The 72,089-nt window shown below is 36.7% G+C and overlaps 3 long non-coding RNA genes across 3 annotated transcripts; all 3 read right to left on the bottom strand.

The window, feature by feature from the left end:
• Positions 1-24,218: 24,218 nt before the first annotated feature.
• Positions 24,219-26,695, bottom strand: LOC141594714 (uncharacterized). The gene is made up of 3 exons (XR_012522230.1): positions 26,562-26,695; positions 26,406-26,466; positions 24,219-24,332 (listed from the first exon to the last, which is right to left on the bottom strand). It is a non-coding gene; the product is annotated as an uncharacterized LOC141594714 (long non-coding RNA).
• Positions 26,696-30,392: 3,697 nt separating this feature from the next.
• LOC141594711 (uncharacterized) lies at positions 30,393-32,871 on the bottom strand. The gene is made up of 3 exons (XR_012522229.1): positions 32,738-32,871; positions 32,582-32,642; positions 30,393-30,506 (listed from the first exon to the last, which is right to left on the bottom strand). It is a non-coding gene; the product is annotated as an uncharacterized LOC141594711 (long non-coding RNA).
• Positions 32,872-39,065: 6,194 nt separating this feature from the next.
• On the bottom strand, positions 39,066-41,544 carry LOC141594705 (uncharacterized). The gene is made up of 3 exons (XR_012522228.1): positions 41,411-41,544; positions 41,255-41,315; positions 39,066-39,179 (listed from the first exon to the last, which is right to left on the bottom strand). It is a non-coding gene; the product is annotated as an uncharacterized LOC141594705 (long non-coding RNA).
• Positions 41,545-72,089: the final 30,545 nt, after the last annotated feature.

Below are 72,089 nucleotides of genomic sequence, written 5' to 3'. Positions count from 1 at the left end.
AAATTGAAATGTGATTAAATGAGATACGGTCTGAGTAATCGAATTGTATCATTACTCGGATGAAATTATTGTTTAAAGAAACAATTGAAACGGAATGAATAAATTATTATAAATACAGAATGTTGTAGTTTATAATCTGGAAACATTTTTGGTACGAGTAATTACGAATTACTAGTCAATTTTGTAAATGACATATTTTATGAGTATGTTGATTTTTAATATGATAAAAATACATTTCATTGTAACATGTCATGTAACATGTTACATGTGACAAATTTGACAAATGACAAAATAAAATGGTTTCTCCATTTTATACATAAAACCGAAATTATGGGTATGTTTAGAGTATATATTGTGTTATTTATTTTAATGGAAACACAATGATAACACTAGGGTAGTAGGCTTTGCATGCTTGGTCTCTTGTGAAGAGCAAAAATAAAAGCTATTGGGCAACCTACCCAATGCCACAATTTCGGCCACCAAGAAGAGAAAAGAATGAGTTTTCTTTTTCTAATTAATTCATTCATACAACAAGTAAATTTTCTACTGTAAGAAAATTACAAATATTCTCTACAATTTATGAGAATTCTAGAGAAATAAACTCCAAAAATCCCCTTACTCTTGACCGAATATTCAAGAGCACAAACAATATTTTTGGGTCATTTTTCCACAAGAATTAATATTATCTAGTACTCATAATATTAATTCTAATTAAGAGAAAGCCTTGGGTATAAAGCTTAGGGAGAGATCTTACCCTTAGATCTTTGTTCTTCCATTGGAATAGCTCAAGAACAAGAAGAGATAGGTGATCTCTCTTGTGCCCTAATAGCCGAAATCTACTATGTAAGGACATGATTTCATCTCTTATTTATTTTAGTTTGCATGCATAAAATCCGTTTTAATTTTATGACAAATTAATTTGACATATAAGAGTATGTTAATGTGTATTTGAATCTACATTTCCTTCAATCGGTATCATGAGCCACGGTTGTTTGCATGCAAATTGGTTAAAAGTTTTTCCGAGTTATATGAATAACAAAATAAAACTTGTAAAATTTGTGTTATTATGATATATCACGAAATAATTACATGCATATTAATATTTCTGGTCCTAAAGTGTTTTAGGATTTTTTGGTTAATTTTTCGGATTTTTATTGTTCATAATTTACAATAATGACATTTAAATGTGATTTTATGAGTTAAAATGTCATTTTTGGTCGAAAATTAGCTATACTTCGAATTTTAAGTTGGTTTTTGGATATGTTGTTAAATATATTATTTTGAGATAACCTGTAAATTTTCATAATTTTTGCACTTGTTATGCTCGAAAAATGAATTTTTCATTATTAAATTCGGATTTAAGAGAAAAATAGGTTAATATGAGTTAAATTTCGAATCTGGTCATAGAAAATTTATATGTTGTCACATGCAATTTTACAAGATGTGTGTAAAATAATTGGCTATAAAGAAGTCTTTTAGCATGATTTATGAATTTTTGAAGAAAAATGACATAAATAGTGACATTATTAATGAAAATTAATAAAACATAATCTATGACTTAGGAAAAACGTCTAATGTTGCATTTTATTATATTTTTCAGATCTAAAATTGAAAAGTTAATGAAAATAATTTTTCCATATTTTTATGATTATTTTATTAAATATCGATAAACCGCAACATTGTTTTTCCGGAAAATTTTCGAAATTTTTAACCTAAGATTTTGAACATTATGAGTGTCATGGATTTTTCCAGAATGTTCATGAATTTAAATTTCAAATTTTGAATTTATTTGAAATTTTTCGATTATTTGAAGTTTAATGGCTTATTTTTGTAATTTTGGTCCATTTATGAACAATTTTGTAAATAAAAGTTAATTATGGTCAAATTATTAGTGAAGACTATATTTTGAGTCCTAAGAGGTTAGGGTAATTAACTTATGCATAAATATGAGTTTATGTATTTTTGTGATTATAAAATGTTGAAATCACGCAAATCGCTAAAAACCGAGTAATATACGATATTGGCTATTTAAAGGCGATTTAGCATAAAAATTGAGCATGTTCATACATATTATAATGCTGCATTTTCCTTATGATTGTCATATTTTTAATTTATGTAATTTTGAATTATGTAATTTTACTTAGTATGGCCTTAGATTTTAAATTGGTATTTCCCGAAATGTATGGGAATATCGATTCGGTTGTAATTTTTTATTGTGATCTCGTATCACCGTTTTGTAATATTTAATAGATTTATTTTATTTTAGTTACAAATGTATAATAGGAAATTATGTAATTTATTATGTAATTTTATTCATTTCGGAGTTCCTAAAGACGGATTTCTTCAAGAATGACGATACATAAAGACGGTGTTACCTCGAGATGCGTGCCACAACCGAAGTTCAAGGGACCAATGGAGTTGGTTTCGAATATGTAATAGTTAAATAGTTTTTCTATTTTAGGAAAGGCCATACTAGGATTTTTATCTTTATGCTTGCATTTTATTTTATGTCACATGCATCGCTAAATCGCCATAACTAAAACATGCATCTTCTTTTATCGAGTTTATCGACCGTGTCAATTAGAATTATCGTAGTTCACCGCTTTAGTTCACTTAAAACGTGATAGATAATAAATTGACATGACCTCTCGCTAAAACAATTAATTGAGATATAGCCTTACCAAATAGTAGAAACCATGAAAACCTATTTCGCGAGGGGAGTGCACTCGGCCCTACCGGGGTACAAACCTTGTTACGTAGGGGAAGTGGGTGATGAATGTTAATCCACCGAATTCATGTTGATAAGGGATGTATCGGCCCTACCGTGCCCGAGTTGATGTGGATTTGGATCATGGACACATTTATTCGAAATTTGGATTGAACTCAACAAAAGTTTTTCGATAAGGGATGAATCGGCCCTACCGTGCCCTTGTCGGATGTGTTTTGGGCTATAGATAATTATTAGAGTAATTTTATCGACCAAGAGTTCTAAAAGTAGAATCGATTAAAGAGTTAATCCACCGAGTTATATTGATAAGGGATGAATCGGCCCTACCGTGCCCAAGTTAATATGAATTTGGATCTTGGAATCATTTATCATAGTTGGGTAGAGGTCACTATGTAAATGCTATACTTGTTTACAAGTATTAATAAAACGATAAATGTTTTGTTTTCCACTATTCCGTTATCATATTGTTCTATTTCTTTACCACAATTCATATACGATATCATTTCGTTTTTGATTCAAATCTCCATTAAAATATCGTAACTAAAGACAAATATGAGTTTGCTTCTAAAACCTCAAATGAACCATTGCTAAGGATCTCTTGTAAAGAGTATAGATTAAAGTTATTCATTATCAAACAGGTTTTTGATTCTTGACTAACACATCTACTTGCAATGGATTGTTATTCATGTACTTAAATGCATTAAGTACATCGAAGCGATAAAGTTGTTTTGGTAATTAGTTTTGTCAAGAATTCGTAATTGACCAAAATAACGCAACCACTTCAATGAAAGTTTTTAAGACTAAAACGAACAAATGAAGAGTAATCTTCATGAATTCAATTTTGCTTCTCAAGCAAAGACTCATTGAAATGAGTGGGAGCATTCTCTTAAACCGTTACGATGAGGACGAGGTTCAAGAAGTAAAGATTATAATGGAATTGATACTAGGTAATGTTAAAGGTAAAGTTGTTGAGAATGACGATACTAAACCTATCAATTCCGACCGATAAAGTTTCCATTGTCTTAAAATGTTGGACACGAGAAAGGAAACTACCCCAAATTATTGAAGAATCAACAAAGTTAGTTGTGGGACATCTAATGGGACCTTCTTCTTTAAAAATGTTTATTTGACTAAACATAAATTTTGCTAGTATTACTTCGTCAATATTAGAAACCGGTGGTGGTTTTCATCATTATGTTTGATACATAGGATGATTAGAATATGACAACTAGCAACAATGAAGTCGAGAGATAGAGTAATTGTGTACTCAATCTAGTTTTTGGATTTAAAGTGGTACTTAACTGTGACTATTAAGTGCATAAACTCTAAATAAGAATATAAACTTGTTAAGAGACAAAAGAGGTTTCACTTTTGTGACCCTTTACACCACGATTTGATATATGGCTAGCCCATTATCAAGGTGATAATATTCTAAACCAAACTAGAACGATATATCATGAAGATGATACAAGACTCAAATTGGTAACCCAAGATTAAACCTTAAAATTTTGGAATAATGAACGCAAAGAGTTATCGAGTACTCTTGAAACCATTAGATTGTTAATGGTATATGCGTATCTTGTATTCAAAGCAAGATGTCTCGTGCCTTTTGGTTGAAAAGGAGATCGAGGTTGTAAATCATTAATCCATAATAGGTTGATCATTTTCTTTTACCAACAATTTAAGTTGATGCTAATGTGTTCACTTAATAAGGTAAATAAAGAAATCTTTGAAGAAGTTCAAAGAGTTCGAAGAAACACGATTTAGTCGTGATGGGATTATCAAAGTGAAGACTTTGATATAAGCCAAAGGAAATGTGATATAGCATCACAAGTTAATCTCTCTTAACACGCATTATTGAATAATGTGTGGTTGGATATGAATTCAAACGCTATTCGATATGGTTTGGACTTCAATCAAGTTACTTTGAGTTACTTGATCCTTTTGGGGATTTTAGCATTTTTGTCTAGATTATTTTTCCACTAAATCGAATCATATGAGATATGAAATGGTAAGGGTACCATGGTTGTAAGTTTTTCACAAGAAACAAATGCTCATTTTCTTTTTTTTTTCAATTATCACGAGTACGACGGGTTTTTGCGGCTCGTGAAGCTGTCTTTCTAAAATACAAGTTTATTTTAGAAGACAGAGTGGGAGAAATTATTCAAGAGCCACAAAGAATGCCACAAAGAATATTATGTCGCAAGAAACTGGTCTTTCTTGGCTACATGAGACGTTTTGTGTAAGACGTTGTTTCTTGCAAACCTTGGAGGTTAAGTTCGTCACTTGTTAAAAATGATGAATTCATGCTACTTTTAAGAAAGTAAAGAGCTTATAACTTACAAATGAAATTGTTTGATTCAAGTTAATTACTTCTAGAAAGTAATGAACGAATGACTTACATAAGAGTGTTTAAGTCACAACTCAATACAAGGCTTAGAGTCATGAGAATCCGAAATAAAAGGCTTGATTAGTGACAAAGGGTTTTTGCACTAATTAAGAGATATTTCAAAGCAAGATTGGTTGCAAAGGGTTTTTGCACTAATTGAAATGCTTAAGTCTATTTGGATCTTCTTAGGGATTGTGTTTCATTATGAGGTTATGAAATACATATCAAGTGAATCTAAAACCCACTTCTTCAATAGAAGGAATGTATTCAATACATGTCTTGAGTTTTTGAAGATTCTTGCAATCCTAAGATAATGTGAAACTTAAGAGAGGGTCTTAAGTAAGACATCAATGAGTTGGAATCAACATTTTGGATCATGTGATAAAACATTTCTCGATAAGTCAAGAAGTTGTGTTTATACATGGAGTTTAGTGGGAGTTACGGAAATTTTAATTAGTCCGATATGTGGATGACATGTTGATCATTAAGAATGATTTAAGACTTTTGGAGTATTAAAATACATCTGGAATATCCGGATTTATGAAGATAAATCCACATGATATTAGCGTCAATAAGAAGTCTTATGTTGATAAGATTCATGACTAGTTCAATTAAATTGAACGTATTTAATTGATTCCATTTGCTTCCATTTTGCCGGATCAATTAAATGAGTAATGATGTATAACACTTCATATACTTTGAGTATGATGAATTGTTTTCAAAATCGAATTTAAGTAATCTTTACCAAGCAAGCTATAAAGATTACCCTTAAGTGCTTGCAGAAGCATTAAGGAAGTAAAGCAAAGTGTTTTTGATGCAATTTTGTGTAAGGGTGTTACACAAGTGACAATTGACAATTGAGGTTGCGCATGGGTTCTGACAAAACCATAATCAAAACACATTAGGATGGTTAAGATACCATTGTGGCAATGTTAATTAAGAAGTAGATTTTCTAGAATCGTTCTAGGGAATAAAGAACAATGAGAGATATTTATAACGGAAATTGAGTACACTTGCAATCATGAGATGTGCAAGAGGATGAGTCCCACACTTTGTGAAAACAAAGTGGGAGCTATTCTAAGGCTAAAGGGCCTATGTCTTGATTGGATCTCGACACGTACTCAGAAAGTTTTGTGATGCAAATGTATACATTACAAAGGAAAACGAGTATGTAGTAAGGTTGAGTAAGGTACAAGAAATTGATAAAACCTACTAACCAAAGCCTTCTCAAAGGCTAAACATGATAAGTCATGCCATTTCAACTGAATTGAAATGAACAACTACATACAAGATCAAATTAGATTATAGATTATGAAATAGTAATCAAGCATTGACTATTCATATGTGATAATCGCATTTGTCGTTCGAGTTTTACTTTAAAACTCTTTTATTATACCTTGTTACATCCAAACGGGTTGTAGAGACAATTGAACCCCGTTAAAGTGAACACGGATTAACATAGTATTCGCCCATAGTCACTTGTATGAGGTGACGTCTCGAAGTGACTAGAGTGTGATGCGATTGATGGCAAGTTCAAGTGCCATAGAGTCATGTGAGATGACTAGTCGATCACATAGGCAGACTGTTAGGAACTTTTTGTCGGGCCAAATGACCGCTTATAGAGTTCTGGCAAATTTATATAGCCTGGTTGTAATACCCCGTATTTTTTTATATAATAAATTAAACGGATATTATTAAACGGATATTATTATATATTAATTATTATACATTTTATATCACTAATTAAGTCGGGTTAATGGTAAGTCGATAATTACGTAAATTATTTTATTTAACCGCGTTGTATCGATATAAGTTAATTGTGACGGGTTTATATGGAATTCGAAATGTGAGCTGGCCCATTAACTGTCCAGCCCAATTACCCTTAACCCTAAGCCCAACTAAAATATTTAAACCCTAACCCTAACCCTAATAGTAACTACCAGCCGCCTCCCTCATTCTCACACCCTCAACCCGCCTCCCTCTTTCTTCAGCCCAGATCTTCACCCCCACGCATATAGAGAGAGAGAGAGTGTGAGCTGGTGAATTACGGTGCAGCAAGGACGAGCAGGGGACTAGTGTCGACGACCTAGGGTGGCCGTGGTGGCCGTCGTGGTGGCAGAAAAATGGTAAGAACAACCCTCCCTCCTCTGTTTTCGCATTAGTGTCGGGTTTTTGGGTGTTAATTCGTGGCTTAGGGAGGTGTTGCTCGTGGTGGTTAGCAAGGTAAAGGGGTAGGGTAGTAAGGGTCGAGTGAGTTGGTGGTGGTCAGGGTGGTTATAGGTGGTGGTTGTGGCTGTGCAAGGCGGCATCGACACAGGGGTGTAGAAACGGGTTGTATACACGGGTTCAAGGGAGTTTGAGATGGTTAGGTTGGGGTGGCACCACTGTTGACTCGGGGGAGGTCGAAACAGTGGTGCCATGTCGTCTGGGTTCGTGGGTTGGCGGTGAGTAGGCAGGTGGTGGTTTGGCAGGTGTTAAGTGACAGATGCGGTGGTTGTAGGAGGGGAAACAGTGGGTGTTTGGTGAGGTTCGGCGGTGAACCAGGCCAAATGACGGCCCTGGTTCAACTTCGCGTGGAGTCGACCAGCTAGGGTGGGTTGTTGGTGGTGGGTCAATGTGGGTACCACGGTGGTGGTTGTCGGGGTGGCTCGGTGGTGTTTGAAGGGTGTGGGTGAGAGTGAAGTACGGGTTGTTGAGTCGGGTGGTTTGTTGAGTGTTTGATACGGTTTTAATTAGTTTATCGATTTGATTTAATTCCGAGTTATCTAAAATAAAATAATAATGGATAATAGTAAAATAATTAAAGACGGGTTTGAGTTGGGATGTTTGAATTGTTTAAAGTTGATTCGAGTATTTCTTAAATCGTATAATTCGTTTAATCTTTTATTTATCATATTAGATTATTAATTTAATTCCTGAGTCTTTTAAATAAATTATTCCCGAAACATTAAATAATTTATTTAATGTAATCCCCGAGTCGTTTAGATAATTAGAGATGGACTTTGAGTGGACTGGTTAAAGTGGAAAGTTACTATATCGGGAAAGCTTCTATTTTGGGAGATTGCTATATTTAGTAGTTAGTAATTATAAATATTATAATTGTTTTAGGTGACGGATTCGTGAAGGATCGATAATCAAATTCATTGCTTTATTTCGATTTGCTTAAGCGCTTAATTGGAATTTTCGGCACTTGAGGTAGGGAAATACACTTACTCTATTAACGTTGTTGAATTGTGTTGTCTGGATTCTTGGTTGTTGATTTACGTTATCATTTATATTCGGAAAGGTGATTGATTGATTTGATCGTATTGAGCATGATATCACAACATCGGGTAAGCGGCATGACTTTATGATTTATCGGTTCGGTGATTTATATACATATGGCATTGCATTAATTCTTGTTGAGCATTTCATATGCATTAGAGTTGGAGGAGGATGTGGTGGTGACGATGTTGAGATACGATGTGATGTTGTGATAAGGCCCGGGGCGGGTTCTGCGCAGACTTGCCTGGTGTCCTCAGTGTTGGTGCCGGGCAGATCGACTTCGGTCGATATTTATAGTCTCCGGGATCGGTATGGTTGGGCGTTAGGGGTATGAGATGTGTGTGATGAGTTGAGATGGAGATGGAGGTGACGGAGTATCATGCATATCATATTTTATTGTTTTATTGTTTTCCTACTCAACCTCGTGGTTGACCCTGTGTATTCGTGAACACCTGTGATGAACCGTTTTATGGGGAGCAGACTTGACGGGTTTAAGAGATAGGACGGGAGCGGATGGGCGTGAGACAACTGGATCGACGACTTAGTAACTAGATCATCATCTAGAAGACTTCACTTTTATTTATGTCAGTTCTTGTAATTTAATTTGAAAAGAGAATTTGTAATAATTAAGTTAAAATATTATATAAATTGCCTTGGAGTTTAATTTGTTATTCACTACCTCGGAAACCGAGATGGTAACGATCCGTTTTATTCGGGAATGTCTTGACGAGGACTTCTTTTATAAACCGGGGTGTTACAAAGTGGTATCGGAGCGAACGATCCTCAGGCCTAAACCAATGAGCCCAATGAACCTAGGATGTGTCTAAATAAAATGAACCGGGATAGAATCGTTAGGAGCACACTACGGTAAGGTATGAGTTAGGGGCCCCCTCACACCGAACCAGTGGTCCTCTCAGTTGACCGGAAACCATGAGTGTATACGAGAGAAAGGGTAGAATAGTTGCTTGAGGATGAACAGGAAATTTATATATCGTTGCCTAAGTGTTAATTGATTGATACATTGATTATTGCAGGACAACGCTACGGTAAGTAATTTGTATGAATGATGTGTTGATAGCACTACTATGACTAAGTAATATGCGGTTATGTGATCCCAAAGCCATGTTAGTATAGTATTGTGATAGTAATTAGAAACACTATTGAATTACATGTTTATAGTCATAACAATCATTATTTAGATGTAAGGAATAGATTGAGATGCGAAAGGATTCTATGGGGTAGATGTTACGAATTGTACAGTGTGAGATCTAAGTTGGTATGGGTTAGCATCGATAGTATAGTTGTAAGAATTGGGCATAGGAAATGAAAGACTTAGTGATGAAACTTGTTTTGATTGATGTTACTCTTTAATTGACCTTCTTGCCATTTCTTTTCTCGTTTATTACCCATCGATGAAAATTTTATGAGAGATAGCCTCGCGAGTTAGTGTTCATTTGACGTTGGTTTCATGCTTATATGATATACGGATTAGGAGTAATAAATATTTTAGTAAGCTGTGGTTAGGAAGTTCCTGTGCAGTGATGTTTGACCAACGATTTTATAAAATCCTCATTTAAATTGTATTAATAATTTTCGCATAATTTCAACCGCATCGATCATAAAATTCGCATATGTTTTCAAATTGATAAGTCCCTACAAATCTTGATGTCTCAATATTAAATAATAAGTTTAGCAAACTGAGTTGTAAAATTCTTTAAAAATGGAATTCTTGTGCTTTAAACCTAATTCTATTTCCCTATGTTTTGAACTCACCGTGTTTCATAAAAGTAATATGAAACAAGTTTTAATCGAACAATTATTTATTCGTGATTTTTGGAAGTTACAACGTGAATCAAAACATTTAAAATGTGCGTCTATGTCGAATTTGCATACGATTGTTTGATTAATTCATGAGTCTTGATGATGTGAATTTATAATGTTTATATGACGGTAGTAGCACGCATGTTCAGTAGTTATGCATTTTAACAAGTGATAAAATTAAAACTTAGTTGATAACCTTGTTGGCATGATAGTATGAGTAAAATTGAATAGCTTAAATTGATTCTTAATCAATGGTGAAATATTTTATACGAGTCCAGTGTTTGCATATTTTATATATGTTTGGCATGTTGTAATGTCTCTTGTGTGTTCATAACATTGCATAATGGTCGGATATATAAAAATATAAAACTATATTGTCGTATCTTGGTAAAGTTGATGGCGTAAAAAGTTAATTTGATTGTTCTAATATACACGCATGAATAATTATAATAATTATGTTAAATGTTTACACATGGATGGTAGTAATGATCGTGTCTAAATGTCCACCCATGTAGGATGTCATCTGAGTTTTAAAGACTTTCATGTGAGTTGTGTGCCTAAAGTTATACTTATTACTTTCATTGCATTAAATTATTTCAATTGAACCTAAAACCTAGGACATGATATTAAACCGTGTTGTTATTCATTATTGAATATGTTTGTTATTATATTGTCATAAAATGCTAAAATGATTTTTGCAATTTCAGCACGACATTTGACATATCTATATTCTCGAGTCATTACTATCAATTACATTCTAATAAGGATTGTTTATGATAACTATGTTGGCAATATTATAATGGGATAACCCTTTTATGATTCACATGATATACGTTGGTTTAAATGGTAGTTGTTATAGTTACGTTTAATTGAGCCATGAATATAAGCGAGTAAAGAAGTGCAACTAAAATCGATGTTGAAGTAATAGTCGTTCATTAATAAAAATAGGCCTGAATTGAATAAGATGAACCGGTAAATTACAATATGTGAGTCGACACCTAAGCTTGTTTTGTTTAAAGTAATTGAATTAAGTTTATCTGATTTTGGGTTTCGTAGTTAGCTGTAAGTGGATTCTATGACGGCCTGTTATAAGATTTATGTTAGGAAAAATTTTCACCGTCCCGTAAGAAAGTAAAAGTTTTGAAAATGAAGTTAAAATTGTGTCGTATGAGTATAAATTCGGAATGGGATTTCCAGCAAGTGTCTGGTTGTATGTGTCCATGATAATTGCTAGTCTGGAGGAATGAAACTAGAATGGAGTCATAAGTAGTGGGATAATTTAGTCATGTGGTTAGTTCATGTAGCGAGTTGGTGGGTTGTGATTAGTTCAAATGTCAAAACGGGAAAGGTAATGTGGTGATTTAAGGGAGTAATGTGTTAACATGGTAAGTTGATATTAGCATAACATATAATGAATATTTGTAAAATTGGTGTAGTTAAATACATCTAACCTTTTCTGTCATTGTGTTGGATACAGTCTAAATATAATTAACACCAAGAACGAAATTTTATAATAGTCTTGTATGTTACCCTTCCAATATCGCTGTTTAGTCGCTTGTCTGACTCGACCAATAAGTTTGTAGAATTTGTCAATCAAGGTGCATTCATCATTCGTGAATAATTCCCAAACCCTTTTGTTATAAGGATTAAAAATATTTCTAGGATGATAATCTTTTGGCTAAACTGGTTGTCTTAATTGGTGATTCGTGTCTTGACCTAGGTCCGTACAATTAAGTAAAGGAAAGTCGATTGGGAAAATTAGGTTATAAATTTTCATAAATCGATTTAGCAAGTGTTGACCCTCATTCTTTTCTTATGTGATTGATCCCCTATGTTTCTAAAGCACGAGATTACAATGATTGGAGAAATAAATAATTACTAATGATTTTTAATGGTAACGGTAGCTTCCTTGAGAGAGTTGTATATTGATTATCTTTGGTAAGGATTAGTTAACTTGAACGTGAATTGTGAATCTTTCATCCTCTTTCGAGTTGATAGCGTAGTTTGAGAACTTTGGTTATAATAATGAAGGTTACGAGGACGTAACCATGTTTTTAGTTGGAGAGGATTGTAAAATCTTGATGCTTAATTTGCACTTGTTTGTAGGTTATAGTTGACCAAGTTGACCTTTAGTTGTGGGGTATCTATGGAAATGAGTTATATATTCTGTTAGTTGGTTGAGGTGAAAAAGGGGAGTATAGTTAAACTACTGGTATTGAGTTTGAATTGTGGGGCCTTTGTCCCGAGTTACGTTATGATACAAAGTGAGACCATGGTTATTGAGATACTTGAGTTGAGATCGGAATTTAGATGGAAGATGACGGTGTTCTCAGATGAATATTTAGTTTTTATGCATTTGTGTTCTCAGGTAGTTATTAGTTATAGTTAGTTGGTTAAGTGAAGGCGAGTCAAACTTCGGGACGAAGTTTATTTTTTTAGGAGGGCAGAATGTAACATTTCGCATTTGTAAGGTTTAATAGATGTGTCAAAAGTGGGTGTTAACCGTGTTAGAAATTCGTGACGTCCGTAAGTACAATATACAATACCCTTCTGAGGTTTGGGTACGGGAGCGAACTTCGGGACGAAGTTCATTTTAAGGGGGAAGACCGAATAATACCCGTATTTTTTTTTATATAATAAATTAAACGGATATTATTAAACGGATATTATTATATATTAATTATTATACATTTTATATCACTAATTAAGTCGGGTTAATGGTAAGTCGATAATTACGTAAATTATTTTATTTAACCGCGTTGTATCGATATAAGTTAATTGTGACGGGTTTATATGGAATTCGAAATGTGAGCTGGCCCATTAACTGTCCAGCCCAATTACCCTTAACCCTAAGCCCAACTAAAATATTTAAACCCTAACCCTAACCCTAATAGTAACTACCAGCCGCCTCCCTCATTCTCACACCCTCAACCCGCCTCCCTCTTTCTTCAGCCCAGATCTTCACCCCCACGCATATAGAGAGAGAGAGAGTGTGAGCTGGTGAATTACGGTGCAGCAAGGACGAGCAGGGGACTAGTGTCGACGACCTAGGGTGGCCGTGGTGGCCGTCGTGGTGGCAGAAAAATGGTAAGAACAACCCTCCCTCCTCTGTTTTCGCATTAGTGTCGGGTTTTTGGGTGTTAATTCGTGGCTTAGGGAGGTGTTGCTCGTGGTGGTTAGCAAGGTAAAGGGGTAGGGTAGTAAGGGTCGAGTGAGTTGGTGGTGGTCAGGGTGGTTATAGGTGGTGGTTGTGGCTGTGCAAGGCGGCATCGACACAGGGGTGTAGAAACGGGTTGTATACACGGGTTCAAGGGAGTTTGAGATGGTTAGGTTGGGGTGGCACCACTGTTGACTCGGGGGAGGTCGAAACAGTGGTGCCATGTCGTCTGGGTTCGTGGGTTGGCGGTGAGTAGGCAGGTGGTGGTTTGGCAGGTGTTAAGTGACAGATGCGGTGGTTGTAGGAGGGGAAACAGTGGGTGTTTGGTGAGGTTCGGCGGTGAACCAGGCCAAATGACGGCCCTGGTTCAACTCGCCGGCGGGAGTCGACCAGCTAGGGCTGGGTTGTTGGTGGCTGGGTCAATGTGGGTACCACGGCTGGTGGTTGTCGGGGTGGCTCCGGTGGTGTTTGAAGGGTGTGGGTGAGAGTGAAGTACGGGTTGTTGAGTCGGGTGGTTTGTTGAGTGTTTGATACGGTTTTAATTAGTTTATCGATTTGATTTAATTCCGAGTTATCTAAAATAAAATAATAATGGATAATAGTAAAATAATTAAAGACGGGTTTGAGTTGGGATGTTTGAATTGTTTAAAGTTGATTCGAGTATTTCTTAAATCGTATAATTCGTTTAATCTTTTATTTATCATATTAGATTATTAATTTAATTCCCGAGTCTTTTAAATAAATTATTCCCGAAACATTAAATAATTTATTTAATGTAATCCCCGAGTCGTTTAAATAATTAGAGATGGACTTTGAGTCGGATTTGGTTAAAGTGGAAAGTTACTATATCGGGAAAGCTTCTATTTTGGGAGATTGCTATATTTAGTAGTTAGTAATTATAAATATTATAATTGTTTTAGGTGACGGATTCGTGAAGGATCGATAATCAAATTCATTGCTTTATTTCGGGATCGCTTAATCGCTTAATTGGAATTTCGGCACTTGAGGTAGGGAAATACACTTACTCTATTAACGTTGTTGAATTGTGTTGTCTGGATTCCTGGTTGTTGATTTACGTTATCATTTATATTCGGAAAGGTGATTGACTGATTTGATCGTATTGAGTATGATATCACAACATCGGGTAACTGGCATGACTTTATGATTTATCAGTTCAGTGATTTATATACATATTGCATTGCATTAATTACTGTTGAGCATTTCATATGCATTGGAGTTGGAGGAGGATGTGGTGGTGACGATGTTGAGATACGATGTGATGTTGTGATAAGGCCCGGGCGGGTTCTCGCAGACTTGCCCTGGTGTCCTCATTGTTGAGTGCGAGATCGACTTTGGTCGATATTTATAGTCTACGGGGATCGGTATGGGGCGTTTCCGGTATGAGATGTGTGTGATGAGTTGAGATGGAGATGGAGGTGACGGAGTATCATGCATATCATATTTTATTGTTTTATTGTTTTCCCTACTCAACCTCGTGGTTGACCCTGTGTATTCGTGAACACCTGTGATGAACCGTTTTATGGGGAGCAGACTTGACAGGTTTAAGAGATAGGACGGGAGCTGGATGGGCGTGAGACACTGGATCAGACGACTTAGTAACTAGATCATCATCTAGAAGACTTCACTTTTATTTATGTCAGTTCTTGTAATTTAATTTGAAAAGAGAATTTGTAATAATTAAGTTAAAATATTATATAAATTGCCTTGGAGTTTAATTTGTTATTCACTACCTCGGGAAACCGAGATGGTAACAGTCCGTTTTATTCAGGAATGTCTTGACGAGGACTTCTTTTATAAACCGGGGTGTTACACTGGTCGTGGCGAGAGCTGCTATAGTATTCAAATGAGTCGATTCTTTTGACTAAAGACTATTCACCTAAGATGGCTCAGTTTCAGATTAACTTTGATTTGTGTTACTACGACCTTCGTAAATGGGGTCAAATGGGCATATTTTGGGTTATGATGGCTGTGGCTAGTCGAAGGGAATGAGTGCGATAGGAATTGTCCACCCCCTTGTCAGGGTTATAACAATATCTCGGGGCCACTCGAGGAGTAATGAATCGTAAATGCGTACACGCTCGGAAGGTATCCGAGTGGATAAAACCGGTCAATCGTTATTCTCCGGATCGAGGAAACCACTCTCGATATGATCACTTGCAAGTACGACCTGAAAGACACCTTGCATTGAGTGGGAGATAGTAATAGGACAAGAGAATTGGTGACGCACACTTGTCGAGGACAAGTGGGAGATTGTTGGGAAATGTGTCCTCAACAATAGTGCGATCACATGATTTAAATATCATTATTAAATCTCATTTTAAAGAATACAATTGGGAAGTAATTTTTTTACTGTCAACTGGTCAACATATATCGGTAATGATTGGCTGACTAGAGTTTGACATTACTGTCGTGTGACGGTGGTGATCGATTGACCCCTAGGTCATACCTAAAGGGCAACACTCTTAATTGATTATTTAATTAATCGTATAACGTTACGAGTTAATTAAATTACTTGAAAAATTGACGGACGATTTTGGAAGTAAAATTTACGTATCAAATTGAAATGTGATTAAATGAGATACGGTCTGAGTAATCGAATTGTATCATTACTCGGATGAAATTATTGTTTAAAGAAACAATTGAAACGGAATGAATAAATTATTATAAATACAGAATGTTGTAGTTTATAACTTGGAAACATTTTTTGGTACAAGTAATTACGAATTACTAGTCAATTTTGTAAATGACATATTTTATGAGTATGTTGATTTTTAATATGATAAAAATACATTTCATTGTAACATGTCATGTAACATGTTACATGTGACAAATTTGACAAATGACAAAATAAAATGGTTTCTCCATTTTATACATAAAACCGAAATTATGGGTATGTTTAGAGTATATATTGTGTTATTTATTTTAATGGAAACACAATGATAACACTAGGGTAGTAGGCTTTGCATGCTTGGTCTCTTGTGAAGAGCAAAAATAAAAGCTATTGGGCAACCTACCCAATGCCACAATTTCGGCCACCAAGAAGAGAAAAGAATGAGTTTTCTTTTTCTAATTAATTCATTCATACAACAAGTAAATTTTCTACTGTAAGAAAATTACAAATATTCTCTACAATTTATGAGAATTCTAGAGAAATAAACTCCAAAAATCCCCTTACTCTTGACCGAATATTCAAGAGCACAAACAATATTTTTGGGTCATTTTTCCACAAGAATTAATATTATCTAGTACTCATAATATTAATTCTAATTAAGAGAAAGCCTTGGGTATAAAGCTTAGGGAGAGATCTTACCCTTAGATCTTTGTTCTTCCATTGGAATAGCTCAAGAACAAGAAGAGATAGGTGATCTCTCTTGTGCCCTAATAGCCGAAATCTACTATGTAAGGACATGATTTCATCTCTTATTTATTTTAGTTTGCATGCATAAAATCCGTTTTAATTTTATGACAAATTAATTTGACATATAAGAGTATGTTAATGTGTATTTGAATCTACATTTCCTTCAACAACGCGCTCACCTACCATCTTACACTTTACCTTAAACATCCCTTCTACTATTATTATATATTATTATTATTATCATTATATGTTATTATTATAATATATATATATATATATATATATATATATAAATAATTATTATATATTATTGATATTAGATATTTTTATTTGTGTGGTCGTTGTTGATTACACGCAACAATTATTCTTGCTGAAGACGGGTCGGAGTAAAAGACGGATAATGCATCTCACAAAACGGATAGGGGGACAAGATGGGGGCACCCCCATGTGCTTTCCTCTCTCCTCTATTTGGGTCATTTGTGAGGGAAAATGGTATCCGTCACTCCAATGTGACGGATACGTGCCGTCACAAATGAGATTTTGTGCACACGCAAACCCCACACCCCCCTTTATTCCTCATTTCTTTCCTCTTCTTCCCCTGCGAACAAAGACACAAAACTCAAGCTCCGGACGCCATATTTGGCCGAGCTTCAAACGCAGATTCCGGCTCATTTACTCCACCTTTCTTCTTAATTTTTACACCATTCTCATCCTTACTTCCTCCGTCATATTTCAAGGTAAGAAAGTCTCAATTTTGTTGAAGTTTCGAAATGGGCATCTTATGACAAACTCGGTTTTGGTGACTTATTTAGCTCGTTTTTCCTCTTTCAAGTTGAGGACCTTGAAGACTGAAAAAAAGCGCGTGTTTTTGGATGTTTTACTCAGGAATTCGATAGCAAAGGTAACGGTGATAGGTTACTCGACAATGAGTCGATATTTCCGTCTTGTTGTGTCGTTTTATACGTTCCTTTCGAATAAAGTTTAATTATTTACATTTTATTTCGTTTGTATGGTAAATATCGTCTCATATTGGTGTTTAGAATGGTTTGTGTTGAGCCCGTGTTCGGTCGTGAGCTATACTTGCGCGGACTCTGTTTCTGACTCAGCTAGACGGGTGGAAGGGGTGGCTGGGCTCTGTTTTGGAACTGGTAGAGTGGGATTTCAGATTTTTAGACCGGCTTTCATGCTTACCTTTTAGCCTCCGATATCGTCCCATGTATTTTCAAATTTTTGTTCCGCTTGATAACCCAGTTTTAGACCTCGTGTACCTCTGTTTCGATGACCGTTTCATGAGACTTTGACAACCGTGTTTGGGATTGTGAATGGCTGTGTCTACAGCCGTGGAGGAGTAGTCCCGAGTAGGTGTGAATGGCGGTCATGTTAGACATGACACAACCTATTTGGACTCTGTTTTGGGGATGGTCGATATGGTGGTTATGAGCAGCCAGTATGGTGGTTGCGGGCAGTCTTGAGTCGGGTCTTGGTGGCTGTTTGAAATGGACTAGTTGGAGGTAGTGTTTTATGATCGAGTACCGGGTATGGCTGCGGGTTTGAGTCATGGGGTTAGTCTGCTCTTGGTGCAATGATTAGTCGTTTGAAATCGTTTAATTTCCGTCTGATATTTATATAACACAACTCGTTAATATTTCGTTTACATATTATTCAAATTTGGTTTATTTGACTTTAAAAGTTGGGCTCATTATATTCTAATAATTGGGCTTGACTTGTAGTTTGGGCCATACTCATATTATGGGTGCTCTCGGCGCCAAATTTAGTATGTATGAATCGTTTAAATTTCCATCTCGTATTTTATATAACGATAATTCGTTAATATCGTGCTTTCACATATTTAGTTTGTTGGGCTCATTTAATTTTAGTAAAAGGGCTAGCTATATTTGGTAACTTTGGGCTAGTCATGTTTATAAATTGATTTGGCGCTAGATGGGTCTACTTAAAATATGATTAAATAACCGTCTCGTGTTTTATATAATGTAATCCGTTAAATATTGTACACTATATATATATATATATATATATATATATATATATATATATATATATATATATATATATATATTTCTCTCATGATAAAATTGTTTGGGTTTCACATGATTTAATGGTTGGTTTTTACATGAGTGATTTGTTGGACTTATCATATGATTTGATTGTTGGGCCAATCCCATGTTTTGTAGTGGGCTCATGAATGAGTCACTTATGCTTGTTCCATTTTATTCCGTAATCTCATATAACTTAAATTATTCATTGTCACTCATTATATTTCATTTAACCGGCATGATAAATTATAAAATGAAATGTTTATTTGCATAATACAAGTATGACTTATTTATTTTTAAATAAGTATTTGTAAGATTCGTATCCTTGATAACATCTTGTATTGTTCTGTTGTGAGAGTCTTGGTCCTATCGGATACTAGGGGTGAGCTATAAGCCCTCTAGTTGCGATATGATCGACGGGATTAATGTTCCCACCTGTACTTATGGTGAGATGCAAGCGATAAGTATGAATGTGACATTAGTGATCCCGTGCCATACGACATTCTATCGTGTTTATATTTGTTTAATCATTCTTACTCTTATTGTGACTCAAGTGTGACGTTTTACATTGTGTGACGACTTGACATTCCTTATTTACCCTTTCGGACCACTGGTTACGGTTAGGTGCCATGTTTCCGGATTGGGCTATTTTTCCTTCCGCCTCTTCGGACCGGGGGTAACGGTTAGGTGACAAGGTTCCGATTTGGGGTTACTCGACTTTCGTGCACGGTTAAGTGTACCATGTATCGAGTCTTGGATGCGGATGGGTCACCGCATGTCGAATCGGGTGTCATCCATCCCGAGAGTCTGGCCAGGTTTAGACTAGGACCGTATTATGATCATCGTCCTACCAGGAGGTTGGAGTCTAGGATGTAGTCTTGTGTGTGGTATCTCGGACATGCTTTAAAGGTAGCCTCTGAGCCGGATACTCCGTCTACACTGTGTGTCGGTTTTACACTTGTTGAGTCGTGTCAATATGAGTTGGTTGACTTGATTATTCTATTTCCCTTGATTGCATATTTATTCTCGTATATCATGCCTATTCCATTAAGAAAGTGTTATGCCTATCTCATCATGATTATTAATTATATTCTCTTGTTCTTTGTTGTTCATATATGATGCATGCATAATATGTTTAAATATGTGTTTGTTTACTTGTATTTCGACATATTGTGGCTGGGAGAACCTTGAGTTACTCCCCACTGACTGTGGCGTTCATGTTTACATGAATGACAGCTTGTGAAGATGCTTACGTGGGGAAGACGTGTGGGCTAGCGAGAACTAAACCCTTGGACCTTAGTTTCTAGTTTAGAAACCCCTTATATGTTTATTCGTGGGATATATTTTCCCCGCTTTCTAGACTTGGGTTGTAATAACCTAAGTTTTTCAATTATTGTATTTGTTCATTTTTCGTTTTTGGCACCCGCGTGTTAATCTTTATTTAGTAATTTAAAAGTTTTAAAAATATCGCAATTTCCGCTTTAAATTATTAGTTATATTTTCCTCTTTATCGCAGGGTGTCACACAAACTCCCCCAACCCCATCCAGCACAAAAAAGACGGGTCGTTCTTCTTTTTAAGCAAAAGACGAGTCAAAAGAACCGAAAAAAATAACGCAACACCCTCGGGCCAACACAAAGTCTGCAAAAATTATATTCACGAAAAACATCCCCCTCCCCCTCCCCCTCCCCCTCCCCCTCCCCCTCCCCCGTCCCAACAGGGCATTTTACGAAGCTCAAAATGGCCAAAATTCAAACTACGGCCACAACAATGTAACGTGACCCAGTCCTGCTCCAAGACGACCTCAACTACCGTTAAGGTCTATTCTAAGGAATATGTCTCAGTTTGAGTCCAAAGAGGCGCTTATTTCGTCACCATGAGACCCACTGATAATGGCCCAGCACCCGATGAAGGTTTAACATAGCAAAGACGGCCATCCCCAACTACAATGCAACCTAGTCGGGCACACAACTCTAGCAAATAAGTACGACGTTGCGAAATGAGACGGTCTTTTGTCTCATTCGCATCTTTCGCACCTAGGGAACGAGAACGAGGACCAAAATGCAAACTAAAAGCCCCCCTATACTCCAAAACGGGTTTCTAACCTAATGCAAGCAGCAATTCCACTCGTAAATGGGGAAAATAAAAACATCGATTTCGAAAAGGATAGGGTTTCACCCGAATTCAATCAACGAAAAAGCAAACAATTAAAAGTGAATCAAGAGGGTTTACATACCTTGAGATGACATTATAATTATAGCACAAATGCAAGCAACAAACGAGATCAACAATGGCGGACTTTTGGCGATTTCAAATGTTTTGTCGAAGAAGATGAAGAGGAATGAGGAGCTGCTGCATCTCTCATCCTTTTAAGAAAATAAGGAGAGGCTCCTTACATCGAAAAAAAGGCTCGCGCCTCTTTGAGAAGATCCCAGCAATTTCCGCGAAATTTTGGACTTTCGCCCATATTCACACAAATTCGCTATTTTTCAATTGGCGGAATTAAAAACCGTCATTTTCAAACAGAACAAAATAACGAACAAATCCGCTATTTTCACAAATTTCAAATGACGGAATTAAAAACCGTTATTTTCAAACACAAATAGCAAAATAGCTAAATTCAAACTCGCTATTCCTCACAAATTTTAAACGGCGGAATTAAAAACCGTCATTTCCATCAGAAATACAAAATGGCGAAATTCAAAATTCGTTCTTTTCACAAAATTTCAAAACGACGGACTTCAAAATTGTCATTTCCCTTCACAAATGGCAAAATTCAAAACTTGCTATTTCCCACAAATTTTAAACAACAGAATTAAAAACCGTTATATTCCAACAAAAACAGCAAATAGAGAAAGTAAAACTTGCTATTATCAGAACGGAATTTTCCAAGTTGCAAACGGTGAAAATTCAAATTCGCTACCATCAGAAATTTCAAAATCAAAAAATACACATAAAAACCGTTACTTCTCTTCAACAACAAAATTGCAAATGGCAGTAATAGAGACCACCATCCGGAAGAGCCATGCCCAAGTTACAAAGGGCCTATCTCTTCCCAGCAGCACAAACATCCTATATAAAAACCAAAATTCCCCAACAGGATATCGTGGACTTCCCCACGGAGTCCACTAACAACAAGCAACTTCTTGAGATAAGCCCGACAATTCATGCTATTTCCCCACAGTTGATTACTCGACCTTCAACTGTTAGTAATCTTTATCTCATTACTTAACATATTCATATATGTTACATTTAATTTAGTCATAAAATTAAATACAAATCTTATGCATGCAAACTAAAACAAATGAGATAAGAAAATCAATTTCTCACCAAATAAATTTCGGTCATATGGGCACCAACAAGATCTCCTTCTTGTTAGTTCTTGAGCTATCCATATATAAGGATGATCCTCCAAAAATCCCAAAGTAGAGATTCTCCTCTTGATTGCACCCAAGACTATCCCTTATCCCCACTAAATAATATTAGCTAGATATTAGTTTAGTAGTTTACCTTAAAATTGATTACTAACACTCATATATTACATTAAATAATTTTAGTAATCTTTTTGGAACAATTTGAATCAAAAACTCATCTTTTTGATGACGATTAAAGAGAGAGAATGCATATTTATCACATAAATATCATTTCATGAATTAATTAAATTACATCCAATAAATTGACTAGTGATAGTTGATCACATAAATAAAAGGGTTATTTCATGGGAATAATCCAACCTAAGCGTCATCTTCTCATATTAATCCATACTAGTATTTAACCGAGAATAATCTCATCTTTGGCGTCATTTAACTTGCACTGATCTCTTGGAAGGGATACCTGTAAAACCGGTTACCTTCCCTCTTGAACCCTTTCATATTAATGAGAAACAAAAACATCAATCAACATCTTCATCCTCTTAATCAATCAAAACCCTAAATTATTTCCCCCCAATTATTTTTCCTCAAATTGATTTCCCCCTAAATTATTTTCCCCCAAAATTATTTTCCCCTAAACTATAGCAAGCACCGATATGTTTCTCCCAATTAATTGAAGGAACCATAGTAGTTCGAAAATCAGCCGATATATCTGCTTCTCACTACAACAAACCCACGTCTACATTCATCATCAAACCTGTATAAAAAGCAGCTGCCATTTGTAGACTAACTGCAATTAGTCCCCTTTTTAATTGTCATTACGGACCAACACCCAGAAATATAAAGCACATACCCATGTGAAACTTTTGGGTTATACAGACCAACACCCCCTGATTTGCTACAAACTACTACAATTAGTCCCCTTTTTAATTCTTATTAGATTAACCATTTCAAAACCCAGAAATATAAAGCATCCTTTTAAAAATCTTCACCTAAATAGCTCCAATCCTCAGAATTGTTCCAAATTTAAAAGCTTCAATAACTTGTTGATGTTCCTCCTTAAAATAGAGTATTAAATACAATATTCATACACATCCATTTAATTACATTTAATTGAATGAAAACAAAGGGATGAATTGAAGGGGAAATTAATCGGTGTGTTTGGATTGAGCAAGTTAATAACTTGTGTACTAATGATTAAGAAGATTGAGAGAGAATTAACAAAGAAGAAATGAAGAATTAGGAGAGCGAATGAAGGATGAAGAAATAAAAGAGACGAAAATAAAAAAAACCCGGAAAAAAATATATGACCTGTTGAGAAACCGGTATTAACAGGTCAATTATGGCCTGAGTTTAGTACAAGTTAAATGATGTCAGAGTTGGGATTTTTCACAGTTAAACAGTAGTATGGATTAATATGAGAAGAGGAGGCTTGGTTTGGATTATTCTTGTGAAATAACCCTAAATAAAATGGGTAATGTAATTATAATTCACAACATCTTGTAATTATAATTAACTATTCATTCCTATCTCTATTGTTTCTCAAACAATAAATAATTTTGGTAACAAGGCATTTTATTACTAAAATAAATCTTATTTAATCCCATTACAATATGATAATTATTCTCTCTCACAAATCGAAATGTTCAATTTTAAGGAATTGATCAACTTGCATCGTCATACAATTAATCAACTTTATAGATAAGGGCATCATCCTTTAGGTGTGACCTTAAGGGATCAACTGACCACCACCGTCCCACGACAGTAACGTCAAACTCTAGCAAGCCAATCGTTACCGATTAATGTTGATCAGTTGACAATAAAATGAATCATCCCTTACGTATTCTTAAAATGAGATTTAAACATGTGATCAATATGATCTGTGACACCCCGCGATAAAGCGGAAAATATAACTAATAATTTAATGCGGAAATTAGTGAGATTTTTAAAAACTTTTAAATTACTAACTAAAGATTAGCACGCGGGTGCCACTAACGAAAAGAAACAAATACTACGATAGACAAATTTAGGTTAATACAACCCAAGTCTGAAAGCGGGGAAAAGATATCCCACGAATAAACAAATAAAGGGTTTCTAAATTAGAAACTAAGGTCCGAGGGTTTAGTTCTCGCTAGCCCACACGTCTTCCCCACGTAAGCATCTTCACCACCTGTCATTCATGTAAACATGAACGCCACAGTCAGTGGGGAGTAACTCAAGGTTCTCCCAGCCACAATATGTCGAAAAACAGATAACAAACAACACTTAATCAAACATATTAATCATGCAACATATGTGAACCATGAAGAATAAGGAGATTTAATGAACAATCATGGTGAAACAGGCATAATACTTTCTTAATAGAATAGGCATGGTATGTGAGGATGAATATGCAATCAAGGAAATAGAATCACCAAGTCAACCCACTCATGTTGACACGACTCAACAAGTGTAAGACATATACTTAGTATGAACTCAAACAAGACAAACCCTCTAGACTCCAACCTCTTGGTAGGACGACGATCATAATACGGTCCTAGTCTAAACTGGCCGGACTCTCGGGATGGACGACACCCGATTCGACACACGATACCAAATCGTATCCAAGACTCGAAACATGGAACACCTAACCGTGCCCGAAAGTCGAGTAACCTCAAATCGGAACCTTGTCACCTAACCGTGACCCCCGGTCCGAAGAGGCGGAAGGAAAAATAGCCCAACTCGGAAACAATGGCACCTAACCGTGACCCAATGTCCGAGGGCAAATAAATAGGGAATGTCAAGTAGTCACACAATGTAAAATGTCACACTCGAGTCACAATAGGAGTAAGAATGATCATCCAATCATCATATGACACGGGACTATAAATGTCACACTCATACTCATGGCTTGCATCTCACCATGAGTACAGATGGGAACATTAATCCCAACGATCATATCGCAACTAGAGGGCTTATAGCTCACCTCTAGTATCCGATAGGACCAAGACTCTCACAAAGAATAATTCAAGACATTATCAAGAATATGAATCTTACAAGTACTTATAATAAATAGCTCATACTTGTATTATATTAATGAATATTCCATTTTATAAATTAACATGCCGGTTAAATAAAATATAGCAAGTGATAATGAATAATTTACGTTATATGAAATATACGGGATAAATTGTGACCAACTTAAGTGACTCACTTATGAGCCCAATAAACAATTTATAAGGAGTCCAATAATTAAATCACATTAAGCCCAACAAACAAGATATGTTAGACCCAACTTAAAACTCATGTAAAATCCAAACATATAATCATGTGAGACCCAACAAATTTGTCATGTGAAGTCCAATAAACTAAATCAAATGAGCCCAACAAATAAATAATGTCAAGCCCAACAAATATAATATGTCAAGCCCAACGAATCAATTATGTCAAGCCCAAGTAAAGGATTATGACAAGTCCAATTAAATTAACATGTCTAAGAACGATATTTAACGAGTCATGTAATATAAAACACGAGTCGGAAATTTAAACAACTTGAATGAACCAAATTGGCGCCAAAAGCACCCGTAAACACGACTCAAAGACCCAAAACAAACATATGAACTAGTCCGACAAATCGAATGCGGGGAGCCCAAGTACTAACTTATAATAAGCCCAAAATTTAGAAGGTTGAGAGCCCAAAATACATATAGCAAAATTGTGAAGGAAAAACAAACAAGAGGGCAGTGGAAATGTTACGACTCCTATTCCATGACCACAACCCGACACCACCATTTCGACTGCCCAAGCAGATCCGAACGGCCACATAAACAGCACAACCAATGGTACATACCCGCCCAACACAGCCCGTACAACCACTCCCCCACGGTTATCAAGCGGACCATAAACGGCCACAAAAGCGGCCATAAGCAACGCGTTATACCGTCCATTGAGACAACCAGAAAAAGGTTCTAAAACAGAGTCCACTCCGGCCACGACAGGCCACCAACACGCCCTACAGCAGTCCAAAACACCGCACCCCACCCTTATTCCGACTGCCCCCAAAACAGAGGACAAGGCCGTACAAAAACAAACCATTTCCAACAACGGTTCAAGGCGGAATTTCGAGCATAGCAAGACGAAACCTCCATGTAAATCACACAAATGAATGTAAGCATAAAGAACGTAACTTTAACACGAAAAAGGTTTAAAAACGAGTTTATGGTGCGAAATATCGACTCATTGTCGAGTAACCTATCACCGTTACCTTATCTCTTCAAATTCTCAGGTGAAAACGTCCAAGGCACGAGCTTTACTTCGGTCTTCAACTAGAAATGAGGAAAAACGAGCAACATGGGTCACAAAACCGAGTATGTAAAAAGATGCCCATTTCGAAAATTCAACAAGATTAAGACTTTCTTACCTAGAAATGAGGAGGAAGAAGAGAGGAAGCTAAAGGTGTAAAAATCATGAAATTTGGTTGAGAAACGGAGTCGGGATCGGAGTTTGAATGACGCGCAAAAATGGAAGTTGAAGGGATGTTGTTGCTGCTGTGTGTCTTTGTTTTTCGCAGGAAAGGGGAAGAAGAAAAGTGAGGGGGTGGGACACGCACAAAACAAGACATCAACAATAATAATATATAATAATAATAATAATAATATATAATAATGATAATAGTAGATATTTTGAAGGTGAGGGAATGTGTTGTTGGTTTTTGATTGGTCCATATTAAATTAGGTACAACATGAAATGTGACAGTCTAAAGTTTAGACGGAAATTGAGACGGGACTTATTATTACGGTCATTATTATTGTCACTAATATCATCCGACCAAGATACGTATATATATATTATTATATAAATTACGCCTCAAAAATATAATTTAGTAATACGTATTTTTATAAAAATGAGCTTTTATATAATACGTTTATAAAATCGTGTTTGACATAAAATTAATTAAATTGAATAATTCAAAATTATAAAATAAAGTAGTCAAACGGTTTAAAAAATTTTAAATGTCAAAATAGAAAATTCGCGGGTGTTACAATCACCCCACCTTTTAAAAAGTTTCGTCCTCGAAACTTGAAAGTAGAAATGAAAGGTTATAAAAATAAACTTGGACTTTTAAAGTTGGTAACCAAAACAATAAAAGGTTACTTATCGTAAGAATTATAATTCTTCCAAAAGTTTCACATAAAATTTTCGACAGAACCATATTCTCATCAAAGGAACGAAAGTGTTCTCGTTACGTATTCAAGAAAATCACATTCCAAATCAAAGATAAGGTAAAAAGGCAAATCATTTGTATAAATTGAAAATCAAAATACTTTCAAAAACATTAATGAAGAGTTTTCAAAAGTATAAGTCTCATTCATGGAACGAAATTGCTCTTGTCGTGCACACAAGAACGCCAACTTTCCAAGTCAAAGACAAATTTAAACCAAAAACCACTCGCCGACAAGCGTAGAACAAGTTATCAAACGTCTCCAATAACAAGTTCTATCATCCGATCAACGTCAAAATCAAAAGAAAAAGGCAATCCACTCAAATTTCCTCTTGTAAAAGCCAAAATAGAAATGAAGATTTCTCATTTAAACTCAGAAGGGAATTAAATTCCTGAAAATATAACATTATACTTTAACAAAATCATAAATAGATCAAAGTTTAACAGAAATTGGATAAAATTTTAAGAAATCACGTGTTTAGCAATTAAAATCATGATAAAGTAGTCTATATTCCAAGAGCAAATAGGAAACTAAACCAAATTTTCATTTTCAATCCTTTTAAAAGGGGTAAGGTTTTGTAAAAGCAATACAAACTTTTAACAATGGAACAAAAATGGTAGCTTGAAAGTTTAGGCATTGTATAAAATGAAAGGCAATTTGGACATCATAAATACCAATTACGCTAAGGGAGTCCAAACCTAACCAATAAAAAGAGCTATGATGAATTTCATAGGGCAAGACTTGAAATCAAAGTTACAAGGATGTAAAAGATAGAGTTTCACAGGTTACGAGTATTAAATTTAAAGGAGGAGCATGATGAAGCGAAGAAGAGAGGCATGAACGGTAACGCTTATGCTCAAAGAAGAAAGGAAATTAGACAACAAGGAAACGCCAGATACTCACATCTCAAACAACAATGTCATCCTGAACGGTTCGGAAAACTTCTTAACCACAAAACTCATAACCACTTAACTCCCAAGGATTTCCTCAAAACACTTACACACTTACTCTTATGCTAATCCGTGGGTCAAGGCACTCCACCGCGGTTGTGATTCCATAACTCTCAAATATAAATCATCTACCAACGATTTCCACGAGACAAGATCAAAGCTACTAAAAGAGTTACACTCATAACCAACTATCGACACTAGGAGTTCTCACTATGGTAAAATCCTTAATCAAAGATCATAATCCCAAGCTCCTTATACTTCCTAACATTCCAAAAAAAAATCTTATTCACACTCGAATATACAATCACACTGGTCACATTCTCCAAATTATAAAGACCACCAACCAAAAGGTAAATAGGTTTGTCACACAACTTTTCCTAATCAACTTAACTCAAGTTCTACCAATCCAACTTCGACGAAAACAAGACTCACAAAGAATCCTCGAGGAGCATCTCACTCACTCTACAACGTGGCCAACAATGCCATCACTTCACTAAGGAAACAAGGGTAATAACCAGGTTAGGAAAAGATAGGAAATTTCAAAGGGATACATGAACATGTCAAGACGTGAAATTAAGGGAGTCAAATGATAAAGATAACTAGTTAACACCAGTAAGAGATATTAGAATTAGGGAGGTATTCAAGACAAGGAAATGACAAGTGAACTTTTATACTTAAGAATTAAATCCAACCAAGGTACGAACAAAGGGAAGAAAAATGATTAATGGCACGAAAGAGGATTTTAAGGCTTAAACCAAAAGCTTTCTAAGACTTTAAGGTTCTCTCTAACAAGGTTACGCCTATTAGGATATTATACCTCCATAACAAAACGACCAAATCCCAAAACAGGGGTCAAGGTAAAATAAACGCTTGCTTAAGGGTTGATAAATCGGTTAGATACCTCTTCCACCTATCTTATCACACATTAGGATTTCCCTAAAGCAAATCTACCACTCATGTATAAAAGCATCTCTTTATCTCAAGCACTCGACACAACCTCAATGTTTTAAAAACCAAAGGATGAATTAACGAAGACTTCTCAACAAAATTCTTAAGGAACAACTGACATCAAATCACATCACCAATCTATACGGGATCAATAACATCTAAAAATGGGTTTTCTCCCAAATTCATATCCTAAACTTATCTCATGTTTACTCCTAAGGTAACGACGCTCAACCTACTAAGCTTTCAAATCTCAAACATAAACAGCAAAGCCAAGTTCTATAACTTTAATCGCATAGGCAACTCATTCCTAACACAAAGAATCCACCAATCAATTATACTCACTTTGTCGAGGAACTAGGTATAAGAATCACTAAGTATGTCTCATCACATTACCTAAGTCTTTCTAACATCACGACCTCTCAAAACCAGAGTTAAGGGTCAAACACAAACAAACTCCACAAAAGTCAAATTATCCAACTATGGTTAACATTCCACAAAGGAAAGAGTACTCTAAAAAGGTGTTAAGGGAGGACAAAAGAGGAACAAAGGACAAGTTAAGGGGGGTACAAGGGTAATTCCCAAGGAATAAGAAAAGAGAGTTTAGAAGAAGCAAACATTAAGAAGTAAAGAACAAGGCAAGGTACATAAAGATGGAGGAAAAACTTCGAGGAAGAAGAAGCATTCTTCAAAAGTTGAACAAATCTTCAATGCTCGACAATAGGCACCAAATCTTGATCTTCACATAGGTAAACTCACGGTCATTGATCCAAGGACACAACAATCATTAAATGACAATCAACAAACATGTTAGAACCTAACAAAGAGCAAGCACACTAGAGACTACCACCTTAGGTCCTTAAGTCTACCCATCTCTCATTCATTATTCAAGGTCAAGTTCAATTTAAATTTGGGGTACACGTGTGTGCGTCGGGAGCAACATATGCTCTGATACCAACTGTGACACCCCGCGATAAAGCGGAAAATATAACTAATAATTTAATGCGGAAATTAGTGAGATTTTTAAAAACTTTTAAATTACTAACTAAAGATTAGCACGCGGGTGCCACTAACGAAAAGAAACAAATACTACGATAGACAAATTTAGGTTAATACAACCCAAGTCTGAAAGCGGGGAAAAGATATCCCACGAATAAACAAATAAAGGGTTTCTAAATTAGAAACTAAGGTCCGAGGGTTTAGTTCTCGCTAGCCCACACGTCTTCCCCACGTAAGCATCTTCACCACCTGTCATTCATGTAAACATGAACGCCACAGTCAGTGGGGAGTAACTCAAGGTTCTCCCAGCCACAATATGTCGAAAAACAGATAACAAACAACACTTAATCAAACATATTAATCATGCAACATATGTGAACCATGAAGAATAAGGAGATTTAATGAACAATCATGGTGAAACAGGCATAATACTTTCTTAATAGAATAGGCATGGTATGTGAGGATGAATATGCAATCAAGGAAATAGAATCACCAAGTCAACCCACTCATGTTGACACGACTCAACAAGTGTAAGACATATACTTAGTATGAACTCAAACAAGACAAACCCTCTAGACTCCAACCTCTTGGTAGGACGACGATCATAATACGGTCCTAGTCTAAACTGGCCGGACTCTCGGGATGGACGACACCCGATTCGACACACGATACCAAATCGTATCCAAGACTCGAAACATGGAACACCTAACCGTGCCCGAAAGTCGAGTAACCTCAAATCGGAACCTTGTCACCTAACCGTGACCCCCGGTCCGAAGAGGCGGAAGGAAAAATAGCCCAACTCGGAAACAATGGCACCTAACCGTGACCCAATGTCCGAGGGCAAATAAATAGGGAATGTCAAGTAGTCACACAATGTAAAATGTCACACTCGAGTCACAATAGGAGTAAGAATGATCATGCAATCATCATATGACACGGGACTATAAATGTCACACTCATACTCATGGCTTGCATCTCACCATGAGTACAGATGGGAACATTAATCCCAACGATCATATCGCAACTAGAGGGCTTATAGCTCACCTCTAGTATCCGATAGGACCAAGACTCTCACAAATGAGAATAATTCAAGACATTATCAAGAATATGAATCTTACAAGTACTTATAATAAATAGCTCATACTTGTATTATATTAATGAATATTCCATTTTATAAATTAACATGCCGGTTAAATAAAATATAGCAAGTGATAATGAATAATTTACGTTATATGAAATATACGGGATAAATTGTGACCAACTTAAGTGACTCACTTATGAGCCCAATAAACAATTTATAAGGAGTCCAATAATTAAATCACATTAAGCCCAACAAACAAGATATGTTAGACCCAACTTAAAACTCATGTAAAATCCAAACATATAATCATGTGAGACCCAACAAATTTGTCATGTGAAGTCCAATAAACTAAATCAAATGAGCCCAACAAATAAATAATGTCAAGCCCAACAAATATAATATGTCAAGCCCAACGAATCAATTATGTCAAGCCCAAGTAAAGGATTATGACAAGTCCAATTAAATTAACATGTCTAAGAACGATATTTAACGAGTCATGTAATATAAAACACGAGTCGGAAATTTAAACAACTTGAATGAACCAAATTGGCGCCAAAAGCACCCGTAAACACGACTCAAAGACCCAAAACAAACATATGAACTAGTCCGACAAATCGAATGCGGGGAGCCCAAGTACTAACTTATAATAAGCCCAAAATTTAGAAGGTTGAGAGCCCAAAATACATATAGCAAAATTGTGAAGGAAAAACAAACAAGAGGGCAGTGGAAATGTTACGACTCCTATTCCATGACCACAACCCGACACCACCATTTCGATCGCCAGTAGGATCCGAACGGCCACATAAACCGCACAACCAATGGTACATACCCGCCCAACACAGCCCGTACAACCACTCCCCCACGGTTATCAAGCGGACCATAAACGGCCACAAAAGCGGCCATAAGCAACGCGTTATACCGTCCATTGAGACAACCAGAAAAAGGTTCTAAAACAGAGTCCACTCCGGCCACGACAGGCCACCAACACGCCCTACAGCAGTCCAAAACACCGCACCCCACCCTTATTCCGACTGCCCCCAAAACAGAGGACAAGGCCGTACAAAAACAAACCATTTCCAACAACGGTTCAAGGCGGAATTTCGAGCATAGCAAGACGAAACCTCCATGTAAATCACACAAATGAATGTAAGCATAAAGAACGTAACTTTAACACGAAAAAGGTTTAAAAACGAGTTTATGGTGCGAAATATCGACTCATTGTCGAGTAACCTATCACCGTTACCTTATCTCTTCAAATTCTCAGGTGAAAACGTCCAAGGCACGAGCTTTACTTCGGTCTTCAACTAGAAATGAGGAAAAACGAGCAACATGGGTCACAAAACCGAGTATGTAAAAAGATGCCCATTTCGAAAATTCAACAAGATTAAGACTTTCTTACCTAGAAATGAGGAGGAAGAAGAGAGGAAGCTAAAGGTGTAAAAATCATGAAATTTGGTTGAGAAACGGAGTCGGGATCGGAGTTTGAATGACGCGCAAAAATGGAAGTTGAAGGGATGTTGTTGCTGCTGTGTGTCTTTGTTTTTCGCAGGAAAGGGGAAGAAGAAAAGTGAGGGGGTGGGACACGCACAAAACAAGACATCAACAATAATAATATATAATAATAATAATAATAATAATAATATATAATAATGATAATAGTAGATATTTTGAAGGTGAGGGAATGTGTTGTTGGTTTTTGATTGGTCCATATTAAATTAGGTACAACATGAAATGTGACAGTCTAAAGTTTAGACGGAAATTGAGACGGGACTTATTATTACGGTCATTATTATTGTCACTAATATCATCCGACCAAGATACGTATATATATATTATTATATAAATTACGCCTCAAAAATATAATTTAGTAATACGTATTTTTATAAAAATGAGCTTTTATATAATACGTTTATAAAATCGTGTTTGACATAAAATTAATTAAATTGAATAATTCAAAATTATAAAATAAAGTAGTCAAACGGTTTAATAAATTTTAAATGTCAAAATAGAAAATTCGCGGGTGTTACATGATCGACAATTGTGATCGCATTATTGTCGGAGGACACATATTCCAACAATCTCCCACTGGTCCTCGACAAGTGTGCGTCACCAATTCTCTTGTCCTATTACTATCTCCCACTCAATGCAAGGTGTCTTTCAGGTCATAGCTGCAAGTGATCATATCGAGAGTGGTTTCCTCGATCTGGAGAATAACTGATTGACCGGATTTATCTATCATAGATACCTTCCGAGCGTGGCCACGCATTTCCAGTTCATTGCTCCTCGAGTGGCCCTGAGATATTGTTTTAACCCTGACAGGGGGTGGACAATTCCTCTCGCACTTATTCCTTTCGACTAGCCACAGCCATCATAACCCAAAATATGCCCATTTGACCCCATTTACGAAGGTCGTAGTAACATAAATCAAAGCTAATCTGAAACTGTGCCATCTTAGGCGAACAGTCTTTAGTCAAAAGAATCGACTCATTAGAATACTATAGTAGCTCTCGCCACGACCAGGCTTTATAAATTTGCCAGAACTCTATAAGCGGTCACTGCCCGACAAAGTGTTCCTAACAGTCTGCCTATGTGATCGACTAGTCATCTCACATGACTCTATGGCACTTGAACTTGCCATCAATCGCATCACACTCTAGTCACTTCGAGACGTCATCTCATACAAGTGACTATGGGCGAATACAATGCTAATCCGTGTTCACTTTAACGGGGTTCAATGTTGTCTCTACAACCCGTTTGGATGTAACAAAGTATAAAGGAGTTTTGGATAAAAAAACTCGAAGCGATAAATGTGATTATCATATGAGTAGTCAATACTTGATTACTACTTCATATTCTATAATCCAGTTTGATCTTGAATGTAGTTGTTCATCTCAATTCAATTGAAATGACATGACTCATCATGTTAAGCCTATGAGAAGGTTTTGGTTAGTAGGTTTTATCAACTTGTTGTACCTTACTCAACCTTACTACATACTTGTTTTCCTTTGTAATGTATACATTTGCATTACAAAACTTTCTGAGTACGTGTCGAGATCCAATCAAGACATAGGCCATCTAGCCTAAGAATAGCTCCCACTGTTTTCACAGTGTGCGGGACTCATCCTTCTTGCACATCCCATGATTGCAAGTGTACTCAATTTCCGTTGTAAATATTTCTCATTGTTCTTTATTGCCTAGAACGATTCTAGAAAATCTATTTCTTAAATAACATAACCACAATGGTATCTTAACCATCCCGATGTGTTTTGATTATGGTTTTGTCGGAAACCATGCGCAATCTCAATTGTCAATTGTCATTTGTGTAACACCCTTACACAAAAATTGCATCATAAACACTTTGCTTTATTTCCTTAATGCTTCTGCAAGCACTTAAGGGTAATCTTTATGGCTTACTTGGTAAAGATTACTTAAATTCAATTTTGAAAACAATTCATCAAACTCAGAGTATATGAAGTGTTATACATCATAATTCATTTAATTGATCCGGCAGCGGAAGCAAATGGAATCAATCAAATATGTTCAATTTTATTGAACTTAGTCATGAATCTTATGAACTTAAGACTTCTTATTTGACGCTAATATCATGTGGATTTATCTTCATAAATCCGGATATTAAAGATGTATTATAATACTCCAAAAGTCTTAAATCATTCGCAATGATCAATATGTCATCCACATATAAGACTAATTAAAATTTTCGTAACTCCCACTAAACTCCATGTATAAACACAACTTCTCGACTTATTGAGAAAAGTTTTATCACATGATCAAAATGTTGATTCCAACTCATTGATGTCCTACTTAAGATTCTCTCTTAAGTTTCACATTATCTTAGGATTGGCAAGAATCTATAAAACTCAAGACATGTATTGAATACATTCCTTCTAATTGAAGAAGTGAGTTTTAGACTCACTCGCTATGTATTTCATAATAATGAAACACAATCCCTAAGAAGATCGAAATAGACTTGAGTATTTAAACCAGTGCAAAACTCTTTGCCACCAATCTTGCTTTGAAATCTCTCTTTATTAGTGCAAAGACCCTTTGACACTAATCAAGCCTTTTAATTTCGGATTTTCATGGTTCTAAGCCTTGTAGTGAGTTGTGACTTAAACACTCTTATTTAAGTCATATATTCATTGCTTTCAAGAAGTAACTTGAATCAAACAATTTCTTTATAAGTTATAAGCTTTTTACTTTCTTAAAAGTAGCATGAATTCATCATTTTCAACAAGTGACGAATTTAACTTCCTAGGTTTTAAAGAAACAACATCTTATACAAAACGTCTCATGTAGTCAAGAAAGACCAGTTTCTTGCGACATAACATTTTCGTGGCATTCTTTGTGGCTCTTGATAAATTTCTCCCACTCTGTCTTCTAGAAATAAACTTGTATTTTAGAAGACACGACTTCATGAGCCGCAAACTCGTCGTGCTCGTGATAATTGAAAGGGAAAAAGGAGCATTTGTTTCTTTGTAAAAACTTACAAGCATGGTACCCTACCATATCATATCTCATATGATCCGTTTTAGATTTAGTGGAAAAATAATTTAGACAAAATGATAAAATCCCCAAAAGGATCAAGTAACTCAAAGTAACTTGATTGAAGTCCAAACCATATCAAATAGCGTTTGAATTCTTATCCAATCACACATTATCCCATAATGCGTGCTAAGAGAGATTAATTTGTGATACTATATCACATTTCCTTTGGTTTATATCAAAGTCTTCACTTTGATAATCCCATTACGACTAAATCGTGATTCTTTGAATTCTTTGAACTTCTTCAAAGATTTCTCTATTTACCTTATTAAGTGAACACATTAACATCAACTTAAATCGTTGGTAAAAGAAAATGATCAACCTATTATGGATCAATGATTTACAACCTCGATCTCCTTTTCAACCAAAAGGCACGAGACATCTTGCTTTGAATACAAGATACGCATATACCATAAGATCTAATGGTTTCAAGAGTACTCGATAACTCTTTGCGTTCATCATTCCGGAATTTAAGGTTTAATCTTGGGTTACCAATTTGAGTCTTACATCATCTACATGATATATCATTCTAGTTTGGTTTAGAATATATTCACCTTGATAATGGGCTAGCCATACATCAAATTATGGTGTATAGGGTCACAAAAGTGAAACCTCTTTTGTATCTTGACAAGTTTATATTCTTATTTAGAGTTTATGCACTTAATAGTCACAATTAAGTACAACTTTAAATCCAAAAACTAGATTGAGTACACAATTACTCTATCTTTCGACATTATTGTTGCTAGTCGTCATATTCTAATCATCTTATGTGTCGAATACAATGATGAAAACCTCCACTGGTTTCTAATATTGACGAATTAGTACTAGCAAAATTTATGTTTAATCAAATAAACATTTAAAGAAGAAGGTCCCATTAGATGTCCCACAACTAACTTGTTCATTCTTCAATAATTTGGGATAGTTTCCTTTATAGTGTCCAACATTTAAGACAGTGGAAACTTTATCGGTCGGGATTGATAGGTTTAGTATCGCTATTCTCAACAACTTTACTTTTAACATTACCTTGTATCAATTCCATTATAATCTTTACTTCTTTAAAACCTTATCCTTTTCTTAACGGTTTAAGAGAATGCTCCCACTAATTTTAATGAGTCTTTACTAAGAGAAGCAAAATTGAAATTCATGAAGACTGCTCTTCATTCGTTAGTTTAGTCTTAAAACTTTCATTGAAGTGGTTGCGTTATTTTGGTCAATTATGAATTCTGACAAATCTAATTACCAAAACAATTTATCGCTTCAAGGTACTTAATTTAATTAAGTATATGAAAAATAATCCATTGTAAGTAGATGTGTTAGTCAAGAATCAAAAACCTGTTTGATAATCAATAACTTTAACCTATACTCTTTACAAGAGATCCTTAGCAATGGTTCATTTGAGGTTTTAGAAGCAAATTCATATTTGTCTTTAGTTACGATGTTTTAAGGAGATTTGAATAAAAATCGAAATGATATCGTATATGAATTGTGGTAAAGAAATAGAACAATATGATAACGGAATAGTGGAAAACTTAACATTTATCGTTTTATTAATACTTGTAAATAACAAGTAAAGCATTTACATAGTGACCTCTACCCAACTATGATAAATGATTCCAAGATCCAAATTCATATTAACTTGGGCACGGTGTGGCCGATTCATCCCTTATCAATATAACTCGGTGGATTAACTCTTTAATCGATTCTACTTTTAGAACTCTTGGTCGATAAAATTAAATTAATATTTATCTTTAGCCTGGAACACATGCGACTACGGTCACGAATACTTCCGTTGAGTTCAATCCAAATTTCGAATAAATGTGTCCATGATCCAAATCCACATCAACTTGGGCACGGTAGGGCCGATGAAACCCTTATCAACATGAATTCAGTGGATAGACATTTATCACCCACTTCCCCTACGTAACAAGGTTTGTACCCCGGTAGGGCCGAGTGCACTCCCTCGCGAAATAGGTTTTCATGGTTTCTACTTTTTGGTAAGGCTATGTCTCAATTGATTATTTTAGCGAGAGGTCATGTCAATTTATTATCTATCACGTTTTAAGTGAACTAAAGCGGTGAACTACGATAATTATAATTGACACGGTCGATAAACTCGATTAAAAAAAAATGACAATGCATGTTTTAGTTATGGCGATTTAGCGATGCATGCGACATATAAATAAAATGCAAAGCATAAATTAAATCCTAGTATGGCCTTCCTAAAATAGAAAATCTAATTAACTATTACATATTCGGAAACCAACTCCATTGGTCCCTTGAACTTCGGTTTTTGGCACGCATCTCGAGGTAACACCGTCTTTATGTATCGCCTTCTTGAGTGACACCGTCTTCAAGGAACTCCGGAATAATTAAATTACATAACAAATTACATAATTCCCTATTATACATATGTAATTAAAACAAAATAAATCTATTAAATTACAAAACGGTGATACGAGATCACAATAAATTACAACCGAATCGATATTGATGTGACCATAATTAGCGCACATTTAGTCCCCTAATTGAGCCTATTTTGCATACTATTATAACATTCTATGGCCATTTTATCCGTCAAAACCTTCCTATTTGCTTTTCTATCGCATTTCATGTGTTTTGTAGAGAAGGAGATGATAAGGCGGAAATTCCCGTCTTTCGTGCATATTTGGAAGCTACTTGACGATATTAGATGGACTAGTATGAAGAGGAAGCAAAGACTAAAAGACCAATCTCGCAAGAATAAAATGGAAATGAGCGAAAAGGAAGAAAAGAAGAAAAACCACTGCTGAAGAACAATCCGAGCGGATTGTCTCAAATCCGCCCGTCTCCACTAAACAATCCGAGCGTCCTGCTCTGAATCCGCTCGGATTCCTCCACCCGAATCAGCCCGGATTCTTTTGAATCCGCTCGGATTCCACTGCCAGATTCCGCCCGTCCCGACTCCAATACACGTGTGTGCGTCGGGAGCAACATATGCTCTGATACCAACTGTGACACCCCGCGATAAAGCGGAAAATATAACTAATAATTTAATGCGGAAATTAGTGAGATTTTTAAAAACTTTTAAATTACTAACTAAAGATTAGCACGCGGGTGCCACTAACGAAAAGAAACAAATACTACGATAGACAAATTTAGGTTAATACAACCCAAGTCTGAAAGCGGGGAAAAGATATCCCACGAATAAACAAATAAAGGGTTTCTAAATTAGAAACTAAGGTCCGAGGGTTTAGTTCTCGCTAGCCCACACGTCTTCCCCACGTAAGCATCTTCACCACCTGTCATTCATGTAAACATGAACGCCACAGTCAGTGGGGAGTAACTCAAGGTTCTCCCAGCCACAATATGTCGAAAAACAGATAACAAACAACACTTAATCAAACATATTAATCATGCAACATATGTGAACCATGAAGAATAAGGAGATTTAATGAACAATCATGGTGAAACAGGCATAATACTTTCTTAATAGAATAGGCATGGTATGTGAGGATGAATATGCAATCAAGGAAATAGAATCACCAAGTCAACCCACTCATGTTGACACGACTCAACAAGTGTAAGACATATACTTAGTATGAACTCAAACAAGACAAACCCTCTAGACTCCAACCTCTTGGTAGGACGACGATCATAATACGGTCCTAGTCTAAACCTGGCCAGACTCTCGGGATGGACGACACCCGATTCGACACACGATACCAAATCGTATCCAAGACTCGAAACATGGAACACCTAACCGTGCCCGAAAGTCGAGTAACCTCAAATCGGAACCTTGTCACCTAACCGTGACCCCCGGTCCGAAGAGGCGGAAGGAAAAATAGCCCAACTCGGAAACAATGGCACCTAACCGTGACCCAATGTCCGAGGGCAAATAAATAGGGAATGTCAAGTAGTCACACAATGTAAAATGTCACACTCGAGTCACAATAGGAGTAAGAATGATCATGCAATCATCATATGACACGGGACTATAAATGTCACACTCATACTCATGGCTTGCATCTCACCATGAGTACAGATGGGAACATTAATCCCAACGATCATATCGCAACTAGAGGGCTTATAGCTCACCTCTAGTATCCGATAGGACCAAGACTCTCACAACAGAATAATTCAAGACATTATCAAGAATATGAATCTTACAAGTACTTATAATAAATAGCTCATACTTGTATTATATTAATGAATATTCCATTTTATAAATTAACATGCCGGTTAAATAAAATATAGCAAGTGATAATGAATAATTTACGTTATATGAAATATACGGGATAAATTGTGACCAACTTAAGTGACTCACTTATGAGCCCAATAAACAATTTATAAGGAGTCCAATAATTAAATCACATTAAGCCCAACAAACAAGATATGTTAGACCCAACTTAAAACTCATGTAAAATCCAAACATATAATCATGTGAGACCCAACAAATTTGTCATGTGAAGTCCAATAAACTAAATCAAATGAGCCCAACAAATAAATAATGTCAAGCCCAACAAATATAATATGTCAAGCCCAACGAATCAATTATGTCAAGCCCAAGTAAAGGATTATGACAAGTCCAATTAAATTAACATGTCTAAGAACGATATTTAACGAGTCATGTAATATAAAACACGAGTCAGAAATTTAAACAACTTGAATGAACCAAATTGGCGCAAAAAGCACCCGTAAACACGACTCAAAGACCCAAAACAAACATATGAACTAGTCCGACAAATCGAATGCGGGGAGCCCAAGTACTAACTTATAATAAGCCCAAAATTTAGAAGGTTGAGAGCCCAAAATACATATAGCAAAATTGTGAAGGAAAAACAAACAAGAGGGCAGTGGAAATGTTACGACTCCTATTCCATGACCACAACCCGACACCACCATTTCGACTGCCCAGCCGGATCCGAACGGCCACATAAACCGCACAACCAATGGTACATACCCGCCCAACACAGCCCGTACAACCACTCCCCCACGGTTATCAAGCGGACCATAAACGGCCACAAAAGCGGCCATAAGCAACGCGTTATACCGTCCATTGAGACAACCAGAAAAAGGTTCTAAAACAGAGTCCACTCCGGCCACGACAGGCCACCAACACGCCCTACAGCAGTCCAAAACACCGCACCCCACCCTTATTCCGACTGCCCCCAAAACAGAGGACAAGGCCGTACAAAAACAAACCATTTCCAACAACGGTTCAAGGCGGAATTTCGAGCATAGCAAGACGAAACCTCCATGTAAATCACACAAATGAATGTAAGCATAAAGAACGTAACTTTAACACGAAAAAGGTTTAAAAACGAGTTTATGGTGCGAAATATCGACTCATTGTCGAGTAACCTATCACCGTTACCTTATCTCTTCAAATTCTCAGGTGAAAACGTCCAAGGCACGAGCTTTACTTCGGTCTTCAACTAGAAATGAGGAAAAACGAGCAACATGGGTCACAAAACCGAGTATGTAAAAAGATGCCCATTTCGAAAATTCAACAAGATTAAGACTTTCTTACCTAGAAATGAGGAGGAAGAAGAGAGGAAGCTAAAGGTGTAAAAATCATGAAATTTGGTTGAGAAACGGAGTCGGGATCGGAGTTTGAATGACGCGCAAAAATGGAAGTTGAAGGGATGTTGTTGCTGCTGTGTGTCTTTGTTTTTCGCAGGAAAGGGGAAGAAGAAAAGTGAGGGGGTGGGACACGCACAAAACAAGACATCAACAATAATAATATATAATAATAATAATAATAATAATAATAATATATAATAATGATAATAGTAGATATTTTGAAGGTGAGGGAATGTGTTGTTGGTTTTTGATTGGTCCATATTAAATTAGGTACAACATGAAATGTGACAGTCTAAAGTTTAGACGGAAATTGAGACGGGACTTATTATTACGGTCATTATTATTGTCACTAATATCATCCGACCAAGATACGTATATATATATTATTATATAAATTACGCCTCAAAAATATAATTTAGTAATACGTATTTTTATAAAAATGAGCTTTTATATAATACGTTTATAAAATCGTGTTTGACATAAAATTAATTAAATTGAATAATTCAAAATTATAAAATAAAGTAGTCAAACGGTTTAATAAATTTTAAATGTCAAAATAGAAAATTCGCGGGTGTTACATGATCGACAATTGTGATCGCATTATTGTCGGAGGACACATATTCCAACAATCTCCCACTGGTCCTCGACAAGTGTGCGTCACCAATTCTCTTGTCCTATTACTATCTCCCACTCAATGCAAGGTGTCTTTCAGGTCATAGCTGCAAGTGATCATATCGAGAGTGGTTTCCTCGATCTGGAGAATAACTGATTGACCGGATTTATCTATCATAGATACCTTCCGAGCGTGGCCACGCATTTCCAGTTCATTGCTCCTCGAGTGGCCCTGAGATATTGTTTTAACCCTGACAGGGGGTGGACAATTCCTCTCGCACTTATTCCTTTCGACTAGCCACAGCCATCATAACCCAAAATATGCCCATTTGACCCCATTTACGAAGGTCGTAGTAACATAAATCAAAGCTAATCTGAAACTGTGCCATCTTAGGCGAACAGTCTTTAGTCAAAAGAATCGACTCATTAGAATACTATAGTAGCTCTCGCCACGACCAGGCTTTATAAATTTGCGAGAACTCTATAAGCGGTCCGCCCGACAAAGTGTTCCTAACTGATCGCTGCCTATGTGATCGACTAGTCATCTCACATGACTCTATGGCACTTGAACTTGCCATCAATCGCATCACACTCTAGTCACTTCGAGACGTCATCTCATACAAGTGACTATGGGCGAATACAATGCTAATCCGTGTTCACTTTAACGGGGTTCAATGTTGTCTCTACAACCCGTTTGGATGTAACAAAGTATAAAGGAGTTTTCAGATAAAAAAACTCGAACGATAAATGTGATTATCATATGAGTAGTCAATACTTGATTACTACTTCATATTCTATAATCCAGTTTGATCTTGAATGTAGTTGTTCATCTCAATTCAATTGAAATGACATGACTCATCATGTTAAGCCTATGAGAAGGTTTTGGTTAGTAGGTTTTATCAACTTGTTGTACCTTACTCAACCTTACTACATACTTGTTTTCCTTTGTAATGTATACATTTGCATTACAAAACTTTCTGAGTACGTGTCGAGATCCAATCAAGACATAGGCCATCTAGCCTAAGAATAGCTCCCACTGTTTTCACAGTGTGCGGGACTCATCCTTCTTGCACATCCCATGATTGCAAGTGTACTCAATTTCCGTTGTAAATATTTCTCATTGTTCTTTATTGCCTAGAACGATTCTAGAAAATCTATTTCTTAAATAACATAACCACAATGGTATCTTAACCATCCTGATGTGTTTTGATTATGGTTTTGTCGGAAACCATGCGCAGTCTCAATTGTCAATTGTCATTTGTGTAACACCCTTACACAAAAATTGCATCATAAACACTTTGCTTTATTTCCTTAATGCTTCTGCAAGCACTTAAGGGTAATCTTTATGGCTTACTTGGTAAAGATTACTTAAATTCAATTTTGAAAACAATTCATCAAACTCAGAGTATATGAAGTGTTATACATCATAATTCATTTAATTGATCCGGCAGCGGAAGCAAATGGAATCAATCAAATATGTTCAATTTTATTGAACTTAGTCATGAATCTTATGAACTTAAGACTTCTTATTTGACGCTAATATCATGTGGATTTATCTTCATAAATCCGGATATTAAAGATGTATTATAATACTCCAAAAGTCTTAAATCATTCGCAATGATCAATATGTCATCCACATATAAGACTAATTAAAATTTTCGTAACTCCCACTAAACTCCATGTATAAACACAACTTCTCGACTTATTGAGAAAAGTTTTATCACATGATCAAAATGTTGATTCCAACTCATTGATGTCCTACTTAAGATTCTCTCTTAAGTTTCACATTATCTTAGGATTGGCAAGAATCTATAAAACTCAAGACATGTATTGAATACATTCCTTCTAATTGAAGAAGTGAGTTTTAGACTCACTCGCTATGTATTTCATAATAATGAAACACAATCCCTAAGAAGATCGAAATAGACTTGAGTATTTAAACCAGTGCAAAACTCTTTGCCACCAATCTTGCTTTGAAATCTCTCTTTATTAGTGCAAAGACCCTTTGACACTAATCAAGCCTTTTAATTTCGGATTTTCATGGTTCTAAGCCTTGTAGTGAGTTGTGACTTAAACAGTCTTATTTAAGTCATATATTCATTGCTTTCAAGAAGTAACTTGAATCAAACAATTTCTTTATAAGTTATAAGCTTTTTACTTTCTTAAAAGTAGCATGAATTCATCATTTTCAACAAGTGACGAATTTAACTTCCTAGGTTTTAAAGAAACAACATCTTATACAAAACGTCTCATGTAGTCAAGAAAGACCAGTTTCTTGCGACATAACATTTTCGTGGCATTCTTTGTGGCTCTTGATAAATTTCTCCCACTCTGTCTTCTAGAAATAAACTTGTATTTTAGAAAGACAGCTTCATGAGCCGCAAACTCGTCGTGCTCGTGATAATTGAAAGGGAAAAAGGAGCATTTGTTTCTTTGTAAAAACTTACAAGCATGGTACCCTACCATATCATATCTCATATGATCCGTTTTAGATTTAGTGGAAAAATAATTTAGACAAAATGATAAAATCCCCAAAAGGATCAAGTAACTCAAAGTAACTTGATTGAAGTCCAAACCATATCAAATAGCGTTTGAATTCTTATCCAATCACACATTATCCCATAATGCGTGCTAAGAGAGATTAATTTGTGATACTATATCACATTTCCTTTGGTTTATATCAAAGTCTTCACTTTGATAATCCCATTACGACTAAATCGTGATTCTTTAAATTCTTTGAACTTCTTCAAAGATTTCTCTATTTACCTTATTAAGTGAACACATTAACATCAACTTAAATCGTTGGTAAAAGAAAATGATCAACCTATTATGGATCAATGATTTACAACCTCGATCTCCTTTTCAACCAAAAGGCACGAGACATCTTGCTTTGAATACAAGATACGCATATACCATAAGATCTAATGGTTTCAAGAGTACTCGATAACTCTTTGCGTTCATCATTCCGGAATTTAAGGTTTAATCTTGGGTTACCAATTTGAGTCTTACATCATCTACATGATATATCATTCTAGTTTGGTTTAGAATATATTCACCTTGATAATGGGCTAGCCATACATCAAATTATGGTGTATAGGGTCACAAAAGTGAAACCTCTTTTGTATCTTGACAAGTTTATATTCTTATTTAGAGTTTATGCACTTAATAGTCACAATTAAGTACAACTTTAAATCCAAAAACTAGATTGAGTACACAATTACTCTATCTTTCGACATTATTGTTGCTAGTCGTCATATTCTAATCATCTTATGTGTCGAATACAATGATGAAAACCTCCACTGGTTTCTAATATTGACGAATTAGTACTAGCAAAATTTATGTTTAATCAAATAAACATTTAAAGAAGAAGGTCCCATTAGATGTCCCACAACTAACTTGTTCATTCTTCAATAATTTGGGATAGTTTCCTTTATAGTGTCCAACATTTAAGACAGTGGAAACTTTATCGGTCGGGATTGATAGGTTTAGTATCGCTATTCTCAACAACTTTACTTTTAACATTACCTTGTATCAATTCCATTATAATCTTTACTTCTTTAAAACCTTATCCTTTTCTTAACGGTTTAAGAGAATGCTCCCACTAATTTTAATGAGTCTTTACTAAGAGAAGCAAAATTGAAATTCATGAAGACTGCTCTTCATTCGTTAGTTTAGTCTTAAAACTTTCATTGAAGTGGTTGCGTTATTTTGGTCAATTATGAATTCTGACAAATCTAATTACCAAAACAATTTATCGCTTCAAGGTACTTAATTTAATTAAGTATATGAAAAATAATCCATTGTAAGTAGATGTGTTAGTCAAGAATCAAAAACCTGTTTGATAATCAATAACTTTAACCTATACTCTTTACAAGAGATCCTTAGCAATGGTTCATTTGAGGTTTTAGAAGCAAATTCATATTTGTCTTTAGTTACGATGTTTTAAGGAGATTTGAATAAAAATCGAAATGATATCGTATATGAATTGTGGTAAAGAAATAGAACAATATGATAACGGAATAGTGGAAAACTTAACATTTATCGTTTTATTAATACTTGTAAATAACAAGTAAAGCATTTACATAGTGACCTCTACCCAACTATGATAAATGATTCCAAGATCCAAATTCATATTAACTTGGGCACGGTGTGGCCGATTCATCCCTTATCAATATAACTCGGTGGATTAACTCTTTAATCGATTCTACTTTTAGAACTCTTGGTCGATAAAATTAAATTAATATTTATCTTTAGCCTGGAACACATGCGACTACGGTCACGAATACTTCCGTTGAGTTTAATCCAAATTTCGAATAAATGTGTCCATGATCCAAATCCACATCAACTTGGGCACGGTAGGGCCGATGAAACCCTTATCAACATGAATTCAGTGGATAGACATTTATCACCCACTTCCCCTACGTAACAAGGTTTGTACCCGGTAGGGCCGAGTGCACTCCCTCGCGAAATAGGTTTTCATGGTTTCTACTTTTTGGTAAGGCTATGTCTCAATTGATTATTTTAGCGAGAGGTCATGTCAATTTATTATCTATCACGTTTTAAGTGAACTAAAGCGGTGAACTACGATAATTATAATTGACACGGTCGATAAACTCGATTAAAAAAAAATGACAATGCATGTTTTAGTTATGGCGATTTAGCGATGCATGCGACATATAAATAAAATGCAAAGCATAAATTAAATCCTAGTATGGCCTTCCTAAAATAGAAAATCTAATTAACTATTACATATTCGGAAACCAACTCCATTGGTCCCTTGAACTTCGGTTTTTGGCACGCATCTCGAGGTAACACCGTCTTTATGTATCGCCTTCTTGAGTGACACCGTCTTCAAGGAACTCCGGAATAATTAAATTACATAACAAATTACATAATTCCCTATTATACATATGTAATTAAAACAAAATAAATCTATTAAATTACAAAACGGTGATACGAGATCACAATAAATTACAACCGAATCGATATTGATGTGACCATAATTAGCGCACATTTAGTCCCCTAATTGAGCCTATTTTGCATACTATTATAACATTCTATGGCCATTTTATCCGTCAAAACCTTCCTATTTGCTTTTCTATCGCATTTCATGTGTTTTGTAGAGAAGGAGATGATAAGGCGGAAATTCCCGTCTTTCGTGCATATTTGGAAGCTACTTGACGATATTAGATGGACTAGTATGAAGAGGAAGCAAAGACTAAAAGACCAATCTCGCAAGAATAAAATGGAAATGAGCGAAAAGGAAGAAAAGAAGAAAAACCACTGCTGAAGAACAATCCGAGCGGATTGTCTCAAATCCGCCCGTCTCCACTAAACAATCCGAGCGTCCTGCTCTGAATCCGCTCGGATTCCTCCACCCGAATCAGCCCGGATTCTTTTGAATCCGCTCGGATTCCACTGCCAGATTCCGCCCGTCCCGACTCCAATACGCACGGATTCCTCTACAGCACGATTTCTTCTCCAAGCTTCAAAGAAAGACTCCCTTCCTTCGAAAAAGACCGGAGTCTCCCTAAGTAGGGACTTAATCGTCATTTAAGCCCTTAGTTAACCTAATGCATCCCACCTAATTTCCACTATAAATACCCCATCTTTGTAATTAATCAAGCATGTTGTTTTTGGGTAGAAAATCCTTCTTTAGATTAGATTAGGAGTAGATTAGAATAGATTACTCTTTAATCTTTCCACAAATTACACATTAATCTCTCCTTAATTATTGTTCAAGTTTATTATTCAAGTTTATTATTGGGTAATTGAAGATTATTGGGTCATTATTGGAGGATTGACAACCCTTCCAATCAATCATCAAGTTTCTTCTTTTATTCTTGCATTATTATTTGGAATCTCCATAGGTATAACTCTCTTAATCCTTGTTTTAATTATTGTTAATCTTTCTTACTTGTTCATCATGTTTTACCTTGTTAATATGATTGACAACCTTGTTAGCATGTTAAACTTGATAATGAGTGAGTAGTCTATTAGCTAGATTACTGGGTAATTAGGGGAAATCAACATGGGATTGATTCATGCTTAATCTAATATGTTTTCATAATCAAATTGCTTGCTTGTTGTGATGTCAACTTTATGCACATGTTATGTTTGATGAAATGCTAAGCCTATGAATCCTTGTATTTTCAACCATCTCTTATCTATTCAACTTGACTTGTAAGATATAAACCAACTCGAGTCTTGTTAGACCATGCATTGAAGTTGATTAGAAGGAAAGTAAGTCGACTTGTAGGTGTTGTACAATCTAATCGATTCGGCTCCGGGACCCAACTCTTCCTAAGAACCGTAAGATATAAACCAACTCGGTTCCTTCACAACATTAATTGCTTGCAACCTTGTGAACATGTTTGTATGATCAACACCATGAATCCCCTATGACCCCATGATATCCTAGCACTCTTAATCAATTGTTTACATCCTTCCTTTTATTGCTTGTTCTACTATATTGCACGCATTAGTTTAGACACAACTACAAACCCAACCAAATTGTGACACTAGCATAAATTGATATAGATAGACTTAGAACCCAAAGCACACCGTCCCATGGATCGACCTCGACTTACCACTAACTAGTTGTTTGTTGAGTATTACAAATGTGTTTGATTGGATGTGACCCGACGACATCACCCATCAAAATGGCGCCGTTGCCGGGGATGGTGCTATGTGATTAAGTTCTTACTTGTTTGTCTATTTTGATTGTGCTTTCACCTTGAGGAACTTGTTCCTCAAGGATTGTTCTTACCATTTTTGTGTAGTTTCCATGCTTGTAGTTGTTTCCTTGTCTTAGTGATGATGACTCAAGACATGTGTTGTGGAGTATGTGGTGGATCTTTTGAGTATGACTATGGGTATGGGGAGTTTGAGGAGCAAGTCAACACAAACCTACCTTATTATTTGTACAACGAAAATCCTAACCACTACCCCAATTTTTCCCACCAAAATTACCACACCCAATATCAACAACAACCACCCACTCAATACCCATTTCACAATGAACTTCAATTGCCGCAATACAACCATATTCACACCCACTCACAACAAAGAAATGAACCCATTCAAAACATGATCCTCCAAATGATGGGAGACCAACAAAACTTCTTCAAACAAATGCTAGAAGAGAGCCTAAAGGAAGAAGATGTTCTTAAAAACATCGCTATCCAAAGAAAGGAATTGGGAATTCAAATTGCCCAATTAAAAGAATTCCAAGCAACCCCTCACCACCGCTCTTTGGATATTGAGCATAAATGCGAGTTTGAAGTAGTGACTTTTGACATGGAAGATGAAAAGTGGGAGGAGCCAAGTTCTTTGAGCTCTTGTGACTATGAGAGTGTCGTGTTTGATGAAGAAGACATGAGGTTGAGTAAACCAAATGTTCTTAACCTTTGCGAGTATGAAGGTGTGTCCTTTGATGTGAACGGTGGGGTGTTGGAAAAAGAGCTAGATGAAGCCCCCATTCATGATTTACATGACGATAGCAACAATGATGATGGACCTAGAGGAGGGATTCACAATATTACCTTGCTTGAGGAGCCTATCCTTGAGGCATTTGAGATACCCTATCATGAAGAAGAACGTCCTTCCTTTATCCTTCACGAGGACCATTTGGCACCCATCATGGAGCCAATGATCATTGAAGAGGATATGTTAGATCTTCTTCAAAAAGCCAAAATGTCTTACAAGAGTTATTTGGTGAAAAAGCTCAAAGAGAAAATTGCTCGTGAGGCTACTTGTGAAGATTTGACACCCATAATCTCAACTCCTATGGTATCCGATCATCAAAGTCATGAAAATTCTCCTTCCACCTTGGAAGGATTGAAAAATCAAAATGCTATCGTCATCACCAAAATTGAAGAAGAAGTTGGCAAGTGGAAGTCCCCGGATGAAAATGAACCACACTTCATGCTTAATCTTAACAAAAATCATGGATGTATTTACTTGAACCATCGGGAAAGCTCTAGTGCCAAGGACAAGGTGAAAGAAAGGATATATGACAAACTTCCTTGGCCGAATTTCATTTTCAAATGGAGCAACCCATACTTATGCTTGTTTGGAGCTTGTTCACAAGCTTTTGATCTTCTTCTAAGAGCTTTGAGCTCTATGGATAAGAATTGCAACGAATTGAACTAGTTTGGTGGAGTCCTACCTCAAACCACCATTTGTAAAATATTTCTTGAACTCTTTTATTTTGTATAATATTGTACATTTTATTTTTGCATTTAATTCCTTGCATGAGAGAGGAGAGAGAGAGAGAGTCATCTTACATGTTTCCTAAAGCAAATTTCAGAAAAAGATAAGGAAAAAGAGGAAATCAATGAAAAGGGGTTTATCATTTTACGAAAGAAGAAAGAAGAAGGAGAAAGAAGCAGAGACGCTCGGATCGAAGCAAATCCGCCCGTCCAGGGCCAGCGGAAAAGAAAAAGCTGAAACTGAGGAAGAATCCGAGCGGATTCAAAGAAATCCGCCCGTCCCTTACAATCCGTCCGTCCTCTTCACGGGACGCCCGTCCCGTATGACGTTCAGAAGCAAGATTTTAATCTGTGCCAAAATCCGTGCGGATTTTCAAAAATCCGCCCGTCCTGATCAGTCCGTCCGTCCCGTACGAAATCCGCCCGTCTTGCCCCTGCTTCTCAACCAACAGATTTCTCTGTTCTAGAATCCGTGCGGATTCTACAAAAGACGCCCGTCTTGCCCATCGAGAATCCGTCCGTCCCGTCTGCAATCCGCTCGGATTGTACTGTTCATGCGGATAAAACGGGTTAGGTCCAACCCTATCCGTTCGGATTCCCCACTTCTTCTATATAATCACCCCCCTTCTCCCTCATTTCCCCATCTTACCAAACCCTAAACACTTATCTCAATCCTCAAAATCGCCTTCATATCCTCAAAAACACCCACATCAGCCCCATCACCAACATGAGTTCCAAGGGAAAGGCCAATAAATTGTTTGATTCGATCGGGAAGAAGCGCAAGGGATCATCCTCTTCAACACCACGAGATGTGATAATGAGGGGAGGTATTGAACAACTCAACAACTTCCAAGAAGTGATCTTCCTATCCGACGACCAACGCGAAAAATTCGTCGAGCTTCTAGGTAAGAAATACGAGCCTACTCAATTTGTTGACACTAGGGTGTTGGAAATCCTTAAGATAAGGTACCCTACCGAGATGTTCTTTAATGGCCTTGGCATTGGGAACTTTTTCCTTGCTCATGAAGAGACTTACCTTAGTCTCACCCTTGAGTTTTTGAGTAGCCTTCGCATTATAGCGGATGCCCGCAACAATTTAGGCATGGAGTTTAGGTTATGCAACCGAGACCATGTTCTTTCTCTTGAGGAATTTGCCTATGTTTTTGGTCTTGAAGTACCCACCGCCTATACCGAAAAGCCCGATAATTTTAATGTGGATTTTCTTTGGAAAGCTATCTCCGGGAGGGACTTTACCCATATAAAGCGTTGCTATACATTTGCTATCCAACATCCGGTGATTCGATTCACCGAACGCTTTGTAGCCGGGTGCATCAATGGGAGATACGAGCAAGATCGGTGTACTCTCATCGACTTAACTTTTCTTGAGTCTTATTTGAATGTTCGTGCGGTGAGGCGTTATAACTTCAATACGCCACTTGAGATACTCACTAGGTTCCATGACTTTGCTCAAGGGACATCTCAACTTAAAACCTTCGTGATGGGAGGTCTAATTACAATTTTGGCTAAACACCTTTGTCCCGGGTTCAATGCCCGAGGAACCTATATTCCTCTTGAAGGGAGGACTTTGATTGATGAGCACACCATCTTCTATAGTCACCGATGGTGCAACTACACTCAAGATGGGAGTGTGGAATGGTACACCAAGGGTTGCACTTCGATGATCCTTGAAGGATGGAAGATACCGGGCATTGACCCAAGATTGAGTCCATACTCTCCTCCACCAAGCTACCTCCTTGACATCCAAATTCTTGAAAATCCCCCTCAAAGGGAAGAGCCACGCCGTCAACCACCTCGTGGAGGGCCGGGCATACAAATGCGCCCACCTTCCTACGTCCCTATCCCACCTTACCCTATTCCGCATACCCCTTTCCAACCGGCAATCCCCAACACCCCGGGTATTAATGATTTGATGGCACTCATGAATAGAGTGGACCTTGGGATGCATAAAGGGAGGGAAGACGACTACTTAGCCCTCTACCCCCAATACTATACCATGGCTCAACAAGGGTATATTGACCCCAATGGTCCTAAGCCCTCTTGGGCACAACCGGAGCTCTTGTTCCCAAATTATGGGGACCAAACTAGGAGTCGCGGCGATGGAGGGCATTCTAGCCAAGGTGGAGGGTACTCGGGACAAGGAGGAAATTTTGACCAAGGAGGATATTGGGGCCAAGCACCGGGACATGATCAAGCCGGAAGCTCTCATGGTTATGGCTACGACCAAAATGAGGATGACGAGTGAAAGAGGCCTACTTCACCACTACCACCTGTATGATACCCATCTCTCCCTCTCTCTTTTGCATTTACATTGCATTTAGTGTAGCTTTTGCATGCATTTGTATTATATTTCATATTGCATTTGCATTAGTTGAGCTTAAATAGTATAGTTTGCATTGTAATATAATTCATATAGATAATTGCATATAGATTAGAATTCATGCATAGTTACTAAATGGCCAAACCTATTCATTTCTACACTAGAAATAGTGTTTAAATCGGTTTGGGGAGGTTTGATCATAAGTGACCATAGTTTACTAGAAATCATGCATCATATAGTATAGTTTAGTTTGCACTCATTTGTTATATATGTCATATAGAATTGCATTTAGTTAGAGCATGCATTCATTCATATCATATCATTGCATTTGTACTTCAATTTCCATAAAATCAAAAATCCAAAAACATGTATTTTCTTTTTATTCCTACTCCTACATGTACATTGAGGACAATGTCCAAAATAAAGTGGGGGATAGGAATTTATATTCCAAAAAAATGCATAAAAATTGAAAATTTCGAAAAATCCCAAAAATATGTTCTTTAATTTCATAAAATCAAAAACCATAAAAATTTGAAAAATTCAAAAACACAAAAACATGTTCATTTCCTTTGTAGTGTAGTTTTGTATATATTATGTTTGTTCATCCTTGTTCACATTGATTGACTACGCCACATCCGAGATATGAGGATATTGAAGACCGCATGGTATGATCTTTCCAATCTCCTTTTTCCTCTTTATGTTAATGACTATGTGGCTTTATTTTGATTGATGCGGTAAAAAAATGTGAACTTAGGACTTGCATTTAGATTATATGGCATATTAGTTGGTAGAATCATTTGCATTAGGATGTATATATGTTAGTTGCATCATGGCATATAGTTGCATGGTTAGAAAAATTTTTGAAACCGTCTACTTGGGAAACTTGACAAGTGTATATAGGCCCTAGTAGATGCTTTTTGTTCTTAAGACTTTGCTTGTTAGAATACTTGTAAAACACCCTAGGATGTGTCATGCTAGTATACTTTGACCCATGGATTAAGGCCTAGTCAAGAGTACCTTGTGGTGTGATAACTCCTTGGCCACCGTTTATTCCAAGGTGACCCTTGAAACCATGCATCCATCCATCCATCATCCATATTCTACCATACATTTTGTCATCAAAGGGAATGGGCACAAAAACAAAAAGAAATCAATTTGAGTTCAAAGAAATGAAAAGAAAAGAAAAACTTTGCAAAATGCATCAAAAGAAAAGAGGAGTAACAAAAATAGAACTCCTATACTTCAAATACAAGGCACCCTCGTTACTAATTGGGGTGACTTTGAAAATGTTCAAAAGAAATGCAAAGAAAAGAAAGTTGTCAAGTATTGAAATACCAAAAATCAAAAAGAAATGGCAAGAAAGTGTTCTCAAATGTCATTTGCCACAAGAAATTGGGGGGAAAAACAACAACAAAAGCAAACTCCCAAATGAAACTCAAATATCTATCGATCCCTTTATCCATCGTATCCATTTTTGTGCATGGTAGAGAGGGGACGACCCTTCTTCTTGTCTAGGCAAGAGGGGGAATTCCGCGATCCTCCAGTGTTTCTAACACCATAGGGAGTCTACTCTTGACAAAAGCATTTAAAGATTGAGGACAAAGGTACCCTAGCTTGACACAACTTGGAGGTGATTTATTGGTATCCTTCTAGGCTTAGTAGTTTGAAGAAATTGCATCTATGAAGGAGTGTGTACCCTTGAATTGCTTCCCTTGTAGATAATTTCCGCCACTTAGATGAGGAAAGTGGCTATTCTTTTGTAGATGCATCCATTACTTGATTTTGTGTGCTTTAATGCTTGGATGTGTCGCCATTTTGGCAAGACCCACCTTGCCTTGCAAGAAGGCATCCTACCTCATGGTTGTCTTGTTGTGAGTTGAAGGGGCGGAGTGAGACCCGCTAATTGTCTCATATCGGCTATGTTATTAGGTTAGTTTAAATAAAGGTCTAGTTTTAGTCACCTCTTTACTCGGGACGAGTAAAGGTTCGGTTTGGGGATATTTGATGTGACCATAATTAGCGCACATTTAGTCCCCTAATTGAGCCTATTTTGCATACTATTATAACATTCTATGGCCATTTTATCCGTCAAAACCTTCCTATTTGCTTTTCTATCGCATTTCATGTGTTTTGTAGAGAAGGAGATGATAAGGCGGAAATTCCCGTCTTTCGTGCATATTTGGAAGCTACTTGACGATATTAGATGGACTAGTATGAAGAGGAAGCAAAGACTAAAAGACCAATCTCGCAAGAATAAAATGGAAATGAGCGAAAAGGAAGAAAAGAAGAAAAACCACTGCTGAAGAACAATCCGAGCAGATTGTCTCAAATCCGCCCGTCTCCACTAAACAATCCGAGCGTCCTGCTCTGAATCCGCTCGGATTCCTCCACCCGAATCCGCCCGGATTCTTTTGAATCCGCTCGGATTCCACTGCCAGATTCCGCCCGTCCCGACTCCAATACGCACGGAATCCTCTACAGCACGATTTCTTCTCCAAGCTTCAAAGAAAGACTCCCTTCCTTCGAAAAAGACCGGAGTCTCCCTAAGTAGGGACTTAATCGTCATTTAAGACCTTAGTTAACCTAATGCATCCCACCTAATTTCCACTATAAATACCCCATCTTTGTAATTAATCAAGCATGTTGTTTTTGGGTAGAAAATCCTTCTTTAGATTAGATTAGGAGTAGATTAGAATAGATTACTCTTTAATCTTTCCACAAATTACACATAAATCTCTCCTTAATTATTGTTCAAGTTTATTATTCAAGTTTATTATTGGGTAATTGAAGATTATTGGGTCATTATTGGAGGATTGACAACCCTTCCAATCAATCATCAAGTTTCTTCTTTTATTCTTGCATTATTATTTGGAATCTCCATAGGTATAACTCTCTTAATCCTTGTTTTAATTATTGTTAATCTTTCTTACTTGTTCATCATGTTTTACCTTGTTAATATGATTGACAACCTTGTTAGCATGTTAAACTCGATAATGAGTGAGTAGTCTATTAGCTAGGATTACTGGGTAATTAGGGGAAATCAACATGGGATTGATTCATGCTTAATCTAATATGTTTTCATAATCAAATTGCTTGCTTGTTGTGATGTCAACTTTATGCACATGTTATGTTTGATGAAATGCTAAGCCTATGAATCCTTGCATTTTCAACCATCTCTTATCTATTCAACTTGACTTGTAAGATATAAACCAACTCGAGTCTTGTTAGACCATGCATTGAAGTTGATTAGGAGGAAAGTAAGTCGACTTGTAGGTGTTGTACAATCTAATCGATTCGGCTCCGGGACCCAACTCTTCCTAAGAACCGTAAGATATAAACCAACTCTGTTCCTTCACAACATTAATTGCTTGCAACCTTGTGAACATGTTTGTATGATCAACACCATGAATCCCCTATGACCCCATGATATCCTAGCACTCTTAATCAATTGTTTACATCCTTCCTTTTATTGCTTGTTCTACTATATTGCACGCATTAGTTTAGACACAACTACAAACCCAACCAAATTGTGACACTAGCATAAATTGATATAGATAGACTTAGAACCCAAAGCACACCGTCCCATGGATCGACCTCGACTTACCACTAACTAGTTGTTTGTTGAGTATTACAAATGTGTTTGATTGGATGTGACCCGACGACATCACCCATCAGATATTCCCATACATTTCGGGTAATACCAATTAAAAACTAAGGCCATACTAAGTAAAATTATATAATTCAAAAATTACATAAAATAAAATTATGCAGCATTATAATATGTATGAACATGCCCAATTTAATGCTAAATCGCCTTTAAATAGCCAATATCGTATATTAAACTGTTTTTACGGATTTGCGTGATTCAACTTTTTAAAATCACAATAAATTACATAAAATCATATTTATGCACAAGTTAATTACCCTAACCATCTTAGGATTCAAAATTAGTCTCCACTAACCATTTGACTATAATTAACTTATATTTCTTAAAATTGTTCATTAATGGACTAAAAATTACAATAAAATGCCATAAACTTCAAATAAATCACAAAAATTTCAAATAAATTTGAAATTTGAAATTTAAAACTCATGAAAATTCTGGAAAATACCATGACACTCATAATGTTCAAAAACTTAGGTTAAAAATTTCGAAAGTTATCGGGAAAAACAATGTTGCGGTTTATCGGACTAATCAATTATAATCATAAAAACATGAAAAAAATTATATTCATCAACTTTTCAATTTTAGATCTGAAAAAGATAATAAAATACAACATGTGACGTTTTTCCTTAGTCATGAAGTATGTTTTAGTAATTATTCACTAATTAAGTCACTATTTATGCTATTTTTCATCAAAAATTCATAAATCATGCATAAAGACTTCATTATAGCCTATTATTTTACACACATATTGTAAAATTGCTTGTGACAACATACTAAATTTATATGACCAGGTTCGAAATATTTCTCATATTAACCTCTTTTTCATTTAAATTCGATTTTTATCATGAAAAATCCATATTTCTAGCATAAAAACTCCAAAAATTCTGAAAATTTCCAGATCATCTAAAAATAATATATATGAAAACATATCCAAAAACCACTAGAAAATTCGAAGTTTAGCTAATTTTCGTCCAAAAATGACATTTTTATCATAAAAATCACATTTTAATGCCAATATTAAATAAAATGAACAATAAAAATCCATAAATTAACCAAAATATCCTAAATACATTTTAGGATCAGAAACTTTAACATGAAAAAATTATTTTCGTGATATATCATAATAACACAAATTTACAAGTTTTATATGTTAATCGTATAACTCGGAAAAACTATAACCGATTTGCATGCAAACAACCATGTGCTCATGATACCGCTTGTTAGTAATCTTTATCTCATTACTTAACATATTCATATATGTTATATTAAATTTAGTCATAATATTAAATACAAAACTTATGCATGCAAACTAAAACAAAAGAGATAAGAAAATCAATTTCTCACCAAATAAATTCCGGTCATATGGGCACCAACAAGATCTCATTCTTGTTAGTTCTTGAGCTATCCATATATAAGGATGATCCTCCAAAAATCCCAAAGTAGAGATTCTCCTCTTGATTGCACCCAAGACTATCCCTTATCCCCACTAAATAATATTAGCTAGATATTAGTTTAGTAGTTTACCTTAAAATTGATTACTAACACTCATATATTACATTAATAATTTTAGTAATCTTTTTGGAACAATTTGAATCAAAAACTCATCTTTTTGATGAAGATTAAAGAGAGAGAAGAGAGAAAATACATGAACTTTTGCATGTGATATTAGAATGAATGATGAGTCAAAATTTAGAGAATAAAATTCTCTAATCTACCTCACAAAACCGGTTGGAGGAGACATGTAAGACCAATGCATGGTATTTTCTTTTTACTTTTGTTCTTATTAAGTAAAGTAGGTGTAAGACTACCCTACATTATAGGTAATCATAGTGTTTTATTTGTCCATTAAACAAAACACCCACTCACCCATACTACCTCCATATTTCGGTTTACACATAATATGGACCACCATTTTATTTTGTCAATTTGTCAATTGTCACACAATATGTCACATGTAGTATGATACATGTTATTAATTAATTTAATTCATATTTATCACATAAATATCCTTTCATGAATTAATTAAATTACATCCAATAAATTGACTAGTGATAGTTGATCACATAAATAAAATGGGTAATGTAATTATAATTCACAACATCTTGTAATTATAATTAACCATTCATTCCTATCTCTATTGTTTCTCAAACAATAAATAATTTTAGTAACAAGGCATTTTATTACTAAAATATATCTTATTTAATCCCATTACAATAAGATAATTATTCTCTCTCACAAATCGAATTGTTCAATTTTAAGGAATTGATCAACTTGCATCGTCATACAATTAATCAACTGTATAGATAAGGGCATCATCCTTTAGGTGTGACCTTATGGGATCAACTGACCACCACCGTCCCACGACAGTAACGTCAAACTCTAGCAAGCCAATCGTTACCGATTAATGTTGATCAGTTGACAATAAAATGAATCATCCCTTACGTATTCTTAAAATGAGATTTAAACATGTGATCAATATGATTGACAATTGTGATCACATTATTGTCGGAGGACAGATATTCCAACATCAACGGCTGGCGAGCCTATATGCGCGAACAAAAAACAATTTAAGGACATATCCCGAAGATGCCCTAGGTATGAGTCCTTCCTATGGCTGGCGAGCCTTAATACGTAGTATAAAGGACTTTAAATGACCCACACCAGCAGTCGACAAACTCTAAATTGTTTCGGACGGCATGTAGTTGACTCGAATCGCCTAGTCGCCACGACGTCGCACTTCCCGACTGCAAGTCCTTGGCCCGTATCCTTTCGAGCCGCCTTGATGTCGCTTCGGTCTCCAGGTTGTAATCTTCGATTGACCTTGGGGTTGTACTTTAACTTTTGCTTTGTCCAAGCCTTATTAAAAGTGTGGGCTTTGTAGATACCCAGTATCATTTGAATCCACGACAAACAAAAGATGATTATCGGACCACAACATGCTGAGGAATCGCTACATTTGATCGACATTTTATATAACTACGCGTCGGAAAACTCAAAAACGATTTCGAAAACACACATTTTCAAAACATTTCAAAAAATACCTAGAGTGTTTTATGCATGACGACGGGGTCGCAATGACAGTAACTAGATTCAAAACCGACACCGGACCAAAAACCGACTCAAAATTCAAATCCCGACTCCAACGCCGGGTCAAACCGAGCCAAACACACAAAAAAACCCTAAAATGCTTCCATGCTATGTATACACGGTATACTTGATGATCAAGTACAACAATCATGTCCTAAAAAATGCAGGATATAACAAACCACAAATCAAAATGTGTTATAGTGACAAGACAACTTGAAGACCCGCGGACATGCTCGGGCCTCTTAAACCAACCCATGTGACAACGTCGCCTAAAACGCACACTACTACGCAATACTCTATAAATAATCCCTGAAATGCCACCATTTCAAGGTACGCGAGACTCCGCCCCTCTTTTCTCCCTTAAAATTCTAGACCTCGACTTCCCGATTCAACAAACGACGCGTATTTTTGACCTACCTATTGAAAATGTGAGCCTTACAATTTGTTTGGTACCGTCGTCGTGCATTAAATCACTTGATCACTTGACTTACCACTTACACCAACTACACCATCACTCAAACAAAGCAACACTTCATACTTAACAAAATGGTTTTAAACCGAGTTTTCCGACTCATAAGTTTACACTTTGTCAATTCATCGTCAAGCAACCTAGCACGTAAGTATGAGGGACAAAATACGGATTGAATGAGACAAATTCATGTTTTGCCCTGAGACAGAAGCTCCTAGTCACAACTAGGTGGCTCGCGCCTCTTCTGGTAACCAAGGTCATAACCCAAATGTGTTTGATTTCGTCTTTCCTTTATTTTAATCCCTTATTTGTAATTGATTTTTACCATTTCAAATATTTCAATTCGTTTTTACAACAAACATTTTTAACCATAAATTATATCCACCCTTGGTTCCTTACACCATGACGGTTTAATCTATGACTCGGTGATAATATTTGGTTAATTAGACTTTAAGGATATTTTAAATCCCTCCTTCATTTGTTTACATTTGCAAAAACAATATTAGTTATAACAAGACCTTCCCTAGCATATAAGAGCGTTACCATCTCGGTTGCTCGAGGATAGTAATCATCAAATGTCGATAAAAGAATTATTAAGATTTATTACAAGCGATTAAACAAAAACTAAAGGTATACAAAAGATATAACACAAACTACTATCAGTTATGTGAACTACTTATGTCGTGACTTGTGAAAGACTCATCCCGCCAAGCACCCTGCTATCATCCAATACATCACGTGCTAAGACTGACTGCTCATGTAACACCCCGTAAATTCGAAGACCTTTATTATATATAAAGGTCTTCGAATTTACGGGGTCTTACAGCTCACGATAAGGGATCACGGCAGACACAACAGAAAATAACAAGAAGACAACACCACACAAGGTTAGTAACTGAGGTAAACACTCCAACATTTGCCGACATAATCTAAATACCACACAACACACACAAGCCGCATCACTGCCAATCCATCACCATCACCAATTGTCCACTGGACCAGCCCTGCCAGTGGGGGACCACAGTCGTTCCTACCTAAGCCCCGCTCCTCAAAACGAGCAATAGACCCATGTCCATTAATGTGCACATCCCTTTTGTGGCGGGTTCCACAGAAGGCGAATCAAGGCGTGAAACCAGTCCCGCATGTTACTCCACTCAACCAGGGATGCAGCCCAAAGATCACAGACAAATATACGATACTCACAATCATCTGCACCACAACTATGTTAAATGAAACAACACATCACCAACCACTTATCACAATCTATCAATTCTCACCGACACGATATCAACCAATTCATATTAAGACACACTAGACATCCAACAGTACTGAGTAGGCGAACCTACCTTTAGCCAATCGCAGCAATTCCACGTCCGATCACATGATACCAATTTAACCAAGCAATACACCTATACAAAAAGTACAATCACCTATCACTATTACCACAACCCTAACTGAAAACACAACGACAATTATGGTGATGATGACATGCCTTCACCATAGCACACCGGCGTCAAGACTACTACCCGACTCAACCAACCTATCCTTACGGCACAAGCATCCTCAAAGGCTCCCATGGAAGGGACTATGGTGAAGGGAAGAAGGAGAGACGACATTTAGGTTTTTGGGAAGAGGTGAAAATGATTTGCGATTTTACTAAAACACGATTATAAATCCTCGCTGGAAAGACGCTACTCGATCGAGTAACTAACTTACTCGATCGAGTGACCCCTACTCGATCGAGTAGCCTCGACTAGATCGAGTACCACACTCTCAAAGCTTACCACGTCATAAGACATCCCTCTTGGGGTGTTCCAAGGTCTGGATCAACATCTAAGGTCGGTCAACGTCGGTCAACGGGTCGCTAAAAGGGCGGGTATTACATCCTTGGTTATACATACCATGTCAATTTAACAAGAGTACGATGATAAACTTTGACGAATTACAAATCAATGAACTTAATATAATTAGTTCATATGAAGCACTTTTTACACTTTAATTACAAAGCAATGAACTAAACATAATTTGTTCACATCACACTTTTTTGCATCTTTTCTTGCAAAAGTATTCATATCAAGCTTACGAAACCGAACCCGACATCGAATATTGTCAAAGTAATGATAATTATTCTGAGTCCCGTTCTTCACATTAGCCTAAAAATGGTCTTAACGACCAACAAAGCGAGTTTTAACACTCTTTTACAAACAATTTCAAAAACAATCTCAACACCCAGGAGACACCCTTTGGGTCGTCTCCTTACTCGCGCCCAAACAGGCCTTTTGATGTTCAGTTTTCAAACCTAGAGAGGCTCCCTTGCCTCGCCTTATGGCTCGCGCCTCAATAGGCTGCCTTGCACTGCTTCTGTCCCAATTCGAGCACTCGTTTAGGACGATCCCGACTTCGGTTAACTCGAATACAGGACGGATCAAATTAATAAGTTTGCAATTTTCACCCCAAAACACTCCTTTTAAGACAAATGGATCGGGTTAAGCACCATAAACCTAACTCGGTAAATGGATGTTGAATTTCCGTCTTGCATGCGAAACAACATTAAATAAAACTTGACATCAATTACTTGATACTTGGATAAACAACTGACATAGAAAATCTCACATGTTAGGTTTAAACTTGTGGATGCACGCACATTCATGCATTTAACCCGTTTGATCAACTTTTTTACTTAACCAACCAACATCGACCTTATCCAGGACAAATAAGAGTCATTGTAGCGATATGTGTTGGAGTAGTTTCCTCCACAATAAGTGCGTTTACATATTAAATCTCGTAAAAAGAATATCAGGGATTTATTTATTTATTTGTCAGCTGGTCATCGTTAATCGGTAATGATTGGCTGACTAGAGTTTGACATTACTGTCGTGTGACGGCAGTGATCAGCTGATCCCTTTAGGTCAAACCTATAAGATGATACCCATGAAAAGAAAGAATTAATTGATTGTATGAGATACGAGATAATTAATTCCTTGTATTATTTGACTTTTAATTAGTCACGTAAATGTATTATTTGATGACGGGTTACGAACTCGGGACAAGGAGATTTATTATTTAATTATGTGATATTTCAATAATAAATAAATTAATTAGAATTTATAAATTAATTATTAATTAATTAATTTTATACAATATGTGTATATGTTTTGAGGTGGAATTAATTAGCTATTAAATTTTACAAGAGATTGTAAAATTAGCTAAGTGGGTTAATATTGACACATTGTATGTTGATAAAATGGTCTTATGATTACTTAATAGTGAAGTAGTCATTGGTAGTTAATTTATATTATTTAAGTGTTAAATAAATTAAATTAATATTTAATTATGCAAGATAACTAAATATAAGACTTATAAGCACTTGTGGGGCGAATATCGAAAACCGAAATGGACCAAAAGTAGTCCACATATACTGGTTTTTAGAGGACTCTATGTGTCCAATATGTGGCAATTTTCCACTTCCTTTTGTGCCCTTATTTGCCTATTGTTCCGGGTGTAATTCCGGAGCAGGATTTGTTACCACGTAAGCTCGTAGAATGATAACTATGCTTGACTCTTCCTTTCGGCCTCTCCTGAAACAATGAACAAACTGAGGGCTCGGCTTGGTACCGAGCGTACTTACTCCGACGCTCAAGTCAGTAAACTTAAAGGGATTAAGTTGTGTGTTACTTGGCAAAGTATATTGTAGAGAGATAAGGGAGTTTATACCAGATTAATTGTGAGTTTATTTGATTGTTTTCGGATCCTTTTCTCAATGAGAGAAGTGGAGTATTTATAGACTTTCACCTTTTGTCACGTAGTGGCCAAGTGGCAGAGCAGGTGGAAAGACTGTTCTACCCTCGGCCGAGGGACCCATGGCAGGCCGGCTGGCCTGGTTGACTCCATGCCGAGGGGTCTTGGATATGAGTACGCGGATATGTCTCCCGGCTGGCTGGTTGCCTAGCCAAGACCCAAGTGACAGTAAATTTGGTCTGCGTCGGCTAGGGTCGATCGAGATGTTGACTTCTTTGTGGATATCTTTGACCTTGCTCAATATGTTGACTCGGTCGGTCGGGTGCGAGAATATGCCCCATCAATTTGCCCCCAGCGTAGTCTATGTCGTGGTATGGACCTTCGATGAGTGTTGAGCGTATTCTGCGCAAGTTGAATTTCTTCCCCGGCTTCTTCTTCCTCGGCTTGGTTCTGCTAAGGCCGTACCGTATCCCCCCTCCACATGGATGTGTAATGGACATCAAATGTGGAAAAGAAAATGTTGGCTGAGACCGAGGTTGTGAGTGCCGTGTGCTTTTGATTTCCCCCAGCCGGTGCTGTCAAGCTCGGTTGAACAGCAGGCCGTTTGGCAAGTAGATACCAAGGATCGTGTTTGAAGAAGATACGTCGATTGGCATTCTGTCAAGGAGCGTGTTGAAGAAGTTTTGTAACTATTTGTCGATTGACATTCCATGGTTGCACCCGTCTGGCCGAACATCACCGGCAACCTGATTGACCCCAGGGGTACCAGGCCGGCCCCCGAGAAGTTGTATAGTGGGTTGGTGCAGGGGCTCAGGTCCTCAATCTTCAGACCGAGATTGAGGAAGCATTCCCTGAACATGATGTTCGTGTAGGCGCCTGTATCAATTAGGCACCTCTTAACCAAGTGGTTGGATATGTCCAGTGGACTACGGCGGGTCATTGTGTTGGGCTATGACTCCTTCGTAGTCTTTCTTTCCGATGGTTATATCGGGGACGGTGAAAGCGGGGATCGTTGTGGTGGGCACAAAGTTGATGGCTTGGTAAAGCTCATTCAGGTGCCGTTTGTGCCCATTAGCCGACCCTCCGTTCTCGTTTCCTCCGATAACCACCTGGATCACTCCCATCCTCCGGAAATCGATTTCCTATTCGCCCGTCGGAGCTCGTTTCGGGGCCCCGCCTACGTACTTGCCGAGGGCCCCCTTTCGGATCGGCTCCTCGATGGCATTCTTCGATGCCGACGGTTGTCGGTCTTATGGCCGGGCTGGCCGTGGTAATCGCAAAATTGGCTTGCGTCGCCTTCCGCCCTCGTCTTGGGGGGTCTTTCCCACTTCTGCCCTTCATTCTTGCTCAGGGCAAAGACTTCGGCCGGAGATTTGACCAGGGGGGTGAGACCGCTGTACCGCTTCTGGGTGTATGGTCCCGAACTCCCCCCGGCGCCCGCCGAGTTCTGTCTCCTATTAGATCTCTCAGGCCGTGACCTATTCCCGTCACGGCGTCCTACATCAGCATTCTCCCGGCGGTTCCTCCTTTCTAGGTGCCCAGCTTCACTGTGGCCTACCCAGGTCTTGTGGTAGTCCTCCACCTTTATGGCTCGGTCGGCCATCTTTCTGGCGGAGTCGAGGTCGAGGTACTCTCACTTGATGAGCTCATTTTTGAACTCGCCTTTCGGCAGGCCTTTCATCAGTGCGAAGGCCGCCAGTTCGGTGTTCAGCTCACGAATCTGCTGAACCTTGGCGTCGAATCTCTTGACGTAGCTCCAGAGGGACTCGTCCTCCCCCTGTCGGATAGTCAGGAGATCCGAGGTCTCCACGGCCCTTCGCTTGTTGCAAGCGTACTGGGCTATGAAGTTGTCCCTTAAGTAGGCATAATAGTACACAGAGCCATTAGGTAGCCCCTTGTACCAACTCTGTGCCATGCCATGGAGGGTGGTTGGGAAGACTCGGCACCACACCTCATCGGGTTGCTCCCATACCGACATGTAAGACTCGAAAGCCTCAGCGTGGTCGGTTGGGTCGCTATCCCCTTTGTATGATATGGCCGGCAGCTTTAGTTTGGTCGGCACCGGGACTTCGAGGACATAGGCGTGGAGGGGCTGTCTGACCACGTGCCGAATGACACGCGGCGATCGGCTCCTCGTAATCCTAGTCCGGCTTCTCTCCCTGTGGCGGGAAGGGCTTCTTGTTGTCCGACTTTGGAGAGTCGGACTTCTTTCTTCATTTCTTCGGAGGTGGCCTCGTTGTGGCCGCGGCGACGCTGTCCTCCCGCGAGGGGGGGAAGGACTTTGGTCTGCCACTGGCAGCACGGGCTCCGCCGGCGTCCTAGTATGCATGGCTCCTTGTATCGCCCCCGGACAAGTTGTTCGGGGTCACTTTATGGGCCCTGGTCATCTGCGGGTGTGCTGCCGTCACCGTCGTTGCGGCGGGGGTGATCGGCGTATTACCCATCAGGTCCAGGAATAGCTTAAGTTTGGCTGCATCGACCACATGTCCCATGACAGTGACATGGCCGGTAGGCAGCGGTGTTTCTGGTAGTATCGGCATCCCGTACGCCGGTTGAATTACTCGGCCGGTGGGGGACTACCCGATCTCAGAATTAGGGACTGTGTCATCCTGGTAGAATGCAGTTTCGTCGCTCACAATTATCTCTTGTTGTTTTGACATCTTCTTAGCTTGTTGGGTGGGTTTAGTTTTGTGTTTTTTTTTGTAAGGGATTTGACTAGCTTTTAGTATTGGTCCCCACAGACGGCGCCAATTGTTCCGGGTGTAATTCCGGAGCAGGATTTGTTACCACGTAAGCTCGTAGAATGATGACTATGCTTGACTCTTCCTTTCGGCCTCTCCTGAAACAATGAACAAACTGAGGGCTCGGCTTGGTACCGAGCGTACTTACTCCGACGCTCAAGTCAGTAAACTTAAAGGGATTAAGTTGTGTGTTACTTGGCAAAGTATATTGTAGAGAGATAAGGGAGTTTATACCATATTAATTGTGAGTTTATTTGATTGTTTTTGGATCCTTTTCTCAATGAGAGAAGTGGAGTATTTATAGACTTTCACCTTTTGTCACGTAGTGGCCAAGTGGCCAAGTGGCAGAGCAGGTGGAAAGACTGTTCTACCCTCGGCCGAGGGACCCGAGGGCCGGCCATTTGGCCTGGTTGACTCCATGCCGAGGGTCTTGGATATGAGTACGCGGATATGTCTCTCGGTGGTGGTTGCCTAGCCGAGACTTAAGACAGGGCTAGTAAATTCAAGGCTGCGTCGGCTAGGCTGTCAGAGATGTTGACTTGCTGTCGATATCTTTGACCTTTCTCAATATGTTGACTCGGTCAGCGGGTGCAGAATATGCCCCATCACCTATAAATACCCAACTATTCACCCTTTTACTAGCTGGAAAAATTTGAAGAAAATTTGGTCTTTTGAGAGTAGAAAATTTTGGTTCTTTCTTCGTCATTTGAAGACCAATTTTCTTCTTATTTTTTTCATCATTTTCTTCCAAAAACACATATAAATATTAACTAATAAGATTATCAAAGTAATAATATTTATTAGTACATCAAATATACATTTATATACTCAAATATTATCTAGTTAATATTATTTGTAGTACTCTTGGGTTGATTCTTGGGTGCCACCATAGAAGGTACTCTATCTTGAGTACTAGAAGACTAAGGAGGATCATCCTTTTGTTATAGCTCGAGAACTAGAAAGGTAGGAGACCTTTGTAGTGCCCAATTTTGCCTTATCCCAATGTAAACAAAATTTCTATCCTTTAAATTTTTACATGCATGTAGATTTAGACCACATAATAAAATTAGTATGTAATTTTATTATCACTAAGATAGTCTTATTTGGTCTAAATAAGTAACAAGTGGTATCAGAGCATTGTTAAATATAAGCATGTTGTCTTAAGATGATTTTAGTAATTTATGAGATAAATTAATAAAATTGATATTATGTTATTAAAATTGGTTTTATTACAAAATATGGTCTTGCATGTAAATAATCTGGTCTTAGATTGATATGGGACGAAAAATTGATTTTTGTTATATTTTTCCACTTTTTATAACTTAAAATGGCATAAAATTGAGTAAAAATGCATTAAAATTAATTAAGAGTTAATTTATTTTGGTTGCATGTTAATTTTATACATATTTATTTATAAATAACCACATGAATGTTCTATTTATGATAAAAATTGAAACTTTAAATTAATGTGATTAATTTAGGTAGTTTATTGATTTTTATTTGATAAAAATTGGTAAATAATGGTTATTTTGCACATAAATATTGATTTAATTTTAGGGCTCGAAATTTTTAAATTTTTAGCTCCTAGAAATTGTTCCAAATTGTACAAAATTTTATTTTAAGTCATTTCAATTTTTATGGTTTGATTTAGAATTAAATCGTAAAAATTATCGTTTTACCGATTAAATTATAAAAATGTTTTAAATAAATTTTAAAACAAAAAATTTTACTTGCATATCATTTTTGGTGCAAGACCAGAATGTTCATGGCCTTGAAATTTTATTTTCATATATTTCTTTAATTAAATGAAATTTTTATATGATAATTGTGAATTATTATATATTTTTTGTCATAATTTATTCTTTAAATCCCATATAAATTCAAGTTAATTATTGAGACTAATTATTTTGATATTAGACCAGATTATTATGATTATTAAGTCTTAAAATTGTTTTAAGAATTGATTATGAATTTTTATTGGTAAAAATTCCGTCAGGCAAGCTCAATAATCATTGTTGGTAAGTAAGACGATTTGGCATGTCATTTTCCATAATGCATTTTTATTATTCATTTGGATGAATGTTTTTTAGTATTTGAATTATGTAATTTTCACTAATATGGCCATTGGTAGAAGTTGATATTTCCCGTAATGTAAGGGAATGTCGACTTGTTTTGTAATTAATTGCGATTTTGTATCGCCTAATTTGTAATTAATTAATAGATTTTATTTTAATTTTATTACAAATTGTATAATAGGGTATTTTTATGTAATTTAATTATTATTAATTAGATGAATCATCTAAAGACGGAGTTTTCATGAACACGGTGTTTTCGGAAAGGCGTTCCGAAATCCTAAAGAAGGAGGCCATTTTATGAAGACTCAAGGGACCAAGGAGTTGGTTTCCGATAAGTAATAGGTTTAGTTAATATTTATGCATTCATGCCAAAATTGTCACTACATGTTTTTATTTTGTTGTTATCGATTTAATTGTCTAGCATTCACCAATTTCGTTCACTTAAAAGTGATAGACAATTAAAGTGATAAGATCTCTCACATTTGTTTAAAATTGAGATTAAGCCTTACCAAATAATAACACCTATGAATCCCTTTTTCAATAGAGGTAGGTTCGGATCACCAAGGTATACTCTTTTTACGTTGGGTAATAAATGTTATTACTCGTGAAAATTGGTTGGACTCAACAGAATAATTATTGGTTCAATCGGTCCACCTTGCCCATAATTATTTCTGGGGCTAAAAGATAGATTTTAAAACAATTCGTCGACCAAGAGTTCTAGTAGTAGAATCAGTCAAAGTTGTTGACTCACCAAATTTATATAAATATAGGTTGAATCTGTCCACCGTGCCCGTGTTTATATAAAATTGAATCTTGGAATCATTTATATAATTCAGTGGGAGATCATTATATAAATGGGAACTTGTTAAATATTTCACAAGTTAAAAAATTGTTTTAAGACGATAAATGTTAATCTTTCCTTTCATTTCCTTTGTAGTAATCACGATGACTTCTACTAGTGAAATCGTTACTATAGCTAGAGATTCATGGCTACGTTCTTTTATGGACAAATATGTTTTAAAAGCCGACGGTAGTAATTTTAAAGATTGGGAAGAACAACTTCAATTAGCTGGCGCAAGTGATGGCAAATTACGCTACTTTGTCAATCCCTCTCCCCCTTCGCCTAGTACTAGGGCCACTGCCGATGTAAGGGAGGCTTTTTCAAATTATCAAAAGGAATCCGCTGCCATTAAAAATGTTTTGATTTTTTCAAGGGATCCTGCTTTACAAAGGCAATGTGTCAAGTTTCATGATGCACATGAAGTATTCCCAAGGCTTTCAACTATGTTTTCTCAAGCCCCGAGAATAATTCAATATGACACCGCAGTTCGTTTCTTTGAGGCTAACCTCAAAGATGGTCAACCTGTAAGTTCACACGTACTTAAAATGATTGAGTACGTGGAAACTTTAGAGGGGTTGGGATGCAAGATCCCCGACGAACTTGTGGTGGAACGAGTGCTCCACTCTCTCTCGCACGTCAAAGGATTTACTCAATTTAGGATAAATTATAATATGACGAACATGAGAAAGAATTTACATGAGCTCCATTCTCTAATTGTGCAAGCAGAGAAGGACATGGGATTGAGTGGGAGTACGAGGAACGATGTGCTTGCGATAATCGTGAAAGGGAAGAAGCAGTTTAAGAGGAACGCTGGTAAGAAGCCCGTTCAGGTGGAGGGCAAAGGTAAGCAATTGCGAATTGCTCTACCAAGCCTAAACCTATAAAGGGTAATCCTCTTAAAGATACTTGTAATTACTGTAATAACAAGGGACATTGGAGGCGTAATTGCACGAAATACTTGGATGACATCAAAGCTGGCATTGTGAAGCCAACATGTAATTTCTCAACCGAATCTTTTATGATAGAGATAAATTATGCTTCAAATATAACTTGGGTATTAGATACTGGTTGTGGTTCTCACTTGTGAAATCATTTGAAGGGACTGAAAAGCATAAGAAAGCTAAACAAGGGTGATGTTGATCTCCGAATGGGTAACGGGTCTAAAGTAGTCGCCGTCTCAGTAGGAACTTATGTACTTAATTTAGCTTCAGGGTTGCAGTTGTATCTTAATAATTGTTATTTTGTACCAACGTTGTCTAGAAATATAACATCAGTATCTGTGTTAGACACGGAAGGTTTTACCTTTGTAATTAAAGACAAGTGTTGTACTTTTTCCCTAAATGGGATTGTATATAGCCAAGCTATTTCAATCAATGGTATTTATATTCTAGACACTTGCAACGATGTTTATCATTTAGATAATAAAAGACTCAAACCTAGTGATCCCGATCAATATTATTTATGGCATTGTCGATTAGGACACATTTACAAGAAACGCATTAAAAGACTAGTATCGTCTAGTATAATTAAACCTTTTGATTTCGAATCATTTAGTACATGCGGATCTTGTCTTCTTGGCAAGATGACGCGTTCTCCTTTTCTAGGAAAAGGATCTCGAGCTAGTGAGTTATTGGTTTTAATACATACCGATATATGTGGTCAAATGATAGTCACTGCTAGAGGTAATTATAACTATTTCATTACTTTTACCGATGACATGAGTAGATATGGGTATATCTACTTAATGAGGTATAAAAGTGAAGCTTTTGATAAGTTCAAAGAGTTTCAGAATGAAGTAGAAAACCAATTAAATAAGAAGATTAAAACATTAAGATCAGATCGTGGTGGGGAATATTTAAGCAATGACTTTAAAGATCACCTTAAAAACTGCGGTATTGTATCTCAGTTAACTCCTCCTGGCACACCACAAGTAAATGGTGTGGCTGAAAGGAGGAATCGAACTTTATTAGATATGGTTCGATCGATGATGAGTCAAACAGAGTTACCTAATAAAAGTCCCACTAAAGCAACTGACAAAACTCCATATGAGATATGGAAAGGGAAGGTCCCGAATTTGCGATACATGAAAGTATGGGGTTCTGATGCTTATGTCAAGAGCAAGTATGACGATAAGCTTGCACCTCGTTCTGAAAAATATATTTTTGTAGGCTACCCTAAGGAAACTTGTGGATATTACTTCTACAATATTAACGAGAATAAAGTGTTTGTTGCTCGTGAAACTGTCTTTCTAGAAAAGAAGTTTATTTCCAGAAGACAAAGTCGGAGAAAATTTGAACTTGACGAAGTTCAAGAGCCACAAACTGATGTGACAGTGCAGGAAGATGTTCCCTCTACGTCTGAATCGGTTATTGTTCTTTCTGAACCTAGGAGGTCAGAGAGGGTTAGTCGCCAGCGTGATAGATACCATGGTGTTATCGAGGAAGATGGTGACTATGAGGTTTTACTTTTGGAAAGTTGATAACGTTAGTAATACTCCTACTACTATTACAAGTCTGAAAACTGAAAGCACACAATATTTACTTATACTGCTATGAAATTTCGATAAATACTGACGCACGCTTCAATCATAGTAGGGATCATGATGGTTAACAACTTCTTGGTAAAGAGTATCAACAAACAGAGATTCAGTGACCCCTTCATCCTCTAGTTTGTGATAAGCCTCTTTCGAAATCATTTTGCCATCTTCCCCGAATGCAATCAGTAAACAATGTGACTCGTATCCGTCATTATAGTTTGGCAATAACATTTTGCCATCTTCCCCGAACACATAAGCATCAATAACAGCTTGGACGGGCATAATTGGCCATGGCATCTCATCAACAGC

Source organism: Silene latifolia, chromosome 8, assembly GCF_048544455.1.
Source record: "Silene latifolia isolate original U9 population chromosome 8, ASM4854445v1, whole genome shotgun sequence".
In the NCBI taxonomy this organism is placed as follows: domain Eukaryota; kingdom Viridiplantae; phylum Streptophyta; class Magnoliopsida; order Caryophyllales; family Caryophyllaceae; genus Silene; species Silene latifolia.
The sequence above is the reverse complement of the archived record's forward strand: the minus strand, read 5'-3'. Positions and strand labels throughout refer to the sequence as shown.